General features: G+C 41.8%; 1 protein-coding gene across 1 annotated transcript; it reads left to right on the top strand.

The window, feature by feature from the left end:
- The first annotated feature begins 801 nt into the window (after positions 1-801).
- emilin1a (elastin microfibril interfacer 1a) lies at positions 802-40,980 on the top strand. The gene is made up of 8 exons (XM_060917452.1): positions 802-1,297; positions 24,394-24,513; positions 25,364-25,551; positions 29,668-31,755; positions 35,257-35,373; positions 35,497-35,514; positions 38,255-38,389; positions 39,601-40,980. Exons 1-8 carry the CDS (start codon positions 1,176-1,178, stop codon positions 39,930-39,932), a joined length of 3,120 nt encoding a protein of 1,039 aa, XP_060773435.1. The 5' UTR covers positions 802-1,175; the 3' UTR covers positions 39,933-40,980.
- The last annotated feature ends 30,785 nt before the right edge of the window (positions 40,981-71,765 follow it).

Here is a 71,765-nt window from a genome sequence, read left to right on the forward strand (position 1 = left end):
AGAGAGAGGTGGGAAAGAGAGAGGGGTGGGAGAGAGAGAGGGGGTGGGAGAGAGAGAGGGGGTGGGAGCGAGAGAGGTGGGAAAGAGAGAGGGGGTGAGAGCGAGAGAGGTGGGAAAGAGAGAGGGGGTGAGAGCGAGAGAAGTGGGAAAGAGAGAGGGGGTGAGAGCGAGAGAGAGTGTGTGAGGGTGTGTGTGTGTGTGTGTGTGTGAGAGAGAGAGAGAGGTGGGAAAGAGAGAGGGGGTGAGAGCGAGATTAGTGGGAGAGAGAGAGAGTGTGTGTGTGTGTGTGTGCGTGTGTGAGAGAGAGGTGGGAAAGAGAGAGAGGTGGGAAAGAGAGAGGGGTGGGAGAGAGAGAGGGGTGGGAGAGAGAGAGGTGGGAAAGAGAGAGGGGGTGAGAGCGAGAGAAGTGGGAAAGAGAGGGGGTGAGAGCGAGAGAAGTGGGAAAGAGAGAGGGGGTGAGAGCGAGAGAAGTGGGAAAGAGAGAGGGGGTGAGAGCGAGAGAAGTGGGAAAGAGAGGGGGTGAGAGCGAGAGAAGTGGGAAAGAGAGAGGGGGTGAGAGCGAGAGAAGTGGGAAAGAGAGAGGGGGTGAGAGCGAGAGAGAGGTGGGAGAGAGAGAGGGGGTGAGAGCGAGAGAAGTGGGAAAGAGAGAGGGGGTGAGAGCGAGAGAAGTGGGAAAGAGAGAGGGTGTGTGTGTGTGTGTGTGTGTGAGAGAGAGAGAGGTGGGAAAGAGAGAGGGGGTGAGAGCGAGAGAGAGGTGGGAGAGAGAGAGGGGGTGAGAGAGAGAAGTGGGAAAGAGAGAGGGTGTGTGTGAGAGAGAAGAGAGAGAGAGAGAGATGGGAAAGAGAGAGGGAGAGAGAGATCAGGCAGTTCCTGTGCCACTCAGCAGTGGTGTTTATTCCCTCAAGTCGCTCCTCAGTGGATCATCATGTGGATGCTGAAGGGATCTTCAACTTTGGCTCACCAGCTTCTTACGGAGAGACGGAAATGAACTTAACCTGTGAGACTTTTGGAAGGGAAAGAGGGAGAGATCCGATCAGACACATCCCATTCAAACTCTGAGGAACAGATCGGTTCTGTGCGTAACGCCGATCTTTTTTTCTTTTTTTTTATATACCTTGAACGGTTTATATTTTTAATGTAACTCTGTATAGAACTGATATTTTATTCAGTAAACGATGGCTTGCAGTTTTCTTCTGTGCTCTGCTGCGCTGCTGCTGCACGGGTTCGCCGTTAGTGTCGCGGGATCATACACAGCACCAGCACACAGCCAGCACGCGCGCGTCGTCAGCAGACACAGGTGAGGAGGAGACCTTCACCCAAACCCGAGCAAACACACACACACACACACAGGGAATAAACTCCAAGCGGCTGTGTTTTAACGTGTCTATACTTCTGTGAGGTGATTTTTGGAAACGTAATCACGCGTGTGACGTCACCTTCGGGGGCGTGACTCACTTCATTTCATCAATTAGGATCATGAGAATAATTAAGTAAAATGAGAGCCATGTGAAGCAAATCAGCTCAAAGTTATAAAATATATGGTAATGTAAAATATTTCTTGAATTATTGTGTAATCAAGTATCCCTGATAAATTATCTTTTATTATATTAATTTAAACCCTGTTCTTGCTTTGTGAGTGAAGACATTTCCTGCATTGAAGGCAGCACAGACAAGGAAAACTAAAATACGGTACTATAGAAAAAGCTGCGTTGTTGTCCTGCTCTGAAATCAGACAACATGGCTAAAGGACATGGGACATGGATTTTTTTCTGGGTATAATTATGTATAAAGGACATAAGAAATGCCATCTAAATCACTGCAGGGCGTCAAAAATGTGAAAATCATCACATTATTCAACTTTTTTATACATCAGCGTAAAACAATGATTCGTTAATTAGCTAGGTGGTCACGTGACCCGTGACGTCACAAAAACTTTCCAAGGAGCCAGCGCTTGGGAATCTAATGTAAACAGGTTACCGAAATGGACACCATCGACAGTGACATTCCCGATGTTTCACAGAGATGTGAAGTTAGACCCTATCAATTCGAACCGATAGCTGGAAATTCACATGAACATGGATCTTGTCTTTACTCTGACGGGTCAGATGATTCTGAGAGTGAGAGTTCATTCAGTCCCCATGAAACTGAAAGCGGTCGGCTCGATAACACTTCCTGGGAAGTTAAAAACAATTCTGCTCAAAGGCTAATGATCTGTTGCAAGAAGTATTATTTTTGTATCATACATTGAAAGTTCATCATAGATCTAGCTAAAGTCCGTTGCAAGCTAGTTTTTTTTTTCTGATATTTTTCGAGATTGATTGAGATACAATGCTTCCAGAGTCCGAGATGAAAACATTCAAAATGGCGAAACGAGTCAGAATTATGATAATCAATAATTGATACACCCAAAATTATAATACTAATCCTTACCTCGGCTTTCAGTCGCTTATGGCCCTTTTCCACTACCCTTTTTCAGCTCACTTCAGCTCGCTTCAGCTCACTTCAGCCCGACACGGCTCGCGTTTCGACTACCAAAGAACAGCACGACTCGGCTCGCTTCAGCCCTGCTTAGCCCCTAAAACTCGCACCGTTTTGGAGTGGGGCTGAAGCGAGCCAAAGCGAGCCGAGTGAGGCTGGGGGCGTGAGCAGACACTCCCCTGTGCACTGATTGGTGAGGAGGAGTGTCCTCACATGCCCACACACACCCCGCGAGCACGCTGGGATCTGTAAACACCGTAAACCCGGAAGAAGAAGAATTACGAATTACGAGAATTTCTGGAGCCTTATGCGCCTCGCCTCATCTATACGCTCTTGCCAGTATCTGTTGGCGTTGTCGGTGACAACAAGCCACAGCACCAAGACCAGCAACACTAACGACTCCATGTCCTCCATGTTTATTGTTTACTATTCGGGTCGTGAGACTACTGCTTAAAAGCTCACTGATGTCACTGTTTGCGCTGCTTAACGACATCACATGACGTCCACCCACTTTCGCTAACTCCACCCAATGTGTCCACCCACTTTCAGCCAACACGGTTCAGCGCGGTTGTAGTCGAAATGCAACTCCAACAGCCCTGCTCAGCTCGACTCAGCCCAACTCAGCACGGCACGGCTCAGCCCGACTCAGCCGTGTTGGTAGTGGAAAAGCGGCATTAGCGAATGCACCTCGGCATTTTTCCGCATGAGGCCCATGGTAAAACCACACTTCCAGGAGGGGCTGCCGTCTGCCTCCGAAGCCAGCCGAGAGCGCTCCTCGTCGGGCACGGCCAGGCGGGCGAATGCCCTGGTCCGTCCGCCCTGTCTAAAAAATAATGGTACAACTCCGAGTGAAGGTATCAATGCGCTGTCGAAGCGCGCAGAAGGTGTTAGTACGCCTGTCATTATAGTGCGGACTTTCCATAGCATAGAAAATCGCCACATTTCAATTTGTGTAACTGAACTTTGTTTCATGTCACTGGTCATATAAACCTATGTAAACAGGAAAAACGTGGAAGAGTTTGGTCGCATCTAACTACAGCCCCAAAAAATACCATTGGCCATGCTGAGCCTAGCTACATTGCTAACAGGAGTAACAGCGTGTCTGACTGACTGGGAGGTCGCAATACACCATGATGTTCAATGTACGTTAAACACTCTAAAAACGAAACAATTTTCTTGTCATCCAAGACACAAAAACTATTTTGTCGCATTCGTCATCATCACGATTCACACTTCTCCATATTCATCTACCCGCTTGTGCTGTACCCGAAAGTTTTTGTGACGTATGATCACGTGACAGCGGCTCTTCCGGTTGTAAAATATGCATATCGGAGCTCGAGCAGAAATGCCATATAATCATCACGAATATAACGATTTTGCTGAATTTAATAGATAATTTTGTATTTGTTGATGCAATTATTTCATATTTTTAATGGAAAGAAACTGATATAGCGTGCATTTATGTTTCATGTCCCATGTCCTTTAAGGCAGGATAAAGGATACAAAAATATTCGAAAAAGTAATGCCACAGACGCCACATTTTCACAATGACATTTAAAATGTCCAACCTGATAGATAGCCATCATGATAGTTGGAATACATCTGTGATTCTTGACACTATCATCAATCATTTTACAGGTTTTGCTTCTGTCAGGTACAGACAAGAATCTGAGCCTATCGTGGGCTTTTTACACTCACCCAAACTGCACAGTTCAAGATTAGAAATAAAAATCACCTGGTCTTTATCCAGTCTTAAACCTCTCAGTTTTGTTAAGTCTGTGCTCATGATAGCCTCAGATTCCTGTTCTTGGCTGAAAGGAATGGAACCTGATGTGGTCTTCTGTGGTTGTAGCCCATCCACATCAATGTTTGATGTGTTAAAGAAGAACAACTTACACTTGTGAAATTCCTCTCTGCATTTAACTCATCTGAAGCAGTGAACACACATATACACACATACCCAGAGCAGTGGGCAGCCATGTTAACAGCACCTGGGGAGCAGTTTGGGGTTAGGTGCCTTGCTTAAGGGCAGCTCAGCCCAAGGCCGCCCCATGTTAACCTAACCGCATGTCTTTGAACTGTGGAGGAAACCGGAGCACCCGGAGGAAACCCACACAGACACAGGGAGAACATGCAAACACCACACAGAAAGGCCCCCGTCAGCCGCTAAGCTAGAACCCAGAACCTTCTTGCTGTTAGCCGACAATGCTAACCACTACACCACCATGCATTTTGACATGCTTTTCTACTCACCACGGTTGTAAAGAGTGATTCTTTGAGTTAATGTCAGCTCAAAACCAGTCTGATCATTCTCTTCTGATCATCAACAAGATGATTCAGCCTGCAGACTCTATGCACACGGAATTTTTTTAGTTTTTCGCACCATTCTCAACATTAAACTCTTGAGACGGTTCTGTGTGAAAATTGCAGGAGATCGGCACTTTCTGAAATCTTCAAACCTGCCCATCTGGTACAAACAACAATGCCATGGTTAAAGTCACAGAGATAAAACTTTTCTTCATTCTGATGTTTGATATGAACAAGCTCTTGAACTGTGGGTGGTAAAAGAGAGCAACTGGACTTGCTTGAAGATTCTTGAAGACGTTTCACCTCTCATCCGAAAGGCTTCTTCAGTTCTGTCTGACTAATGGGGAGTATCAGGTATTTATCCACAATGTGGACTGTGATGTACACATTAGACAAGACAGAAGCCTTAGCATCGAGGTCTACTGGAAACCCATAGACCAGTACCTACTCTTCGACTCACACTACCCACTGGAACACAAATTGGGGGTCATTAGAACCTTGCAACACAGGGCTCAGAAAATTCCTACAATGGTAGAGGGAAAAGAGAAGGAGCAAAATCACATCAAGAAAGCACTTCAGAACTGCGGGTATCCCAACTGGGCTTTCTTCAAGAGCAGAAAAAGGAACATAATGGACAAGGAAGATAACAGGAACAAACACAAGAACATTGCCATTCCCTACATTTCTGGTCTATCTGAGAAACTCAGGAGGATCTCCTATAAACACAACATTCCGGTACATTTCAGACCCAGCAACACCCTGAAGCAGAAACTGGTCCACCCTAAGGACAGAATACCCAGACACAAACAGGACAATGGAGTGTATGCAATTCAGTGCAGTGAGGAATGTACGGACTCCTATATTGGGGAAACAAACCAACCATTTCACAGGCACATGTTCCTCAGGCCAGGACTCTGCTGTCTATCTTCATCTTAACAATGAAGGACACTCATTTCAGGATTGCAATGTACACATTTTAGCCAGAGAGGATCGTTGGTATGAGCGAGGAGTTAAAGAAGCCATTTTTGTCAACCTGGAATGGCCATCACTGAACAGAGGTGGTGGTCTAAGGCCCTGTCCACACGGCAACGGATTCAGGTGAATCCGATACAATTGTTTATCGTTTCGGCCTGGCGTCCACACGGCACCGGCGTTTTGGGTGCCCCACAACGCAATCTTTTGATAACGGGTTCCAGAGTGGAAAGATCTGGCAACATTGCCGTTGCGAAGTCGTCTGGATGAGTAGAACGGATTTGTTTACGATTACGTCACAACCACATGACTGTGAGTGCGTCACGCCGGGTAGAAGTGTAACGAACTCCATGCGAGTTGTCAACAAATCCTATAACTTGGTTCATGAAACGCGCTTACAAAATATTTTCACTGTGAATATTTATTGTGTAATGGGGCAAAGTGAGAGAGAGAGAGAGAATCGCCCTTAGGGCAGAGTCAATCCCGCCAGCAAAAATAGGAAAAAAAATGAGTGATCTCACCTCTTCAGATGTTGGTTTAAGTCCTACAATACATTCCTCAAAAAGGGCGTAGAAGAACAAATTAATCCATCAACGTGTAGCATTCAATTTATTCCGGACCATTAAAGACGCCGCCTTCCACGTAGAATCATACGTCATCCTCGCCGCCATATTGGATGGGTCAAAGCGGAGAATAAAGATGCCTCATTCATGTGCTGCGTTTAACTGTACCAACAGGTTTACCGTCCAAACGAGATCACATGGGATTACCTTTCACAGGTAGCCTGGAAAAATACTTTTCATTGTATTTGGTCATTATAATGTAATTTTACGAACAGATTTTTCTGACTTTGTGGCTAATATGAAGTCTCGCGCATAATAGTTTATGCGCATGCATCCTTACTTCTTCTATTGTTCTGGTGTCTCCGAAGGGACCGTCTTACAGCACCCCTAGAGGTGTGGCATGTGTATTGCATCGTTTTCAGCAAGCGTTGCGTTGCCATATGGACCTGATATTTTACTGATCGTTGCCCATGTGGACGCGATTTTTTTTTAAATAACATCTCGTTGCCGTTGTCGTGTGGATGTAGCCTAAGACACCATTTATCAGCCACCTACAATGCAGTCTTTGGCACACTTCCCAGACAACTGAATGCACACCAAAACCCAGCTGTTTTCAGTGACTCACAGGAGGACAGAGAGAACCAACAACCCATTGATCACCCCAACGACTCTCTAGACCATTCACACCCAGCCCCCAGTGACCCACACCAACAGGATGACTCAACGACACCTTAGGATTGCCTTTCATCCATGAGAGGATAAATACCTGATACTCCCCATTAGTCAGACAGAACTGAAGAAGCCTTTCGGATGAGAGGTGAAACGTCTTCAAGAATCTTCAAGCAAGTCCAGTTGCTCTCTTTTATCACCCACAGTTTACTATGACCTGGATGACTGAGAATCTTCATAGACAACAAGCTCTTGACTTGTATCTGCCTGATTTTGGCTGATTGGATAACTGCTTGAATGTGCAGGTTTATGGGTTTTCCAAATAAAGTGGACAGTGAGCGTATTTCTTACTTCTTATACAGAAAGAAGTTGCCTGTGCTCATGGCACCATACTAACTATTTATGTTTTTTTCCAAAATACCATCTATTTCTATAAAGAATGCTGATATAAAGCAGCAGTGGAAGCAGCTTTGATGTTGAAAACCATATTGAGTGCGGAACAGTCACTAATGTCTGCTCAAAAAGTCGCTAAAGGGGTTTAAAAAGTCACCAAATCTCACTAAGTAAACAAGACTGGGTTTAGAACATAAATGCTATCAGTGTTGCCATCAGAGAGACAGAGCTGTTTGTAAAAACCTGCCCTTTTTTGGCTTTTGTTGTTGGAAAGATCACAGTGTACAGTGGGATTACTGTCAGAATCCTTAGCTGCACCCACGAGTAGAGATGTTCTGTTTCTTTTTGAGAAAGAATACCACTTCAGAGTATCTGTTGGATCTCTATTTTGTTTTAACAGATGTGTGAAATATTACAGGCCTAGCAGTAGCAGTTGCTTTTAATGTCTTTCTGTCTGTCTCTCTTTTGGCATTTTAAGAGCTTAGGCCTGAGTTTGGGTTTCAGATGTACTGTATATACTGTGTTCATATCTCGGTAATTTACTGTTTGTGGTAGAGGCGTGTGTAAAACCAATTTTAAAATTTATATCCTATAAATATATTTGGATACCGTTGCAACTAACCGTCTTCTTTGGCAGAAAGAGCATCTAGAAAGAGGTTAGGTTTATCACTGGGTTTTGTGCCAGTCACAAAGTTTCGACAATGTGTAGTCTGTAGAAGCAGACAGTACAGCATTTTGTACCATCTGGCTGTCTGACACTTAAGTAGTCCAGTGGTTCCCAAATTCTTTTGGGCACACATTATACAGTCTCTAGCCCTCTTTAAGGGCTGGGTAAAAGTCGAATGAGGTTTATTAGGAGGAGGGATTCTCTGAAACTTTGCAAGGAAGAGGAATGAGAGCACTGGAGATAAGAAAACTGTAATCGCATGGTTTTAAACTCAACCAAGCCCAGTCCTGATTGTCTAGTGAAGACTTTGTTTGGTGGCAAAATTAAAGCTGACAATAACAGCTGGATTAAAAAAAAAAAAAACGGGGCCTTCTTTCTCAGAAGTGGTCTTGACTAAAAATACATATTAAAAATAATATGGGGAAGTGTATGACAGGAAGCCATGATTATGAAAGTAAAGCATTTTAGATTTTTTGAAAGTTAAGATGTTCTGGATTTTTCATTGCAATTGTCCATATTCAGAGTTCAGTTAAGCATGTGTTATGGGGAATTAATACCAAAGTTGTATGTGTCAGTATTCAGACCTCATACACAGACTTGGATGAGACACTCCCCCCCCCCCCAATATTGGCATGAGTGAGGGTCAATATTAAATCCAACACCACTCTATGGCACTTTGATGTAACTATAATTGTAAATGCGCTCAAGAACCTATGAAATGCCATTAAAGGTCAATATTAAATACTTAAATGCCCTATATCTGGTTGGAGTCTCATCACATCGCTCCTGTGGAGGACAGCCCCATATGGACAGTTGAAAGTCACACTTGGAAGACGCTCTGGACACTTACACAGGGTGTCTGCAGGCTTGAACAAGTTCAATTTAAGACTTTTTAAGACCTTTTTAAGACCATAGCAGGTTAAATTTAAGACTTATGCCGCACAAAAAAAAAAAAAAAAAGAAAATTGGGAGAGCCTGAATTACTTTCGAAATAACAAAATTTATTATGATTCACCAATGAACTCATTACATCCCTAGGGTGCGATCTTGCATTAATGAGGAACTAAGTTGCAGTGGAGCCAAAGACATCCCGCAAATCACTTGAGGATGAGGCATTCGATTCCGTATGGTTTGCGTGTTGTAGCGTTACAGTTTGCACGGAGTTAGCTGATACACCATCTTGAGATGTGCTTGGACCTGACAACGGTGAACAAAATTGAGTGATGGCATGCGATTGTTGCAGACTTTTATGGGCAGCCTGGTGCTTCTCCGCTTTCGCGTGCGACTCCGGTGCCTTTACACCCAGGGTGCCGAGTTTGAGTGTTCTTTTGCGCAATGTGCAGTACGCCTCAAACGGATTGTTTGGTACACGTTTTAACCAGTCTACGAAATCATTGTGTTCAAGCCAGCAGTCGTTAAACTTGCATTTGCCCATTTTGCTACAAACCGTGACAATAGGGCTGTGCGATATGGGAAAAAATGAATATCCCGATACATTTTCTCCATTTCACGATATACGATATACATCTCGATATATTTAAATCTCCTCTAAAGGACCCCATGAAATCTAACTTTTACTCTTTACTGTTTTCACTACAGTCCCTGCAGATTAAATAACATTCTTGGTTAACTTTACAGGTGGTTTTCAACAACACATTTTAAATTTTCATGTTCGTGATTAATCACAATTGAATTGAAATAAGACTATTTTTATTCAACAAAGATGTGGCACAAACTGCAAAAACAATCTTGAAAATTGCAACAAAGGGGCAATACAATACAGAGCTGCTCAGAGCTCAAATCAATAAAGTGCAGGCTCAACACTGAGAAAGACATTTAGCCTAAATAAGAAAAGTGCTCTTTCATTAAATTATTTTAAAAAAATAGATCTCCAAGCTATTAACCTGACTACTGAGAACCACTGGAACATTCACAATAGAGAGAGAGAGAGAGATTGAGGGAGAGAAGACAGAGATCTGCAAAACATAATTTTTCTCTTTGCACACTTTTGAACTGAATGTTTTCTGGCGCTGCCTCTCAGATGTGTATAATTCCAGTATTGCCTTCTCTGTAAAATGTCTGCGACCAGGCAACTCATATTTGGGATCGAGTGTGTTTAGTAATTTTTGGAAACCTGGTTTTTTCCACTATACTAATTGGGATCATGTCTTCGGCAATGAAGTTAGTGATCGCATCCGTTATAGCTCTCCATCTCTGACTCGTTTCCTCATATGGGGGGGCTTTGGAGATCGAGGTCGCTATGGCCATTTGTTTAGCTCGTGGGCAAGTAGTTCGGAGTTTAAGAGACTCTTCATACTGTACCGGGTGAGTTTTCAGGTGATGGAACATATTTGTCGTGCTGCTGCCTTTTGTGATGACAGGTTTTTTTTGCACACTTTACAAACTGGCATTTGCTGTTCCACGTCCTCCTCGCGATATCCAAAAAATGCCAGATGACTGACCCCTTACTAGTTCTTTTAGGAACCAATTCGTCCGCTTCCATTTTTAATTTGTCGCTGAAATTGACAGAGCTTACACGGTAGCCTACGCAACACCAGCAATTGCACGAACTGAGTCAGCGCTGTAAACCGGAACCAGGAAATCTTCCCGCCGGCAGTGTTGCCAGATACTGCTGACGTTTTCCAGCCCAAAATATGTTCAAAACCCGCTAAAACGCACTTAAAACCGCCTAATCTGGCAACACAACCGAAACTAGAAAATCTTCCCGGAAGTTCCTCTCAGCACCTAGATGTTAACCAACACCAATCCCGGGTGACATCTAGGTGCTGAAAGGAACTTCCAGGAAGATTTTCTACGTGCAGAATAATTCTGCACGTAACCTAGGTCTTAAATTACCCAAATGAGATTTTAGACCAACAGTGCAAAATATCTCTGTATTTTAGACTTTTTTAGGCCTAAAATTGAAAATGTGTAATTTTAGACTTTTTTAGACTCCGCGGACACCCTGCTTACAGTAATGCTTTTATGGCTGAGGACTACAGTTGACTTGCTAACTTTAGGCCTGCAGTTGTCATGAACAGTTTTGCACTCAAGTTTCCATCAGTGAAGAGTTTATAACATCAACGAAACTGACTTTATGTTAAAACTGTTAATGTTATAGTCATGTTGTCTGTTGTTGCCCAAATGAGGATGGGTTCCCTTTTGAGTCCGGTTCCTCTCGAGGTTTCTTCCTCATGTTGTCTGAGGGAGTTTTTCCTTGCCACCGTCTTGCTCATTGGGGATAGATTAGGGATAAAATTAGCTCATGTTTAAAGTCATTCAAATTCTGTAAAGCTGCTTTGTGACAATGTTTATTGTTAAAAGCGCTATACAAATAAACTTGACTTAAATATGACACTCTTAATTAATAGTATTTATTTTAAGTAATACTCTATTACTCTTCAGTAATAGTATTGCTTATGACAAGGACTGATTTTTTTATGGATAAAATTATGAACTACACTTGAATTGTAAGTGTAGCAGATTAATGCTTTATCAGCTTATCCTTTCTTTACAGAAGAAAAATATATTACTAGCCAAATTTTATTAAGTCAAGAACTCAACATAGCAAATTAAAACAAAATATGATAAAATAGCTTCAGTGCACACTTTAGTGTACACTTTACCAATTTCATGATCACAATTTTGTATCTTGTTAAGATGAGTGTACAATTAACAGTTAATCTTGGGTGTGCAATATAAAAAATGCAAAATAATATGATGAGCTGGATCAAGTGTTATTTTGTATTCTTCCCAATAATGAACTATATTGTTAAAATAAATGCATTTTGTAGTGATTAACATGATGCTTTCAACCAGGGCTTTTCATGCTGCAATATATTGGCAATTTACTGGATTCCTATTAGATGTTTATTTCAATGCTTGGCATCATCTTTTTCATTTTTAAATCATCTCTTGCTTTTATGTTAGTGTTTAATATTTGACAGCAAATTTAAAAAAAATGCTATTTCTTTCTTCGTTCTGCAAATTTTTTCAGGCTTAAAGGCAAATGCTTGTGTTAAAGGCAGTGAACTAGAGGCAATTAAAACAAACAAACATCTCACACAGTTCTACTCAAGAAACATCTGGAAATCTCAAAGGCATGATTTACATGCAATTGATTTGGGGGACCTAGAAAATCCACTTAAGCAGATGTGTATCTCTTGTATGTGAATATGAGCAACTTTGCCTGTGTAAATATTGATGAATAAGAGTCCACAGATGAGCTCAGGATTGTCTTTATGATTACAGCAACAGTTCTTTGAAGCTTTTTTTTCTTTCGATTACGTTCATTATGTCTTATATTAAATATAGTTATTAGTTGGGTTTTTTTTTCCCTTTTTTATCAGACATCTAATTTTTGGGTTTGTTTACCTGACATGTTTCGACGTACAACTTCCGTCTTCCTCTGAGGAAGACGGAAGTTGTACGTCGAAACATGTCAGGTAAACAAACCCAAAAATTAGATGTCTGATAAAAAAGAGAAAAAAAAAAACTAATAACTATAGTTCTTTGAAGCTACATGTCTACAGTATTTAGTAAAAATTATCAACTGTAGTCTTTATGCATGACTTCTACAACCCCAATTAAGAAAAAAAGTTGGGATGGTATAGAAAATGCAAAAAAAAAAAGCAGTGACTTCTAAATTTACTTTGACTTGTATTTCATTACAGGCAGAATGAACCCAGGATATTCCATGTTTTGTCTGGTTAACTTCATTTCATTTGCTAATACATACATTCCTGTGTTTCAGGCCTGCAACACATTCCAAAAAAAGTTGGGATGGGGCAATTTAGGGGTAGTAATGAGGTAAAACAAACAATTCAAGGAATCTGGAGGAATTTCAGTGCATAAAGGGAAAAGGCACAAGCCTAAGCTGGACACCTGTAATCGCCGATCCCTCAGACGGTACTGCACCCACAACTGTAATTCATCTATAGCTGATATAAATCAGCCACACACTCAAATCAGCCAAGATGAAGTTTTATCACTCCAAAATTCACACCTACATCTCCAACCCTCGTCGACTGTTTTCTATTCTCTTCTCAACTTTCCACCACCTGCACCTCAGTCCTCCATCACTGCAGAGGACTTCACAGTCTTTTTTGAGGAGAAGATCATGGCCATCCACAGCTCCTTCATCACACCTGCCTCCCCTCTCCCTGTCTCTTCCCCCTTGCTGTCTGCTTTTTTCCCCTCTTTCCACTTCTGATGTCTCCCAGCTCCTGCTCTCTCACCATCTGACCACCAGTGCCCTTGACCCTATCTCCTCATCTCTCTTCCAGACCATCACTCCTGACATCCTCCCATTTATCACTTCCCTCATCAACTCCTGCTTGCTATCTGGATACTTTCCCTCCAGCTTCAAACAGGCCCACATCACCCCTCTGCTGAAAAAAACCCACCTTAGACCCCTCTGTCATCCAGAACTATCGCCCTGTTTCTCATCTCCCTTTCCTGTCAAAGATGCTTGCTAACCAACTCTCCTCTTTTCTTTCACGGAACAACCTCCTGGATCCTCACCAGTCCGGCTTCTGAGCTGGACACTCAACTGAGACTAGGCGTCTTTCAGTCAGTGAGGCACTTCATGCAGCACATGCTGCCTCCCTCTCCTTGGTCCTGATTCTCCTTGATCTCTCTGCTGCATTTGACACTGTTGATCACGCCATCCTCCTGTCATCCTTATAAGCTCAAGGGATCTGTAGGACAACTCTAGACTGGTTCAAATCCTACATCTCTGGTTGCTCCTTCTAGGTTACCTGGTCTGGTACTGTATCAGCACCACTCCCATTTACCACCGGTGTCCCTCAAGGTTCAGTCCTTGGTCTGCTTCTCTTCTCCCTCTACACCCAGTCTCTTGGCCCAATTATCTCTGCTCATGGTCTATCCTACCACTGTTATGCTGATGACACCCAACTGTTTCTCTTTTTTCCTCCTTCTGACACACAGATCTCCGCTCACATCTCTGCTTGCCTGCGTGACATCCAAAGCTGGATGGTCAACCATCACCTGAAGCTCAACCAAGGCAAGATAGAGGTAATCTACACTCCTCCTCCATCCTCTCCACCCCTGGACATTGTCATCTCCATGGGGGACATCTCTAGGTCTCTTTCACCCAGTGCAAAGAACCTAGGGGTTGTGTTTGACAACAAATTATTCTCCTCAGCAACATTGCTACAGTGACTTGGATGTGTAGATTCCTCTTCTACAACATCCGAAGGATGTGCCCCTTTCTTACCACCTACTCTACTCAGCTCCTGGTCCAAGTGCTGATCCTCTCCCGCTTGGACTACTGCAACTCTCCTTGCTGGTCTTCAAGCTTCTGCCATCAGACCCCTGCAGCTCATCCAGAACGCTGCAACTTGCCTGGTCAACAACCTACCTTGTTCTTCCCATGTCACCCCTCTGCTTGCCAACCTGCACTGGCTACCTATTGCAGTTCGCATCAAATTTAAGACATTGGTACTAGCTTACCAGGCTCTCAAGGGGTTAGGGCCAGCATGCCTTCAGAGTCTGTTCCACACCTATACACCAGCCAGATCCCTATGCTCCACTACTACTGGTTGCCTGGCCCCTTCTCCTCTCCACTCCTGCCTAGCCTGCTGAAGACTACTGTCTGTCCTGGTTCACCGTTGGTGGAATGACCTTCCCACTGAGGTCAGAACTGCTGACTTCCTGACCACCTTCAAATGCAAACTGAAGACTCACCTCTTCAGGCTGCACCTCTCCCCTTCTTCCCTGTCCACTGTGTAACCGAGTTTCAGTTTTGACCAACCCAGGCTATGTATGGTCTAGCCTGGGGTTAGCTGTTTTGAGTTCTTTAGTTATACGTTATATGGTTGGTGTGTTTCCTTGGGTGTTTGAGTATTGGGATTTCAATAGCATATTACACTAGGTATTGCTGTCACTTGTTCAGTTGGCACTAGAATTTTCTTGTCTAGAAGTTCAGCACTTTGTGTACCTGACTTTTGCACACGTTGTACGTCGCTCTGGATAAAAGCATCTGCTAAATGCCATGTAATGTAATATTGGGACATGGACTTGGGATTACTTTGGCAAACCTTTGTCAAGCACTACAATACAGAGTTGCATCCACAAATGCCAGTTAAAATTTGCTGTGGAAAAAGGAAGCCATGTTAACTGTGTCCAGAAGCACCATCAACTTCTCTGGGATTGGAGGCATCTGGGATGGACCATCACATAGTGGAAATGTGTAGTGTGGTCAGACAAATCAGTATTCCAGGTCTTTTTTTTTTGTAAGAAATGGATATTTGTGCTCCGGAACGAAGACAAAAAGGACCATTCAGATTGGTACCAGCAACAAGTCCAAAAGTCAGGGTTGATCATGGTATGGGGTTGTGTCGTTGCCCTGTGATGGTAGCAATCATGCAGAAGAATACATTAAGATTTTGGTGCAACATATGCTGCCTTCAAGGCAACAACTTTTCCAGTGATATTTCAACAAGACAATGCAAACCCACATTCTGCACACATTTAAAATGGCATGGCTGTGGAAGAAGAGGTTGTCTGTCCTCTCTGTCCCCAGTGGAGAATAGGGAGGGAAAGTAATCTCATCGCCCCCTACTGGATGCGTTCCAACCTTTATGGCAAAATGAATGGGAATATCTTTTCAAAAAATTACATTTCGGGTTACAATTCAAAGTTAAGACAATGGCTTCCATATGTTGTGCATGTCGGGCAGCTCTATCAATCCTGGTGATCATACTTTATTTTTTCCACCGATTTGAATTGTTTTGAAATGTTTTTTAATAAGCTGATCAAAGACTACACGGACCTGACGTCGCGCATGTGACGTCACCGCAAGTCTAGCGCCTTTCCAAATCTGTAGCAGGTAGCGGCCGGCGAGTAGCCTACATCAACATGCCGATTTGTATAGCGTGGTTGGCGGGGTATTTCTGTACCAATAAGAAATGCATCCCTCATGGGGATAACCATTACAGATCAGGGCATGCAGTCAACTGCCGCTATTCACAGGGAGAGCTGTCAGCACTCGTAAGGGCTAGTATGAAGAACAAAACTTATCAAGCCTACTGCTGATGTATGAGTGACTCTGACTAGACAGTTTGGTTGTAGTCCGTTTCTGACAGGTTAGGCGCAATTTCGATCTTGTAAAAGACAGCGAAATTTCACCTGATACTTTCACAGTTAGTAGATAATCCCAACATATACAACATATTTTTTGGGGGTGTACAAGTTCCACGTCATAACTTCGTGGGATTTTTTTTAAAAATCGGGTCTATGGGATTTTCAATAGTATGGCTCTCGGCTTAGGAATGCTACAACGATGACCCTGTACTGTTGCACACCTTAAGACCTATTTGCAAGAAGAATGGGACAAAATAACACCTGAAACGCTTCATCACTTTGTGCCTTCAGTCCCTAAACATCTTTTAAGTGTTGTGAGAAGGAATGGCAACATTATAAAGTGGTAAACACTTTACCATCCCAACTTTTTTTTTTTGAAAAAATATGTTGCAAGAGTCAAAATTGAAATAACTATTATGAAAAAACAATAAGTCATGAAATAAAACATCAAATAATATATTGCTGTGTTATTTTGCAATACAGGTCAAAGATTATTTATTTACAAGTGATTGTTTTCAGTTTTAATTTCAACATACCGTCCCAACTTTTTCTGATTTGGGGTTGTATGTGAAATGGGAAATATGAACTTTTATACTTAGTTCAAGAGGACTTTCTCAGACCCAGTTTTACACACACACACACACACACTATATGGTTAGCGCTGTCGCCATCGCCTCACAGCAAGAAGGTCCAGGTTCGAGCCCCGTGGCCGACGAGGGCCTTTCTGTGCGGAGTTTGCATGTTCTCCCTGTATCCGTGTGGGTTTCCTCCGGGTGCTCCAGTTTCCCCCACAGTCCAAAGACATGCAGGTTAGATTAACTGGTGACTCTAAGGCCAAGTTTACATTAGACCGTATCTGTCTCGTTTTCTTCGCGGATGCACTGTCCGTTTACATTAAAACGCCGGGAAACGGGAATCCGCCAGCGTCCACGTATTCAATCCAGATCGTGTCTGGTCCAGTGCTGTGTAAACATTGAGAATACGCAGATACGCTGTGCTGAGCTCTAGCTGGCGTCGTCATTGGACAACGTCACTGTGACATCCACCTTCCTGATTCGCTGGCGTTGGTCATGTGACGCGACTGCTGAAAAACGGCGCGGACTTCCGCCTTGTATCACCTTTCATTAAAGAGTATAAAAGTATGAAAATACTGCAAATACTGATGCAAATACTGCCCATTGTGTAGTTATGATTGTCTTTAGGCTTGCCATCCTTCCACTTGCAAGTGGTAAGTGATATGCGCTGGGATCACACACACAGTGGCTCAGTCCCGAATCACTGCTTGTGCACTTCACTCGCGCGCTCTGTGAGCTGCGCAGGGCCGGAGTGCGCACCCTCCCGAGGGCACTCGCTGTTCAGGGCGGAGTGATTTGGAGCGCAGGATGCCTGCGGAGCCGAGCGTATCCGTGTATTGGTGTTGCTGTGTGCACGCGAATCGTGTATTGGTGTTGCTGTGTGCACACTAATCGTTTTAAAAACGTTAATCTGATGATCCGCTGATATGGTCTAATGTAAACCCCACCTAAATTGACCGTAGGTGTGAATGTGACTGTGAATGATTCTGTGTCTATGTGTCAGCCCTGTGATGACCTGGCGACTTGTCCAGGGTGTACCCCGCCTTTCTCCCATAGTCAGCTGGGATAGGCTCCAGCTTGCCTGCGACCCTGTAGAACAGGATAAAGCAGCTAGAGATAATGATATATATATATATATATATATATATCTCATCTCATCATCTCTAGCCGCTTTATCCTTCTACAGGGTCGCAGGCAAGCTGGAGCCTATCCCAGCTGACTACGGGCGAAAGGCGGGGTACACCCTGGACAAGTCGCCAGGTCATCACAGGGCTGACACATAGACACAGACAACCATTCACACTCACATTCACACCTATGGTCAATTTAGAGTCACCAGTTAACCTAACCTGCATGTCTTTGGACTGTGGGGGAAACCGGAGCACCCGGAGGAAACCCACGCGAACACGGGGGGAACATGCAAACTCCACACAGAAAGGCCCTCGCCGGCCCCGGGGCTTGAACCCAGGACCTTCTTGCTGTGAGGCGACAGCGCTAACCACTACACCACCGTGCCGCCATATATATATATATATATATATATATATATATAAATTTTTCCATACAGCCATTTTTTCCTGGAAATGTCTTAGTGACTTCTCACCAAACTGGTACAAACCCTGATTGAAAGGGAACCTTGTCTAATACCACAATGTCATAAATAACTGACTCAACCTAGGACTGACTGAAAAGGTGTTTGGACATGAACACACAGGTAGAAGCCAGGCAGAATTCCTGGAGTGGCATTGCTCAGCCACTGTTGATGTTCTTGGAATATCCTGATATGGACACTGTGCATTTGCATTTATGTTCTGGATCCTTGATCACTGTCTTTTTTTCTTGTAACAGCCAGTAAAATGTTGAAAAATATGAAAGCACGCCATTTGTCATCACCCACCATTTTGCTTCTGATCACTGATTTGCACATGTGCACTTTTGTGTTCACCTGTCTAACTTTCCGGTCTGCCACCGACAATGTGAGCATGTAAACACGAAGGAAAGTGGGCACAACTTGTTCCTGCTGCCCGTGTAAAAAGCACTTATGCCCAAGAAATAGACATGTTTCACATCGAGCAGCTGGGTGTCAGGTCCACTCTTATGCAATGCTGATGACGTCAACTACCTAGTGGGCCAGTATATGTTTAGATGGGATTTTTATTTTCATTTCTATGGCTTTCCTCCGTAATGGACAAACAATTGATCTGATGATCAACAGATGTACTATGGTGGTCCATCTTCTAGGGAAACCTGGTCATTTTGGGATCACAGGACTCTGTGGCCTAATTATTGTATTCTTTGTATTCTGCAGAAATGGAATTGAGTAACATGACCGTGAAGTTGATTTGATTTGAATTTGATTGGCAAGGACCTTTTTGGGTGCTAAGAAGCATTTTTCTGGGTTCACCGTGAGACTGAACACAATGTATATGGTGAGTGTATGTGCCCCTGATGGCTTACAGCTTGGCACAGTCATCCGATGTTGCAGTATCCTGATGCTTCTGGCCATCAGAGGTGACAGAGTTAACTGCAAAGAACACTCATAGCACTACAGAGAGGCCAGAAGGTAGGAGTTGGAAAGTCTGTCCTAGGGCAATGGCGATGTAGGAATATGCAACATGCAGATCCACGGTCATAAACCAGTCCTTAACATTCAAAACAATAGAGCTTTTAGGAACCAGACTTGGACAGAGCATCATTCTTCTTTGGAGCATTAAGCAGAACCATTTGTTCTGAACTGTGGTGTCTGCTTTATCTCTAACACCTCAGAGCATTCAAGAGGGAATGATATCCTTGAAGTTTGTACCCCTGCAGCATTATCATCAGGACTTACTGACCCAATCATTAACAAGTGAGCAATGTTTTCATCTGTTAAGTGTCCTGTCAGCATGCCCCTGTCCCTCATGCATGTCCCTCAATGGGACACTTTCATGGTGGGATCACATTGGAGCCACATAGAAACAACGCAGACTGTGCCAAACACGCCTGAGACCATGCAAAAACCAGTTTGGTGAAGAGCTGTCCCATGGACTGGGTTAGGTGTCCCACTGCTAGGAGAGAGTTTTTAATCAGCTACTTCACAGAGGGGTCAATAACTGTTTGATAACTAATGAATTGCCTGTGCAATATTGCAAGATGTCACCAAAAATATCCTCAGTGCTTTCACTTGTTCTCTCCTTTTTAACCACTGATTATGTTTTTATGGTTAAGAACAACTGAATAACCTTGATTATCTATCCCTCAATTATCCATACCACTTATCTGTCAGGGTCATGGGGGAAGCTGGAGCCAATCCCGGATGACTTCGGGTGAGAGATGGGATACACCCTGGACAGTTTGCCAAACTATCTCAGGGCTAACAAAGAGATGAACAACCATTCACACTCACACCTGTGGGCAATTTAGAGTAGCCAGTTGACCTAATCCATATGTCTGTCTTTTGACTGTAGGAGAAAGCCAAAGTACTTGGAAGAAACCCACACAGGCATGGACATGCAAACTCCACACAGAAAGGCCCCAGTCTGCCACGAGGTTCAAACCCAGAACCTTCTTGCTGTGAGGTGCCAGTGCTAACCACTGTGCCACCCCAAACTTATTTATGTTATAGTTAATAATTAACCGAGTAACCTCTGATTTTGGATGTGAAGACCAACCTGAGCTGGGACTGCTCCGATATTGACAACCTTTGTGATAGTTTGATTGCGTAGGAATGATTGCCTATTAAAGTAGACCTGGACTGACAAAGTAGCTCAGCATATGAGTGTTGATTTTGGATGAGCTCTTACACTTCCTTGGCAGATATATTACTATGGTGTAAAGAAGAAAGCTGACCCCAAACCAGTAGACCCTACTCAAAGCCTAAACTTCTTTGTAACAGGCTTCATTTCAAGGGTGAATTCAATGGTGAGTTCCACGCATCAATGGCCTTAAAGAGCAGGGACCTTGGCCTGATTTTTGTTTTTCAAAGAAGTTGTCAGTATCTTGCTCAGTAGGGTGGGAGAGGCAAAATCAGACAAGAGACCATCAAAGAGGTCTTAAGTCTGACCTGTATGCCTTTTGTTGACCTCGAGACCTAGCTCTCTTCTAAACAAAACAAATGGGAAAATGAAAGTTTTGATAGGGCTTTGAAGACTTTGTATACCTAATCAAGAAGAGCTTTATGGTAAATTAACAGATCACAGAAGGTTGTAGCTCTTAAGTAGCTGTTTATGTGGTTGAGGTAGCCCATGGTTATGCTTCTTCTTTGGTGCACAAGTGTGTGAACGTACACTTTCTAAAGATTTGTGTGAGCTGCTACAATCCCTTGAAATGGGATTTGCAGCATTGTGTTGGTGTGTCCAGGCTTTGTCATAAGACCCAAGTTTGCTTGTGTATAAGAGCAATATGTTGATGGGTGTTTCCTGCTGGATTGGCTTGGCTAGGATAAACTGCCCCTCTGTGTGTGTGTATCCTGTGATGGACTGTTGGCCTACCCAGGGTAATTTCACATAGGGTGACACAGGCATGATGGTTTCTTAGACTAAACTTTAGCAAGGAAGCACTTGACCGTACATCAAACATTTTAATGGGCGAATGATTCACCCATTAAAGTGTTTGATGCAAGGTAAACGGTAGTTTAAAATAGCAAAGCATCTGTTTTGGTGTGTAGTGCTTAAACAGGGTGGATACCTGAACCACAGACAAATTTGGTGATAACTTCAAGCCCCAAAATATATTGTTGGCAAACCCCAAAATATGACAGTGTGAAAATGTTATTCCTGTGTGGTCATCAGAGAAAGCTTTGCTGCTGTAATAAGAGTAATCTGGGTTTAGTCACTGTTGAGGGGAAAGGGAGGACAGGGATTTGGTAAGGAATGATTCAAAAGATATTTGTGGATCCTGTGTGTCATACTGAGAACAGATATTTTGGTGGGCAGGGGCTCAATAGGAAAAATGAATAGCACCATTAACAGTCTACCACACCCTATGCACACCACGCAGGCAAATCTTAGGCCCTGTCCACACGGCAACGGATTCAGGTGAATCTGATAAAATTGTTTATCGTTTCGGCCTGGCGTCCACACGGCACCGGCGTTTTGGGTGCCCCAAAACGAAATCTTTTGAGAACGGGTTCCAGAGTGGAAAGATCTGGCAATGGCGCCGTTGCGAAGTCGTCTGGATGAGTAGAATGGATTTGTTTATGATGACATCACAACCACATGTGCTTCACGCCGGGTAGAAGTGTAACGAATTCGATGCGAGTTGCCAACAAATCCTATAACTTGGTTCATGAAACGCGCTTACAAAATATTTTCACTGTGAATATTTATTGTGTAATGGTGCAAAGTGAGAGAGAGAGAGAGAGAGAGAGAGAGAGAGAATAGCCCTTAGGGCAGAGTCAATCCCGCCAGCAAAAATAGGGAAAAAAAGGAGCGATCTCACCTCTTCAGATGTTGGTTTAAGTCCTACAATACATTCCTCAAAAAGGGCGTAGAAGAACAAATTAATCCATCAACGTGTAGCATTCAATTTATTCCAGACCATTAAAGACGCCGCCTTCCGCATAGAAGCATACGTCATCCTCGCCGCCATATTGGATGGGGCAAAGCGGAGAATAAAAATGCCTCATTCATGTGCTGCATTTAACTGTACCAACAGGTTTGCCGTCCAAACGAGATCACATGGGATTACCTTTCACAGGTGAGACTGGAAGAATACTTTTCATTGTATTTGGTCATTATAACGTAATTTTACGAACAGATTTTTCTGACTTTGTGGCTAATATGAAGTCTCGCGCATAATAGTTTATGCACATGCGTCCTTACTAGTGCTGTCAAGTGATTAAAATATTTAATCGCGATTAATGTCGCGACTGTCATAGTTAACTCGCGATTAATTGCAATTTAATCGCACATTTTTGTCACATGAAAAACCATTGTAATTCTCTTATCAGCATAAAAAAATGAATGGGCTTGCTTTGTACCAATTTTTTTTTTTATTGCAGAGCATAACACGTCTTGTCACAGCCACTGCAAAGTCGGGCTGGAGCCGCCGATGGGAAAACGAAACCTAAGCCGAGCACCGTGGCTCTTCGTCCCGAGGCGCGGGGCTAGCGTGCCCTGCCCGCGCTGGTTCTTTGGGGGGAGGGCAGAGGACTCTGGCTGTGCGGGGCATGGCATTACAGTCTAGCTGCTATCGTTTTTCTAAGCAAAGTCTCTGTTCCAAGTTCCTGGCAGTTTCAAAAGCTTATGAAAAACCTACATCATGTCACAGAGCGTTAATCACGCGATAAAAAAATTATCACCGTTAAAATTGAGTCAAGTTAACACGATAATAACGCAACATTTTTGACAGCACTAGTCCTTACTACTTCTATTGTTCTGGTGTCTCCGATGGGACCGTCTTACAGCGCACCTAGAGGTGTGGCATGTGTATTGCATCATTTTCAGCAAGCGTTGCGTTGCCATATGAACCTGATATTTTACTGATCCGTTGCCCATGTGGACGCGATATTTAAAAAATATATATATCGTTGCCGTTGTCATGTGGATGTAGCCTTAGGCGTATGTAAGGCATGGAAATGTGTGACCTCTAGGTGTGACGTGTGATTTGACATGCTTTTCTGCTCACCATGATTGTAATGTGTCATTATTTGTGTTACCATAGTCTTTCTTGTTAGCTCCAACCAGTCTGGGCATTCTTCTCTTACCTCTCTCATCAATAAGATGTTTCTGCCCACAGAACTGTCACACATTAGATGGTCCCCCACCACCACCACACACAGACATACATACACATCGTTCACACAACTCAAGAGATGATTGTGGATGAAAATTCCAGGAGATCAGCAGTGTCTGAAATACTCAAACCATTCTGATGTTTGATGTGAACATTAACTGAAGCTCTTGACCTGTAAGTGCTGATTTTATGCCACATTTGTGCTGCTGCCACATGATTGGCTGATTAGATAACTGCATGAATGAGCGGGTGTACATTAAGAGCAGTAATAAACTAAATCACATCAATATACTGTTTTAGTTGATTATTTAGCAGATCAACACTTACTCTCTCAAGTACATCTATGGGATTGGCCCTGGCACTTGCACCCAAACTTTCATCTAGTTCACCATAGAAGGGACAGCTATCTTTTATGTAAACAGATTCCCTGCCAACCCTACAGGCAGTCATTCTTTTATTATTTTCTTGCATCCCAAAAGATCACCTAAGCATGATGAACCAAACATAATCCACTAACTATTATGTATAGCAGTTGTGCCTCACCGAAGCAGATCTTGGATAATGATGCAGCCAGACAGAAACCCTTGTTGCAACTTTTATGACTTCACTCCTGGCATGCTTCTTTGCCATATATAATAATAATTATATTTAATATGTTGACCATAAGGCACTTAAATCCTGTCTGAGGGATAAAGGCCAGTGGCTCAAGCTCTAGTGTCCACCTGGGGTTGATCTTTGCTTCTGCTTGCTGTGTCTCCTCTGGGATAAAACAAAATGGCTGCTGTGACCTTTTGTCAGCCATCTCTAATCAGAGTTGAGGAATAAGAAAGTAACAGGATGCTGATTATTCTTAACTTGTGTGGGTGTGTTGGTTGGTGTGTATGTGTGTATATATTCAACAGTAGCAGTAATTTGTATTATTTTCTCTTTGTGCTATGTCTCTCAACAGGAACTGGTGTGCCTATGTGGTGATGAAATCTGTTAGCTGTGTTATGGAGGATGGAGTAGAGACCTACGTGAAGCCTGACTACCAGCATTGTGGTTGGGGCCAGTGCTCTCGGGTTGTGGTGTAAGTATTGCTCTGATTGTAAGAAATATTGCTCCCACAGGCCATTATGCCTCTCTTGTGGTCTCTTTAGTGTCCTCACAGAGCAATGACTTTGCATGTAAAGAGGAATTGTACATTTTTAAATTGTGTATTCACTATAGGATGGCACAGTGGTGTAAGTGGTTAGCACTGTCGTCTCACAGCAAGAAGGTTCTGGGTTCGAGCCCAGCGGCCAACGGGGGCCTTTCGGTGTGGAGTTTGCATGTTCTTCCCGTGTCTGGGTGGATTTCCCCCTACAGTCCAAAGACATGCAGTTAGGTTAACATGGGACGGCCTTGGGCTGAAGTGCCCAAGAGTAGTGGTGTGCACATAGGCTTTGCTCTCCTATGATGAACTAAATTTTGTTGTACATTGTGCAGTGACAATAAAGGCATTCTCTATTGACCAGATGAAGTACATTTCTTACATTACTCTTCATAGTTGCATTTTGAAGCTTTTCAACTAAACTCTTATAGTTTTTAAAACTGCTCCTGTTTGAACTGTCTTTTTGTATCTGAGCAGCCTAAGAACAAAATTTTACTAGCAATAGAGATGCACATTAATTAGGATGTTATGACCATTTCTCTGATCTAAGAATTCAAGCAGTTTTATATATATATATATATATATATATATATATATATATATATATATATATATATATATTTTTTTTTTTTTTCCCCCTCATTGCAACATACAATACAAGATGTTTAACCTGACATCTTATGACAACTTTGGTATTATTTAGGACTTAAATCCAATCACCTATTGACTGGACAGCCTTTTTCTGTTCACTGAACGTGTTCAAATCTTTAACTTTTTTACTTCACAGATATCGGACATACAGAAGACCAAAGTATAAGATTGCTTACAAAATGGTGACAGATATGGAGTGGAAGTGTTGTAATGGTTACTCAGGTGAAGACTGCAGCAAAGGCTCCAATGGTGACTCGCAGTTCACCGATAGTAGCCCTTCTACACCTGGATCGAGTACTGGGAATGAAGAGAGAGGTGGAGAAGGTAGAGAAATGATACTGCTGAACATTTTTACCTCTGTACTTTAGCTTACACATAAACAGAGAATGTTAATATTTGTGGGTATACATGTAGTGGGTGAATTGGCCTTTATAATATACTATTTTAGGTGACCAAATGTAATTGGTGAATTAGCTATTTAGGCCCTGCTCCACACCTGGTATTACTGTAACATCTGTCTAGAGTGATCTGATCACAGGTGGACAACTGAAACACACAGGCGTTTAACCCTGGCATTTTAAACATGCCTCCAGTGAGCACTTTTGATCATCATTTACATCATTATTTCCACTGGAGGAAGGGTATCATGCACATTTATTACATCAGTCTTCTTCTCTATTTGTTTTAAGGCAGAAATGTCCTGTGAATCTGTTATGACTGGTGAGATCCTAGAATGGGATTTGAACCTGGGTCACAGGCTCAGTCCTTAAACCCGTTAAACCACAAGAACAGTTCAAACCGAATTGCAGATTTTTTTCTTACTGATTTAAGAAAATGTAAAGTGGTCTCTTAAGTCCCACCCAGAGCTCTCTATATAAAAACCCACAAGCACATGCAACAGGAGAAAACCCAATAACTGCGCAGAGAGAGTAATTCAATGAGGGCTTACCGTATATACAGGGGCTGACAAGGAACAGATGCAAACAATGAACACAATAATCACCAGGAGCAAAAAGTAACACGGTAGTCCTTGGGGGAATAATGACTGTCCCTAGGGTTCAAGGGGAGAAAAAGCCTCAGATCCTGGGAGAATCCTCTCTCATATACAACCCCGATTCCAAAAAAGTTGGGATAAAGTATAAATTGTAAATAAAAATGAAATGCAATGATGTGGAAGTTTCAAAGTTCCATATTTTATTCAGAATAGAACATAGATGACATATCAGATGTTTAAACTGAGAAAATGTATCATTTAAAGAGAAAAATCAGGTGATTTTAAATTTCATGACAACAACACATCTCAAAAAAGTTGGGACAAGGCCATGTTTACCACTGTGAGACATCCCCTTTTCTCTTTACAACAGTCTGTAAACATCTGGGGACTGAGGAGACAAGTTGCTCAAGTTTAGGGATAGGAATGTTAACCCATTCTTGTCTAATGTAGGATTCTAGTTGCTCAACTGTCTTAGGTCTTTTTTGTCGTATCTTCAGTTTTATGATGCGCCAAATGTTTTCTATGGGTGAAAGATCTGGACTGCAGGCTGGCCAGTTCAGTACCCGGACCCTTCTTCTACGCAGCCATGATGCTGTAATTGATGCAGTATGTGGTTTGGCATTGTCATGTTGGAAATTGCAAGGTCTTCCCTGAAAGAGACGTCGTCTGGATGGGAGCATATGTTACTCTAGAACCTGGATATACCTTTCAGCATTGATGGTGTCTTTCCAGATGTGTAAGCTGCCTATGCCACACGCACTAATGCAACCCCATACCATCAGAGATGCAGGCTTCTGAACTGAGCGCTGATAACAACTTGGGTCATCCTTCTCCTCTTTAGTCCGAATGACACGGCGTCCCTGATTTCCATAAAGAACTTCAAATTTTGATTCGTCTGACCACAGAACAGTTTTCCACTTTGCCACAGTCCATTTTAAATGAGCCTTGGCCCAGAGAAAACGTCTGCGCTTCTGGGTCATGTTTAGATACGGCTTCTTCTTTGAACTATAGAGTTTTAGCTGGCAACAGCAGATGGCACGGTGAATTGTGTTCACAGATAATGTTCTCTGGAAATATTCCTGAGCCCATTTTGTGATTTCCAATACAGAAGCATGCCTGTATGTGATGCAGTGCTGTCTAAGGGCCCGAAGATCACGGGCACCCAGTATGGTTTTCCGGCCTTGACCCTTACGCACAGAGATTCTTCCAGATTCTCTGAATCTTTTGATGATATTATGCACTGTAGATGAATATATGTTCAAACTCTTTGCAATTTTACACTGTCGAACTCCTTTCTGATATTGCTCCACTATTTGTTGGAGCAGAATTAGGGGGATTGGTGATCCTCTTCCCATTTTTACTTCTGAGAGCCGCTGCCACTCTAAGATGCTCTTTTTATACCCAGTCATGTTAATGGTTTATTGCCAGTTGACCTAATGAGTTGCAGTTTGGTCCTCCAGCTGTTCCTTTTTTGTACTTTTAACTTTTCCAGCCTCTTATTGCCCCGTCCCAACTTTTTTGAGATATGTTGCTGTCATGAAATTTCAAATGAGCCAATATTTGGCATGAAATTTCAAAATGTCTCACTTTTGACATTTGATATGTTGTCTATGTTCTATTGTGAATACAATATCAGTTTTTGAGATTTGTAAATTATTGCATTCCATTTTTATTTACAATTTGTACTTTGTCCCAACTTTTTTGGAATCGGGGTTGTATCTCTACAGGCTGTTTCAAATGCTTTGATTGCGTGGTCAATCAAGAGACACATTGGACCCTGTTTACAACTATACTTAGTGATGTCCACTTACAATTGGATCATCCAGGACACATATTAACGCCAGGTGTGAATGAGGCCTCAGTTTCTCCTGAACTGTGTTTTGTATTAATAGTTTTGTTTTTCATCACTTGACATCTATAGAAGCATCTAATTTGGGAAAAAAAAAGAAAGCTTTTTTCAAAACGCATCCAGTGTATGAATTGTTCAGCCAAGAAGTACTTTTTCCAATTCATACAAACAAGCAATTTGCAATATTCTACATATTAAAAAGCAAAAAAAAGACTATTTTTTCCTTATACTGGCAGATTATCATCTCTGCAATAATTTAAGTTGGAATGGTAATTAGAATTTGCAGAGGAACATCAGTCTTGTACATTTTCATGACTTCATCTGGTTTTTACCTCGCCTGTGACGGAGTAAGCGGGGAGAGGTATTGTAATCAGTGCGGTTTGTCTGTTTTTGTTTGTATGTCTGTCTGTTAACAATCTAGCATCTAGACAGTTGCATCGATTGACTTAAAATTTTCAGGGTAGGTAGGCAATGGTCCGTAGATTACCTGATTAAATTTTGGGAGTAATCGGGTCAAGGTGAAGCTCAAGGTCACCGGAAAGGTCAACCTTTTGGTCAAAATAACATTGTCCATTATAACTCAAAAACGGTTGCTGATAGACAGATGTTAACTGTTATGAGCATATAAGAACTCCCATATGGCCTTTCATTTGGCACCATGATCTTTGAGCTTGAGTGACCTTGAAAGATCAAACTTAAGGTCACAGATTTTCAGAGGGCTGCAACTTGAAAATAGTTGATGGTAGACAGATATTTACCATTATCAACTTATAGGAAGTGCCATATAGGCTTTCATTTGGCATCACTGAGTGACCTTGAAAGGTCAAACTGAAGGTCATGGGTTTTCATAGGATTATAATCTGACAGCTGATGATTGAGAAATATTACCATTATCAACATATAGGTATAAAATAAGTGCTGCCAGGCAAGGTTTGTTTTGCCTGGCAACACTTGTTTTGTTGTTGTTTTTTAATCTCAGAATGAGAGAGCCTTTTATTGGCCAAGTAAACTTCTACTTAGAAGAAACTTGATAGTTGCTCCATTAACACATACTAATTGGAAAAGTAAACAAATTAAACAAGTATACCATTGTCACATTAAGCTGTGCATCCAATTTCCTACACTGGAACATGAAACTTAAAATAAGAAAATTTAAGGATTAATATTTTTGTGGCTCAAACAGCCATTTTTGCGTTTGCAGTTCTGCCTAGGCTTTAATTTTCTGCTGTTGTTGGAACAAAACATTGGCCATATCTAGCTCATCGTGTACAAAATAAGCTGTGCTTTATCAAGTGGCAGTCAATGTGGGTGGAGCCTATATCGATAAAATGGGAAATTTGTGGTAACTGTGTGAATAATCATCATGATTGGCATCTTTTCTGCATCCATTCTCCACCATAAAGGACATTTTTCTCCACCATGCAAATTAATATGCTGGTTTCAAGTAGTACACATTCAATGAGAATTCAATGTATCTGAGTTGGTGTATTGTGTGTACTGTGTGTTTATAGCCCCGACACAGTGCTTAGTGTGTGTTACTATTGCAGGATTGTCAGGGTGTTCCCATATTTAGTGAATGTTTTTTTTCCTTCCTTAGGAAGAGGGGAGAGTGATAAAATCATACAACTTGAGGAGAAGATTCAGAGTTTGACTAAAGAACTCCATGACATGCAGTCCACCTTACAGGGAGTGAATCAAAGAATACATGAGGGGTCACAAGGAGTCCACACTGGTGGTCAGAACCCTGCTGATGCAGCCCAACCAGAAATGAGGGAAACCATTAACAGCATTCAGACCAAGCTGGATCTGCTTGACAATATGACACAAATACATGACAGGACCCTCATCAGTATAAACAACCATCTGGTCGGTGGCAATAGTGCCAGCAATGAGCTAGACAGAGGAAGCCAGTACAGCATGCTGAAGGATGAGATTCTACAGGAGCTAGAGCTTCGCATCAAACTGTCCTGCTCTGCTTGCCAGAGTGGAGTGGAGAGGATTCAGGAGCTGCAGCAGGAGGACAGGGAGAGAATCCGTGCTCTGGAAAAGCACATAAGTGTCATGGAGCAGCACCATAGGCAGACAGTGGAGGGCTTGCAGAGAGAGCTGGCCCGCTCTCAGAGCTGCTGTGACTCCATTGTGGACGTGGAGAGGCGAGTTGGTGTACTTGAAAAGAAGGTTAGTTCCACTGTAGAATCCTATGACAACCTATATGAACGCGTTGAGAAAGTGTTGAAAGAAACCTCTGGGAATACAGGACAAGGAAAGGTATCAGGAGAAAAGCTAAACAGCCGCCTGAGAGACTTGGAGCGCCGGCTGAATGGAACAGTGAGGAAAGCTGAGCAAAAATGCACTCACACAGAGAGCAGTATGAAGGAGCTACTGCAAAGAGAAATCAGCAAGATACGGAACAGTGTCACTCATCAAAATCATGATCATGGTTTTAGACTTTCTAACATTGAGCTGGACATGAGGAATGTAAAAGATTCCGTCGATGACCACAAGGATCGCATAACTAAGTTGGAAAACAAAACGTCTATCTTTGACAACAAGTTGACGTCAGCAGTGGTTTTGTGTGCAAATACATGTGCAGCACAGGGCCAAGGAAATAAGACTGAGGATATGGTGAAATCATTGGAGTGGAAAGTCCTTGCCAACAAAGAAGACATCCAGAGGTTTGACACCAGGCTGAAAGAGCTCTCTGTGTCTGGTGACTCCACAATGAACCGTATTTCAGACCTAAACCACAGCATTCAGGAAATCACGGCTCTGCTGGATGAGAATGGTGAGAATTTTAATAAGGTTGTTACAGAAGTGGAGATATTAAGGATTAACTGTGGTGTTTGCAGTTCTGCTTTCAGTGACATAGAGAATGAACTCAGCAAGTTGAGAAACACAACCGTCAGCACCTTTGAGAAGTATCAAGGTGAATTCACCAACTTGCACAGAAGACTAAACTCTGGTGAAAGTGCATGTTCACAGGTCTGCTCCAACTTGCAGGAGGAAGTGGGCAAACTTAAAGAGGATGTGGAGGAATGCCAGAACCAATGCCAGAATAGTATGACTGAACACCAGAAACACATTGATGGTCAGAATGTCATAACTAGCACATTGGGAAAGGAACTCGGGTCCATTCAAGGGGAGCTGTCAGGAATCAAGCTGACCTTCAGCTCTATCAATGACACCCTGAAGGGACTAGGTCACACCATTCAGAGACATGACAGCACTATAACTGACCTGGGTACTTCGAAGAATAAAATCTTTTCACAGATTGATAAGATCCAGGATGGGTTGGATGAGCACATAGAGGACAGTCAGGAACAGTTCAAGAACATTACTCACAATATTCAGCAATTCAGTAGCAATCTGCTGGTGGAGCTCAGTGAATGCAAACATGTTGGTGAAGGGCTGGAAAAGAGGCTTTTGAAAATGGAAAATGTTTGTGGCAGACTGGACTCACTCTCAGAGAATCTGCAGCAGGTCAAGAATATAATAAGTGGGCATGTTTCTAGACTTTGGACCTGTGTTAATGGGCTCAATGCTACCATCGTTACTCAGGGAGAGGCCATACACAACATTGAGAGTTTTCATTTGGAGAATATCCATGGCAAGATGAACAATCTCAATTCTACACTACTGGACCTCCTGAAAGAATTCCAAACCTTTACTGTAAATGACTTTACTGGTACGTACCCAGAAATAATAAAAAGACAAATCATGATAATAGTGGCTATGTCATTTGATACATAAACAAAACTTGAAGCATAAGAAGCAAAACATCTCATCTCATTATCTCTAGCTGCTTTATCCTGTTCTACAGGGTCGCAGGCAAGCTGGAGCCTATCCCAGCTGACTACGGGCGAAAGGCGGGGTACACCCTGGACAAGTCGCCAGGTCATCACAGGGCTAGAAGCAAAACATTTTAACTGATAATAACTATCCATCCATCCATCCATCCATCCATCCATCCATCCATCCATTATCTGTAGCTGCTTATCCTGTTCTACAGGGTTGCAGGCAAGCTGGAGCCTATCCCAGCTGACTATGGGTGAGAGGCGGGGTACACCCTGGACAAGTCGCCAGGTTATCGCAGGGCTGACACATAGAGACAAACAACCATTCACACTCACATTCACACCTATGGTCAATTTAGAGCCACCAATTAGCCTAACCTGCATGTCTTTGGACTGTGGGGGAAACCAGAGCACCCAGAGGAAACCCACGTGGACACGTGGAGAACATGCAAACTCCACACAGAAAGGCCCTCGTTGGCTGCTGGGCTCGACCTTCTTGCTGTGAGGTGACAGTGCTAACCACTACACCACCATCCTGCCCCGATAATAACTAGAAAATATAATAATGGCTCCTACTGTTTAATAACTGTATAAATGTACACTGTATATGTTACACAATGTAGACTAGTACTTATGAGAAAAACCTCTAATGAATGATATATAGGTATCTTAAGAACTTCACAAATAATAAGTTCACATAAATGAATTAATTTGGCTGCCCTTTATAGACAGAAATCTGACAAAAATGAAATTATACTGTACTGGGCAGCTACTTAATTTTAAGCAATATCAATATGTAACAAGGTTTTTAGTTGATGGTGATTCTGTAAGAAAGTTATGGGGTTGAACATCGTGGCTAACTGGGGCCTTTCTGTGTGGAGTTTGTATGTTCTACCTGTATCTGAGGCCAAGTTTACATTAGACCGTATCTGTCTCGTTTTCTTCGCGGATGCACTGTCCTTTTACATTAAAACGCCGGGAAACGGGAATCCGCCAGGGTCCACGTATTCAATCCAGATCGTGTCTGGTCCAGTGCTGTGTAAACATTGAGAATACGCGGATACGCTGTGCTGAGCTCTAGCTGGCGTCGTCATTGGACAACATCACTGTGAAATCCACCTTCCTGATTCGCTGGCGTTGGTCATGTGACGCGACTGCTGAAAAACGGCGCAGACTTCCGCCTTGTATCACCTTTCATTAAAGAGTATAAAAGTATGAAAATACTGCAAATACTGATGCAAATACTGCCCATTGTGTACTTATGATTGTCTTTAGGCTTGCCATCCTTCCACTTGCAAGTGGTAAGTGATATGCAATGGGATCACACACACAGCGGCTCAGTCCCGAATCACTGCTCGTGCGCTATACTCGTGCGCTCTGTGAGCTGCGCAGGGCCGGAGTGCGCACCCTCCAGAGGGCACTCGCTGTTCAGGGCGGAGTGATTTGGAGCGCAGGATGCCTGCGGAGCCGAGCGTATCCGTGTATTGGTGTTGCTGTGTGCACGCGAATCGTGTATTGGTGTTGCTGTGTGCACGCTAATCGTTTTAAAAACGTTAATCTGATGATCCGCTGATACGGTCTAATGTAAACCCCACCTGAGTGGGTTTTCTTTGGGTGCTCCGGTTTCCTCCCATAGTCCATAGACATGCAGATTAGGGCCAAGTTTACATTAGACTGTATCTGTCTCGTTTTCTTCGCGGATGCACTGTCCGTTTACATTAAACTGCCTGGAAACGCCGGGAAACGGGAATCCGCCAGGGTCCACGTATTCAATCTAGATCGTGTCTGGTCCGGTGCTGTGTAAACATTGAGAATACGCGGATACGCTGTGCTGAGCTCTAGCTGGTATCGTCACTGGACAACGTCACTGTGACATCCACCTTCCTGATTCGCTGGCGTTGGTCATGTGACGCGGCTGCTGAAAAACGGCGCGGACTTCCGCCTTGTATCACCTTTCATTAAAGAGTATAAAAGTATGAAAATACTGCAAATACTGCCCATTGTGTAGTTATGATTGTCTTTAGGCTTGCCATCCTTCCACTTGCAAGTGGTAAGTGATATGCACTGGGATCACACACACAGCGGCTCAGTCCCGAATCGTGGCTCGTGCACTTCACTCGCGTGCTCTGTGAGCTGCGCAGGGCCGGAGTGCGCACCCTCCAGAGGGCACTCGCTGTTCAGGGCGGAGTGATTTGGAGCGCAGGATGCCTGCGGAGCCGAGCGTATCCGTGTATTGGTGTTGCTGTGTGCACGCGAATCGTGTATTGGTGTTGCTGTGTGCACACTAATCGTTTTAAAAACGTTAATCTGATGATCCGCTGATACGGTCTAATGTAAACCCCACCTAGGTCAGCTGGGTACTCTAAATTGCCCATAGGTGTGAATGGTTGTTTGCCTCCTTATTTATTGCAATAGACTGGTGACCTGCCCAGGGTGTTGCTGTGTGCACGCGAATCGTGTATTGGTGTTGCTGTGTGCACGCTAATTGTTTTAAAAACGTTAATCTGATGATCCACTGATACGGTCTAATGTAAACCCCACCTGAGTGGGTTTTCTTTGGGTGCTCCGGTTTCCTCCCATAGTCCATAGACATGCAGATTAGGTCAGCTGGGTACTCTAAATTGCCCATAGGTGTGAATGGTTGTTTGCCTCTTTATTTATTGCAATAGACTGGTGACCTGCCCAGGGTGTACCTCACCTCTTGCCCAAAGTCAGCTGGGATTGGCTCCAGCTCACCTGCAACCCTGATGGATAAGCAGTATCAGAATGGATGGATTTTTAGTTTAAAATTAGAAGAACCCTGTGATGGGCTACACAACCCTGACCCTATTTAAGCACTTACTCAAAATGAGAAAATGAACAATCAATTTAACCACGATTGAGCATCGCCTACAACCCTATTGACATACTAATATTCCAAACTGAATGGAAGATTCATACCCTAGACCAAGAATCAGATGTTTTGTCTCTCTATTAAAAATAGCTTGTTAAGCTACTATATTAAAATACAGTAGATACAAATCCTGTACAGTCTCAAATCAAGCTTTTAGTATTTTTAAAAATGACATTTAATATTTCTGTGAAGATTCTCAATCATCCAGGTCATAGTAAACTGTGGGTGGTAGAAATGGGCAACTGGACTTGCTTGAAGATTCTTGAAAACGTTTCACCTCTCGTCCAAAAGGCTTCCTCAGTTCTGTCTGACTGAACTGAGGAAGCCTTTTGGACGAGAGGTGAAACGTTTTCAAGAATCTTCAAGCAAGTCCAGTTGCCCATTTCTACCACCCACAGACATTTAATATTGTGTTTAATCCTGTTACCACAGGACATTTTAAACAACTATGATGACATGTAAAGAATTTGTAATAGAAATTATGTTTGTTTTATTCCAGGACCTCCTGGGCCACAAGGAGAGAGAGGTCACCAAGGTTTACAGGGTCCAATAGGGCCACCGGGCAGACAAGGTCCCCAGGGAATACCAGGGAAAGAGGGACCAATTGGTGAGCCAGGTAAAAACAAGACTGATACATCAAATGTCACTGAAACTCCATGACTGTTTTATTTACTATTTATTTTTATTTTATTTCAGCTCAAATTAATTGTATCATTAAATGTCTGTCTTGCCTTTGCAGGCCCAAGAGGTGAAGAAGGTTAGTGTTTTGATCTTTTTGATTCATTATCTTGCTCAGACACACAGATGAAGTCCTTAATGAAAACTTAGAGAGAAGAAAGAAAATGCTCTTAAAGACATAAGTAAGACTTCACTACCTCACAGTGCAAACCAGGACAGAGAAATATATTAGATAACAAGCAGGTGGCATGGTGGTGCAGTGTTTAGCACTGTTGCCTCACAGCAAGAAGGTTCTGGGCTTGAACCTTGTGGCTGACTGGGACCTTTCTGCGTGGAGTTCACATGTTCTCCCACATGCCTGAGTGGGTTTCCTCTGGGTGCTCCGGTTTCCTCCTATAGTTCAAAGACATGCAGATTAGGTGAACGGGTGACTCTAAATTGCTCACTGGTGTGAGTGTGAGTGTGAATGGCTGTTCGTCTCTGTGTTAGCCCTGTGATAGATTGCCAACCTGCTGAGGGTTTCCTTCATTGAAAGTCAGCTGGGATTGGCTCCAGCTTCCCCCGCAACCTTGACAGATAAGTGGTATAGATCATAGTACTCAGGGGCAGCTACCGGTATATACACTGATTTGATTTCTGATTTATGTCTGATTTTATTTATTGACACTGCTCAAGGTTGATACAAAAAAAAAAGTAAATGGTGCTTATGTACCTTGCACATATGTCAAAAGGATAACACAAAAAAGCTCAGATGAACTTATTTCCATTGTGGTCCTTATGCATAAAAAAAAAAATTACATTAAAATGTCTAAAAGTGTACAACTAAAATCAGTATGGTGTACGATGTATGTGTAAAAAAAAATAACACATGCAATACATACAAACATAACAAAGACAATAAATAAGTACATTTGAATTACCTTTATGCCATTTTGCTAGACAACCACTTTTTTAATGCTAACTTAAAGGTACTATTGGATGCCATGTTTTTAATATGGTCAGGTAGGTTGTTCCATAGGACTGCCCCTAAATATAAAAAAGAACTTTTACCCATTCGCGTATTGAATCTATACAAAACAAGATCAGTGGAGCTTCTCCTTGTGGAGTAGCTATGCACCTCATTTACTCTGTTAAAATAATTAAGATAGATTGGGGTCTCACTGTTGATAATTCTATGTACCATATTCAGGTTAAAATATGTTACTCTATCCTCTACGGTTAGCCATTTAAGGCTTCTGAAATGGCAAGGTAAAAGATGGGTGCGTGGGTGTAGATTAAGAATCAACCTGATTAATTTGTTTTGAGAGGTTTGTAACTTCTTTTTAAGTAATTTAGGCAAGTTGTTGTACCAGGAGATGCAGGCATAGTCAAAGTGTCCTTGAACTAAGGCCCCTGCCAGAATCTCCATGGCTTCCCTGTTGATAAAATTAGTTATTCTTGCCAGGAATTTAATTTTCTGATTTAATTTTGTAATAACCCTGGATGCCATACCCTCTCCTGTCATTTTGCTGTCAAGAACACATCCTAAATACAACACAGTGTCCTTGGATAAAATTTCAATATTACCTACTTTAATGTTCAGACCTGGTGATCTCTGTAATTTTACACAGGATCCAAACAAGATTGATTCAGCTTTGCCTAGATGAAGGGACAATTTATTTTCAGCTAGCCATATACTTACTTTCTGTAGTTCAGAACTAAGTGTTCGCTCAACAACTTCTTTATTATGATGGGATACCAAGAGAGCTGAATCATCTGCATAAAGTAACAAATTGCAGTCGCAAGCTGCCTTCATATCATTGATGTACAACAAAAAGAACAGGGGCCCCAAAATGCTCCCCTGGGGGACACCACAAGAGAGAGGAAGGGGCTTGGAAAGGGTTCCACTAACATCTACTACTTGATCCCTCCCGCCCAAATATGACTGTATCCACTGAATAGATGCATTACTAAAACCCATAGCCATAAGTTTAGTTAAAAGAATATTATGATTGACTGTGTCAAATGCCTTCTGAAGGTCCAGTAGTATCATACCACAATATTTCCCTTCATCAATCTCTTTCTTAATAAAATCTGTTAAATAAAGTAAGCATGTATCTGTAGAATAAGATTTTCTAAAACCTGATTGAAACTCATAGAGAAGGTTGTGAGCAGTCAAATAACTGTCAACCTGTTCAAAGACAACCTTCTCTATTATTTTTGAAATACAACATAGGATGGATACTGGTCGGTAGTTACCCTGCTCTAATTTACTACCTTTCTTATACAGAGGGATAACTCTTGCCCTTTTAAAGTCCACAGGGAAAGTGCTTTGTTCAATGGATAAATTAGTGATATGTGTAATGCATGGAGAAATAATTTCAGCTGCGTCTTGAATAAATCTCGCAGGAATATTATCAAGCCCGGTTGCTTTATTTGGATTGAGACCTTTCAGCATTTTAAGAATTTTGTCATTGGATACCTTAACCAGAGAGAATGAGTCTGCCGAGGCTCCCTTACCCTGATAAAATGACTGTAAAAAAACTGAGTCATATAGTCCCATTTGGCTGGGCAACTTTTTTACTAATGTGTTGGCTATAGTTGTAAAATAGTTGTTCAAATTATTGGCCACTTCAGATTTATCAGATATGACTTTCCCTCCGATATCCAAACTCAGATTCAATGATTTTGTTTTAACTCTATTACTATATCCCACAAGCTTTAAGGTCTTCCATAATTTCCTTGAATTATTCCTATTCTCAAATATTTTCTCATTGAAAAAACTTGACACATCCCATGACAGTCATCTTTATAACAAGTATGTAATTTTTACCCAACAGGTCCTCCAGGAGATGATGCAAAAGTACCGCGGCTGTCCTTTTCAGCAGCACTTGCACAACCACAGGTTGGTGCAGGCACCATTGTCTTCAACAAGGTCTTCGTCAACGAAGGGATGTCTTATAGTCCGAAAACAGGTATGTGGGCATGCTGTCAAAATCACTGTCTAGCAAATAAGATAACCTAGCTTCTCAGACTTTAGGAGTTAACTATTTGATTGTAAATTGGCCAATATTCTACAGTAGTGCTTGAAAGTTTGTGAACCCTTGAGAATTTTCTATATTTCTGCATAAATATGACCTAAAACATCATCAGATTTTCTTCACAAGTCCTAAAAGTAGATAAAGAGAACCCAGTTAAACAAATGAGACAAAAATATTATACTTGGTCATTTATTTATTTATTGAGGAAAATGATCCAATGTTACGTATCTGTAAGTGGTAAAAGTATGTGAACCTCTAGGATTAGCAGTTAATTTGAAGGTGAAATTAGAGTCAGGTGTTTTCAATCAGTGAGATGACAATCAGGTGTGAGTGGGCACTCTGTTTTATTATTTTAAAGGAAAACACTGTATTCCAGCATAAGAACCTTATCCCATCTGTGAAACATGGTGGTGGTAAGATCATGGTTTGGGCCTGTTTTGCTGCATCTGGGTCAGGACAGCTTGCCATCATTGATGGAACAATGAATTCTGAATTATACCAGCAAATTCTAAAGGAAAATGTCAGGACATCTGTCCATGGACTGAATCTCAAGAGAAGGTGCGCCTTGCAGCAAGACAACAACCCTAAGCACACAAGTCGTTCTACCAAAGAATGGTTACAGAAGAATAAAGTTAATGTTTTGGAAAAGCCAAGTCAAAGTCCTGACCTTAATCCAATCAAAATGTTGTGGAAGGACCTGAAGCAAGCAGTTCATATGAGGAAACCCACCAACATCCCAGAGTTGAAGCTGTTCTGTATGGAGGAATGGGCTAAAATTCCTCCAAGCCAGTGTGCAGGACTGATCAACAGTTACCGGAAACGTTTAGTTGCAGTTATTGCTGCACAAGGGAGTCACACCAGATACTGAAAGCAGAGGTTCACAGACTTTTGCCACTCACAGATCTGTAATATTGGATAATTTTCCTCAACAAATAAATGACCAAGTATAATATTTTTGTCTCATTTGTTTAACTGGGTTCTCTTTATCTACTTTGAGGACTTGTGTGAAAATCTGATGTTTTTGGTCATATTTATGCAGAAATATAGAAAATTCTAAAGGGTTCACAAAATTTCAAGCACCACTTGATAATTGTAACGGATTAAATAATATAATTTATTAACACTAGATGTGAATATTTTAACAGGCATATTTACAGCACCGGTGAGCGGACGTTATTACTTCAGCGCAGTCCTGACTGGTCAGAAGAACATGAAAATAGAGGCAGTGTTGTCGAAGTCTAACTACGGTATTGCGCGTGGAGACTCAACAGGATACCAGCCAGAGGGTTTGGAGAAACCTATAGCTGAAGCAAGAAATGCTCCAGGATCTCTTGTCATTTTCAACATCATACTTCCCCTAGAGGTGGGAGACACTGTGTACATTGACCTGGTCACAGGGAAACTGGCTGATTCTGTCGAACCTCTTACCATGTTCAGTGGCATGCTGCTGTATGAGAATGCAGATGCTATGTTATAAGAGTGGAATGTTATACTTAGAAAAGGAAAAGTGGAGATGTGCCAACTTGAAGTACTTTTTGAAAAATACATTACATTGCCGAGTTGCAGCAACACCCTTGGGTGACACATGATGCATTATTTGTTATATTCAGGTTTGTTGTGCCACCTGTTAGAACAAAGAAAGGACTTGAACTCTAACATTCCAGTTTCAGAAACATTTATCAGTGTTAATAAGGACTTTACACAAAAAGAAGTTTGTACAATCTCAATGGTTTAGTCTTGAAATTGTAACCAGGAAGCTCCCTTGAGGAGACTCAACATCCAGAATATGTTGTGGGATCTGTGCAACACCCCAAATCACTGCTTTTACAGTTTTTAGACAAGCAAGTTGGAAATTAAAATGAATTAGCAACTTGCAGTGATTTTAAATGAGCAAAAACAAACATGTGTGCTCTGAATGAGACAATTCAGATCATAAATGGCAGAAGCTATGAGAAAGCATATTTCTGTAAACCTTAGAACTGTCAGGGTGTTGCTGTTGGTTTTGTAACTGCTTTTAAGTGAACTTTTACAGCAGCTTTGAAGTTCACATTGTTTTTGAGAGTTCATGAGAGGAACATAAGGAACATTTTGGATATTATTTTTCACTGTGATTGTTGTGAGACCAAATATGGACCTCTTGAGCTACATTAACCCAAGAGAAAGAAAAGAAAACAGACCCCATAAAGCCACTGGACTTGCTTCATTAAATGGTAATTTTGCAGGGACATTGCCGGTTCCTTTTTTTTTTTTTGACCTTTGAACTTAGATCATCAGTTTGAATCACTATGTACAGTATGTGCCACATATATTTTTTGTTTCAAATGGCAATAGTTTTTATACAGTATTATTGTGCAACAGATACAGTCTAAGCAATAATTTTGTCACCCAAATAGTCTGAAAATGATCTTTTGGTGCTTTTTTTTCCTTTTTTTTTTGTGAATGTTACCATTTCTAATTTTCTAATATTTTGGGGAAAATAGACCTTTATAGACATTTACTGGTTTGTGTGTGTGTGTGTGTGTGTGTGTGTGTGTGTGTGTGTGTTTTAATAAAGATAATGATATCACAATTTTGTACCTTGTACAAGTTTTGGATGGTGGAGTCAATAATCTTAAGGTGAAGGCCAGTAGGCTAATTTGCTAAAGATGGGTTATACTGTATGTCAATGGTTCTTTGCATGGGTTCTGGGGACCCCAGGGGTCCATGAAGCAGAACCAGGGGCTGTCATTTTTTTTTTTTAAGTTTTGTTACAGTGATTGAAATACAATCCACCATCTATCCATCTACTGTCTATATCGATTTTCCTATTTAGGCTCGTGGGTGAGCTGGGGTCCACCCTGGACAGGTCACCAATATATCACCAGGGCTTAAATAGAGAGACAGACAGCCATTCACACTCGCATTCACAACTATGGGCAATTTAGAGTACCCAGTTGACCTAATCCACATGTCTTTGGACTGTGGGAGGAAACCGGAGCACGAACAGGCATGAGGAGGACATGCAAACTCCACACAGAAAGGCCCAAGTTGACCAGCAGGTTCAAACCCAAAACCTTCTGACTGTGCTAACAACTCACCACCCATAATCCACCATTTTCAAAGTTATTATATTAATTATTGAGGGCAGCATTGTGGTGTAGTGGTTAGCACTGTCACCTCACAGCAAGAAGGTTCTGGGTTCAAGCCCAGTGGCCGATGGGGCCTCTCTGTGTGGAGTTTGCATGTTCTCCCCATGTCTGTGTGGGTTTCCTCCGGGTGCTCCAGTTTCCCCCACAGTTCAAAGACCTGTGGTTAGGTTAACATGGGGTAGTCATGGCCTGAGGTTGGGCTGAAGTGCCCTTGAGCAAGGCACCCAACCCCTAATTGCTCCCCACACGCTGTAGCATAGCTACCCACTGCTCTGGGTGTGTGTGTGCTCGTTGCTCACTTGTGTGTGTGTGTGTGTGTGTGTGTGTGTGTTCACTGCCTCAGATTGGTTAAATGCAGAGGAGGAATTTCACTGTGTGCTTAAGTCTGTGCTTGAGTGTATGTGTGACAAATAAAGGCTTCTTATTAGCCTTTTTGGCTTGAATTGAATGGTTTTAGTCCAAACCTCAGCAGTTCAAATTTTCCATAGACAGAACACATTCAGGTAAACTTGACATTATTTACTAGTTTGGAATTATTGAGTCTTGGATTAAATCATTCATTTCAAATGATCTGTCAAACAGGCTAACAAATAAAACTTAATATAATAACGTTGATAATGGTGGATATAAAAAGAACCTCCATGGCTCCAATAACTGAATATATGATAACTGTACATATTTGTAAAAATTAACTTATCAATTCAAAGATTTGGCTATGTTCAGAACTGTGAAATGTATTTTCTAGTAAAAGAGTACTGGCTATAAAAAGTTGGAGAACCATTGATATACTGGTAGACAGTACATTAATGTAGGATGTCTTTAGTGCTGGGGACCTCTTGTGTCAAAAGCTGAAGTCTGCAGCGTGAACTACAGGTTTCAAGACACTCACTCACTTGGAATTTGAAATTTTCTTAGGAAACTTACACAGTCAAGTTCCTTCCTGCTTTACGTATGGATTAGATTGTTAACTCCCTTGGGTAAAGTAATGCTTACACTAGTAAACAGGTTTGTCTGATAGTTAATTGTTTTGAAGTCAAAATGCAAAGTTGGGAAAATGTTGCAACTTGAACAAGTTGTTGATTTGGCCATTACGATCTAGAAGCAACAGGAATTCTTCCAAGAGCGAATTAGGAGGATGAAGTGGACTATGGGATCTTTAAAAAGTACTGGAATGCAGTGGAAGTCTACCATAGAAAGACTCCAAAGAGATGCCATTGCACTTCTTTTTGTTCTGATTTCTCTAATGCTTTTTAATAATTCCATTTTATTACACAGATTATTTAACAATAAATCAAAAAGATAAATTCATCTACAAGATCCCTTTCCTGGGCTAGAGGTCGTCTCAGCTTCCATGGTAATATATCCTCGAGGTGGTGAGTAAATACAGTAATAGCATCTCTCACAAAAGAAGCTGCATAATTAAGTTTTGTTCACTAAAGCCAGATCAGAGTGCAAGTAAGAGAAGAATGTAACAGTGTAGGAACACATCTGCACAGGATGCAGTCCATCACAGGGCACCGCACACACTTATGAAAGTTGTCTGATTCAAATTATTTAACAATTACTTTTCCTTCTAATGAATAGTTAATTGGATTATCCACCACTTCAAATTTAATATTAAGTTAAAACCTCAACTGGAAAACTTTAATCTGATTTAGATGTGTAGTCTAGATTATTATTATTATTATTATTATTATTATTATTCAGATTAACATGCAAGTTGGATTATTAATTGTGCATGTGAACACAGCTTGAGGTTGTGAATGCGGAGCTTGTAGCCTAACATTTTTAAATGATTGGGTTTGTATTTTCCATATATTTAGCATATTCATGTAACTGCAGTAAATAAATTAATCTGTTATACATAAACCTCTGGAGAATATGAAAGTAACTCTGCATTTTTATTTACCCTGTAATATTTAATTGTAAATTGTTGTATAATTACTATTAGTTCATCAGGGGTTTAATATCTTACAATAATTCTGTTTGGGACATAATGGTCCAGGAGCTCTTGTGAAGACTGATGGCACCATGAATTCTGCTAAGTACTGGGAGTTTATTTGACCAAATACTGATTTTCTACTGCCTGGAGGTTGCTAAGACTTGGCAATAAATGGGGCTTTCAATAATGAAGGAGGTTAAACGTACACCTAAATCAACACGGAAACTGTTGAGTGACACAAAATATAATTGAATTAATAAGCTAGCTAATGTTATGATATGATGAGGTTATAGTGAAGCAAGGATAACATTCTTTTATTTGTTCTATGACTTTTCATACTAATTAAATCATGTAAATTTCTACTAATTTGCAAGTGAAAGATCATGTTATGGGATCATCACTATCTTCTACTTCAGGTATACTTCCACACTGCAAAAAATATCTTAGCAAGTGAAAATATCTTGAAAATAGTTGAAAAGATCTAGCATCTCCTATTAGAAGAATACAAGACACCAATTCTGAGATTATTAAACCTAGCTCTAGATTACAACCAATTTATTCTAAGATGTCTCATCTCATCTCTCATTATCTCTAGCCGCTTTATCCTTCTACAGGGTCGCAGGCAAGCTGGAGCCTATCCCAGCTGACTACGGGCGAAAGGCGGGGTACACCCTGGACAAGTCGCCAGGTCATCACAGGGCTGACACATAGACACAGACAACCATTCACACTCACATTCACACCTACGGTCAATTTAGAGTCACCAGTTAACCTAACTTGCATGTCTTTGGACTGTGGGGAAAACCGGAGCACCCGGAGGAAACCCACGCGGACACGGGGAGAACATGCAAACTCCACACAGAAAGGCCCTCGCCGGCCCCGGGGCTCGAACCCAGGACCTTCTTGCTGTGAGGCGACAGCGCTAACCACTACACCACCGTGCCGCCCCTCTAAGATGTCTTATCAAGTAAAAATATCTGTCCATGCAGCAAGATAATTTCATTATTAGTATTAAGTAATTTTCTCCTCAAATTCAGTTTTCAATTTTTTGCAGTGTAGGATAGGCTCTGGACTCACTGCGACCTTGTCCAGGATATAGTGATTACTGTCAAGTCAAGTGGCTTTATTGTCATTTTTGGCATCAAACTAAATTGGTAGTATTCCAATTAGCATGGAAAAAGAGCCTCCTGAACTATAGAAAGTCTCTTGATCTAGTGCTGCTAGATCAACACATCTTTCCACATTAATAGACAATTAAAAAAATAATCCTAGATTATTTAATACTGTCGCTAAATTAACTAGGAATAAGACCACCACAGAAGCATACCTGCCATCAATATATATCAGCAACAATTTCATGAATTTTTTCAATGGCAAAATTGAAAATATCAGACAAGTCTCATCTCATTATCTCTAGCCGCTTTATCCTGTTCTACAGGGTCGCAGGCAAGCTGGAGCCTATCCCAGCTGACTACGGGCGAAAGGCAGGGTACACCCTGGACAAGTCGCCAGGTCATCACAGGGCTGACACATAGACACAGACAACCATTCACACCTACAGTCAATTTAGAGTCACCAGTTAACCTAACCTGCATGTCTTTGGACTGTGGGGGAAACCAGAGCACCCGGAGGAAACCCATGTGGACACGGGGAGCACATGCAAACTCCATACAGAAAGGCCCTCACCGGCCACGGGGCTCAAACCCGGACCTTCTTGCTGTGAGGCGACAGCACTAACCACTACACCACCATGCCACCCCTATCAGACAAATATTCAGACTATAAATATAAAGCCAGACAATTTGATAGCTAGCCTTCTAGATATCAATATAGTAATATCAGATCAGTGATTAAAATGTTTACCCCCTTCAAGAGACTGAACTAATTTCCCTAATTTCCTCATCAAAATCATCAACTTGTGTTCTAGATCCCTTACCTACACAATTCTTCAAACATACCAGAAGCAACTGAACCTCTTCTAAAAATAAAAAAATTCTTCCCTTAGCACTAGCTAAGCACCTAAATCCATTAACTAGCAGTTATCAAACTCTGATTTAAAAAAACCTGACCTCAATCCCTGTCAGCTATCCAACTATAGGCCAATATCAAACTCCCCTTTATCTCCAAGATCCTAGAAAAAGCTATAGCACAGCAGTCGTGCTCATACCTACATAGGAATAATGTTCATGAAATGTATCAGTCAGGATTTCGGCCTCATCATAGCACAGAGACAGCACTGGTTAAAGTAGTAAATGACCTACTACTGACCTCTGATCAGGGCTGTGTCTCCTTGCTTGTCCTTCGTGCAGCTTTCAACACCACTGATCATACTGTTCTCCTTGATAGATTAGAATTTTTTTGAATTACGAGAATGATCCTCTTCTGGCTGAGGTCTTACTTAACTGATTGCTATCAGTTTGTTGATGTAAATGGTGGCTTCTCTGCACATACGAAGGTAAAGTTTGGTGTTCCACAAGTTTCTGTTTTAGGCTCATTGCTTTCTTTATATGTGTTACCTCTGGGTGATATTATTCGTAAGCATGATGTTAGTTTCCACTGTTATGCGGATGACACACAGTTGTATGTTTCTGCAAAGCCAGATGAGACACACCAGCTTAATAAAATTGAGGAATGTGTGAAGGAAATTAGACACTGGATGCTTATTAACTAGGGATGAGCGAGTACAGCATTGTCTGTATCTGTTAACCATATGAATTCTGTATCCGTACTCGGAGTGGGCGGGGTTTAACCCGGAAGTGGGTCTGGTTGTCTTGAAATGGGCGGGGCTTTAACCAGTATGTTATTTTAAGCATGCAATTGATATGGGTTGATCAGAAATTAGATTTATTGCTGATTAGAAAACTATTTACAGGACAGCATCAGCATTGAGCTTCAGATCAATGGTTTTGATCACGATAGCAAACAAACTATTTACAGAACAAGTTTTGCAACAATGAATACAACGCATGCGGTTGCAATTATGAAATGAAATGTAATGAACAAGAGTTTTCATTACTTTCTTTTTTTAACTTTTAATTTTTTTATGATCAGTGTGTTTTTTTTTTTGGTTCTTTATTTTTTTTTAATTTCCACACCAGGTGTGTGTAGCTTAATTTGTAATATTATTTATACCACTACTACCTAGAAAGTGTCAGACACTCAGTGCGTGAAGTAAAATAAAACTGGTTAGAGCCAACTGACGGTTTAAAAAAAAAAAACCCGACAACCGGCAGAGAGAGAGTGTGTGTAGCTTAATTTGTAATACTTATACCACTACTACCTTTATTTTTACATGAATTACAGCAAGAGTCACTCAATGCGTGAAAAAAAAAATTTTAACCGACAGTTAAAAAAAGAAAAAAAAATCTCCGACAGGCAGAGATGCAACGCGAGTCGCTTTCTACCAAGGACCACGTCTGAACGAACCCACGTTTACCAGAACTCAACTGGTTATAAGTAAGAACAAACTGAAATAAAAAACTTGAAGCTGAAGAAACCCGAAACATTAACGGAAAAGAGCCACAAACCTGAGTGACTGAGGGAGAGACAGAGAGCTGTTCTCTGTGTGAGTGAGCAGAGCGGTGTGTGTAGGGGAGGGGCGCTGCGACGCTGTGTGAGGATTTTCATTCAGTCCGAGCACAGATATTGACTCATATTACTCGTATAATACTCGTACTCAGCAAAAGTGCTTTATCCGTACCGGATACTCATTTCAGCCGAGTATCCGGCCCAACTCTATTATTAACTTTCTTTTACTTAATTTTGACAAGACAGAAGTACTTGTACTAGGACCACTTGCAAATGGAATTAAGCTTTCTGATTACACAGTAACTCTGGATGGCCTTTCTGTTTCTTCATGTGTAGCAGTAAAAGATGTACGTGTGATTTTTGACTCTAGCCTTTTTGAAGCTCATGTAGATAGTATTACAAGGATAGCCTTCTTTCATCTAAGAAATATTGCTAAGATAAGAAATACGTCACTATAAAACTAAGAAAAAAAATAGTTCATGCCTTTTTTACCTTTAGTTTGGATTATTGTAATGCCTTACTGTCTGGATGTTCCAATAAGTGCATACACAAGCTCCAGTTAGTCCAGAATTCAGCAGCAAGAGTCCTTACCAGAACCAGAAGATACGATAACATCACACTGCATTGGCTCCCAAACAAATTTCACATTGATTTATAAAATACTACTATTGATCAGTAAAGCACTGAATTGTCTCATGCTGCAGTACCTAAGCAAACTTCTGGTCCTTTATGGCCAGCCACACCTATTTAGATCAAAACATGCAAGTTTTTTGGTGGTACTTCAAATAGTGATGTCTACAGCAGGGGAAGAACCTTTTCTTACAAAGCCCCACAGTTATGGAACAGCCTACCAAGTAGTGTTTGGGACTCAGATACAGTCTAAATGTTCAAGTCTAGACAGAAAACATCTCTGTTTAGTCAAGCCTTTTATTGATAGTTTTTTATTTGGTAAAGGAATAGATCTGGAGGATCCTCAGGCATAGTGTGTTTTGGTAAACTGGGATGTATGGATACTGTTGCCCCCCCCCCCCCCCAACCCCATTCACTCAGGTTTGTTGATGGTGTAGTGGCTGGCTGCTTTATGTCCCAGGGCTCCCTCATGTCTGTGTCTGGCTCTCCCTTTTATTTATGCCATCACAGTAAGTCTTGCCAGAGTCCCTGCTTGCACTTAGTATATTGTTACATTGTATAGTGTACAATGGCTTTGGACTACAATTGCCATGATAATGTGTATTGTTCTTAACATGATGTGACAGTGAGCATACATAACAGTGCATGTTTCTCTCCATGTGTCTCTCCCCCCCATCAAGTTACACATGCTACTCCTGAGATACCAGTGACCACTTCTGCTCTCCAGACCTGCCTGATCGATCCATCCATCCTGATGCCCTACTTCTGGTTGGAGTTTTAATCACTTTGCTCCTGCTGAGGATGGCCCCATATGGATAGTTAAAAGATATCCTTAGAAACCATGAAGATGGCTTTGGACTTTCAATTGATACAAACAGTTTTGCTACAATGGCTTTGGACTACAATTGCCATGACAACTTTAGGACTGCAACTGCCACGAACAGTCTTTCACTAAAGGTTCTATCAGTGAACAGTTGATAATGTCATTAAAATAGACTTCATGTTAATACTATAATGAATTTCCTGGTTACATGATTGCACTTTTTGACTATATAGCACACAGTTATAGAAGCAAGTTATTTATAATCACACTATCTGGTGTCACACAGATGAGGATGGGTTCCCTTTTGAGTCTGATTCCTCTTAAGGTTTCTCTCTCATGTCATCTCAGGAAGTTTTTCCTTGCAACTGTCACCTTCTGGCTTGCTCATTAGGTATAAATTTATCAATTCATACATGTAAAAGTTATATCCAAAATTTATATATTTATGTAAAGCTGCTTTATGACAATGTACATTGTTAAAATAACTATAAAAATAAAATTCTATTGAATTGAACTAAATTTTAAGCATATACTGTTGGTAGAGTACACAGTGAAATGATACAACATTCCTCCAGGACCATGGTGTGGCATAAAACACCCCAGGACTACATAAAAAGTACATGTGCAAACATATAAACATTGCAAGACAGTGCAATAATGGCAGGACAACAAATTAAACAATGAATAAATTTTAAGAATTGGAAATGTTACCTATTGGGGAATGATTTCCTACAGCAAATCTATGTCTTTGTTCTTATTTACAGAAAGCTAATGAATGTCCATTTACAGTGGTGCTTGAAAGTTTGTGAAGCCTTTAGAATTTTCTACACTGAACAAAAATATAAACGCAGCACCTAAAGATTTTATTTATTTTGTACATCCGATACTGATTTTTTTTCTGCCCACATCAAATGATAGTACAGCATACCAGTAAACATTTTTTGAAAAAAAAAAAAATGTCCCTCTACTCAAGTTCTGAGCAGTGCCCAGACTTGAGATAATCTGTGATCCAGTCGGGTGTGACCATTGCAGACAAAAATTTCACTGAGTAATGCACGTCATGACCATCCTTTATGTGGGGCCAATAAAAGGCCACCCTAAAATGACAAAAATGTTCAAATGTCAAGATGCCACAGATGACCAGAATCAACCGGGAATGAGCCATTGGCATGCTGCAGGCTGGAATGTCCATCAGAGCTGTAGGGCGTCAATTGGGAGTGCATTCCACGATAGTCCGCCTCGACGACGATTTCAGCAGCATGGCACCACAGACAACATGCCACATGCACGCAGGCCATGTGTCACCACTCCAGCACAAGACCGGCATATCCGTCTGACCCACCTGCGTGATCGGTGCCGGACTGCAACACGGACCGCAGATGAGACCATGGGGAGACACAATCGCAGGGTCAGCAGTCAAACTGTGAGAAACCGACTCAGAGAAGCTGGCCTCCATGCACGTAGACCTCATCGAGGATTGGACCTGACTGCTGGGCGACGACGTTCTCGTCTGGACTGGGCTTGGGCACATAGAAAATAAAAATGAATTTCTATCTGAACATTTGTATTTCATAAAATATGGACCGCTGCGTTTATATCTTTGTTCACTGTATATTTCTGCATGAATATGACCTAAAACATCACCAGATTTTCACACAAGTCCTAAAAGTAGATAAAGAGAACCCAGTTAAACAAATGAGACAAAAATATTATACTTGGTCATTTATTTATTGAGGAAAATGATTCAATATTACATATCTGTGAGTGGCAAAAGTATGTGAACCTCTAGGATTAGCAGTTAATTTGAAGGTGAAATTAGTCAGGTGTTTTCAATCAATGGGATGACAAATCAGGTGTGAGTGGGCACCCTGTTTTATTTAAAAGAACAGGGATCTATCAAAGTCTGACCTTCACAACACATGTTTGTGGAAGTGTATCATGGCACGAACAAAGGAAATTTCTGAGGACCTCAGAAAAATTGTTGTTGATGCTCATCAGACTGGAAAAGGTTACAAAACCATCTCTAAAGAGTTTGGACTCCACCAATCCATAGTCAGGCAGATGTGTACAAATGGAGGAAATTCAAGACCATTGTTACCCTCCCCAGGAGTGGCCGACCAACAAAGATCACTCCAAGAGCAAGGCATGCAATAGTCGGAAAGGTCATGAAGGACCCCAGGGTAACTTCTAAGCAACTGAAGGCCTCTCTCACATTAATGTTCATGAGTCCACCTTCAGGATAACACTGAACAACAATGGTGTGCATGGCAGGGTTGCAAGGAGAAAAGCCACTGCTCTCCAAAAAGAACATTGCTGCTCATCTGCAGTTTGCTAAAGATCATGTGGACAAGCCAGAAGGCTATTGGAAAAATGTTTTGTGGACGGATGAGACCAAAATAGAACTTTTTGGTTTAAATGAGAAGCGTTATATTTGGAGAAAGGAAAACACTGCATTCCAGCATAAGAACCTTATCCCATCTGTGAAACATGGTGGTGGTAATATCATGGTTTGGGCCTGTTTTGCTGCATCGGGGACAGGACGGCTTGCCATCATTGATGGAACAATGAATTCTGAATTATACCAGTGAATTCTAAAAGAAAATGTCAGGACATCTGTCCATGAACTGAATCTCAAGAGAAGGTGGGTGATGCAACAAGACAATGACCCTAAGCACACAAGTTGTTCTCCCAAAGAATGGTTAAAGAAGAATAAAGTTAATGTTTTGGAATAGCCAAGTCAAAGTCCTGACCTTAATCCAATCGAAATGTTGTGGAAGGATCTGAAGTGAGTAGTTCATGTGAGGAAACCCACCAACATCCCAGAGTTGAAGCGGTTCTGTATGGAGGAATGGGCTAAAATTCCTCCAAGCCAGTGTTCAGGACTGATCAACAGTTACCGGAAACGTTTTGTTGCAGTTATTGCTGTACAAGGGGGGTCACACTAGATACTGAAAGCAAAGGTTCACATACTTTTGCCACTCACAGGTACAGTGGTGCTTGAAAGTTTGTGAACCCTGTAGAATTTTCTATATTTCTGCATCAATATGACCTAAAACATCATGAGATTTTCACACAAGTCCTAAAAGTAGATAAAGAGAACCCAGTTAAACAAATGAGACAAATATTATACTTGGTCATTTATTTATTGAGGAAAATGATCCAATATTACATATCTGTGAGTGGCAAAAGTATGTGAACCTTTGCTTTCAGTATCTGGTGTGACCCCCTTGTGCAGCAATAACTGCAACTAAACATTTCCGGTAACTGTTGATCAGTCCTGCACACCAGCTTGGAGGAATTTTAGCCTATTCCTCCATACAGAACAGCTTCAACTCTGGGATGTTGGTGGGTTTCCTCACATGAACTGCTCGCTTCAGGTCCTTCCACAACATTTTGATTGGATTAAGGTCAGGACTTTGACTTGGCTATTCCAAAACATTAACTTTATTCTTGTCAAGTTATTGGGGTGTCTCTACTTAAAGCTTGGGCAAACTTGAAAAGACCTTAGCCAACTACGGTGTAAGATGGATCAACTCAGATTTTCACAACTTAATCTTCTTTCTTTTCTTTATTTAGTTGTTAAAGCATTTCAGGTTGAAATGAGCTTCAGTTAGCTTCAATTAGTCAGTAGGTTAAAAACCTTTACAAATCAAGAAAAAGAAAATACAAAGTACACAATTACTTTAAACCAAAAACTACACCCATTACAACAACCAAGTTGCATGACTAAGTAGATATATAGCTAAAGGCTAAAGCTAAGACTTGGTGCAATGTGACTGCTAGTAAACATTAGCTGCATTACATTGCTAAAGTTATAACATTAAAACATCACTAGCAAACAGCCGACATGAATAGAAATAACAACATGCTCACCAGTGGCTTCCCCAGAGATGGCTTATGCTTTAAGTTCCCCTGTTCTTCTGTTCTCTTTACAACAAACACCTCTGCGATCACTGCACTCTGCATGTGCCTGCTGCACTAACTAAAGAATGAGAACCCTGGAAAATCAACTTCCTGTAATGTCAGGTATCAAAATAAAAGTCCCCACTCCCTTAAACTTAAGTCTTTGCTTCATGGAGTCTGACAGCACACCTCCCACTTGAGCTCCTGGTTCCAGAACCCAAGGAGGTCACATAACATCAGTCATCCCCTGAAGCTGCTGGGTCTCCACTCTGTTGCTCCTCTACCGGAACCAAAACGACAAGTCGCTTGACATCTCTGTGGAGAACTGTCACAGGAATCTTCATGGTGGTCTTCTTTCCAGTTTTGGTGCTCTTGCTTGTATATCCCTCATTGGTTGGTCTCTTGATCATAAGAGGATAGCTAGGAAATGTCCTGACTTGGACATCTCTCACAATCCCTTTCTCATCAGGATTAGTACTGATTACCCTGGCCAACTTGAATTGACCTCTTGGGGCATTCTGATCAGCAAGCCAAACGATGCCTCTCACAGCAACATTTCTCTCTCTCGTGTGCCACTTGCTTCGTTTGGGCCTGCGAGCTGACACCACTTCTTCCAAAACTTGTTCACCTCCGATTAAATGACTCTCAGTCTTTTGTAAGGATAACTCTTGAACTGGAAGTCTATTGGGTCTCCACTTGAGCAGACACGCCCCAACAGGAGAGAGTTTGGGGTGATGTACTCCAAACATTCCTGGTGGCTTTGTGCTCGCGCATCTATAGGTCTTTCATTGGCCAGATTGTCTGCCATATACACAAAAGTCTGGAATTCTCCCCATGTGAAGACACCCTTTCCACCTATGTTCTGCAGGGCTTTTTTCACAGTACAAACGGCTGCCTCAGCTGCTCCGTTTCTGTGAGGTGAGTCTGCAGGATGGATCTTCCAGGACCAGTTTGTGCCATGTTTTGCAAACTCCTCTTCCAGTCCTGACCTCTCTAGGTGCTTAAGGAACTTATAGAGGTCCTCAAGAGCAGGTTTAGCCCCTACAAAGTTTGTACCCGGATCAGACCATACCCTGCTGGGATGTCCTCTCAGTGATGTAAACCTCTGATAAGCCAGCAGAAATCCCTCAGCTGACAAGTCACTGACAATGTCAGCATGGATGGCTCTGGATGCCATGCAGCTGAACACGGTTCCCCACACTTTGAGTCTCACTTTCTTCTTCACCTCGTCTCTGACCTCATAGGGCCCAAACAGATCCATGGCAGTAAACTGAAATGGAGCTGCTGGTCCAACACACTCTGGTGGTAAGGTCACCCATTATCTGTTGACATCGTTTTGCCCTTGCTTTTCTGCAAGTTGCACAGCTTTCTACTGCCTTTTTGGCTAATCTTCTTCCTGTAACAACCCAAGCTTTACTTCTCATCCTTATAAGTGTTCCTGCCACCCCTTCATGGTTCACAGCATGAGCTTCACATGCCAGAAGCATGGCTATCCATGCTTCATGAGGGAGAATGGGCATGGCCGTTTTGTCTTCTTTAAAGGCTTGGACTCTTCCTCCACAGTTGAGAAGTCCATCTTTTCCTTTGAACACTACCAACCGGTTGAGGGTTGTATCAGGGAACATCACACCTGCTTGAGCTGCCAGGCAGAGAATCTTGAAGGCATACTCACGGTCTTCAACACTGAGCACAAGTGCTTTTGATTCTGCATCAGATGGTGGTGCCTCCCACTTTGCTTGCTTCATGGCCTGGCACCTCAGGCCCAGCCACTTGTTGGCGGCCTGCCTTACCCATGCAACAACACCAACCAGCCGAGATAAGCTGCCGAACTTCTGAACGTCCAAGGGATTTTTGACAGCTGAGCCAGCAGGTGTTATTCTCTACATTGACTTTTCACATGCATCTGAGCTGAGGTCGGATTGTTCCAGGTCAGGAATATTTTTGTCTTTAGGCTCGTCAGCCTTCAGGTTTTTCTTTGTAACAGCATCTTGACATCTTTTTGCTTGAGCCCTTGTTACTGCTGCTGAGAATGCTTTCCTTAGCATCTTACTAATGCTGCCTCTGGCATCTGTCACAACTTCTCCAGCAGACTTTATTGGCCACTCAGCCAATGGCCACTTCAAGAACTCTGGTCCACTTTGCCAAGCCTCTTGGAGATCTTTCAAAGTAGCTCCTCTTGAGATAATATCGGCAATGTTGATGTTACCTGGTATCCACCACCAGTCTTCAACAGGTCCAGCTCCTTGTATCTCTCCTATTCTGTTGGCAAAGAATGTTTGGTAACCATAACTGTCTCACTGAATAGCTCCAAGTACTGTTTGACTGTCAACTAGATGGAACCAACGGCCTATTTCCATCTGGCCATGTTTCTCTACAAACTTCCTGAGCCTTGCCACAAAGACCGCGCCACAGACTTCAGCTTTAACAGCATCTCCTTTCTGGTCCAGTGGCGTCAGTTTGGCCTTGGACTCCACTAGTCAGACATCAATGCCTTGGTCTGTTTCCCACCTAAGGTACAAAACAGCTCCATACGACTTGTCACTCCAATCAGAGAAAGTGATAGCCAAAGGCTTTCCCCTCCAGCCTGAGGGTGTAAGACTTCTATGGAACTTAATCTGTCCCAACTGTGTATACTCTTGGAACAGCCTGATGGCCTCCTCCCTGAGACTCTCAGAGAGTGGCTTGTCCCAAGTGCTTCAAGCCAGATTTCCACTCCCTGACTCCTGAAAAGCCTTCCTGACAAGGATAGCACCTTTCTGCTTAATTGGTGTGACCAGTCCAATAGGATCATAGACCCCAGCTATCTGGCTCAGTAGTGCTCTTCTTGTTAGAGGATCAGGTATTTTTTATCTCACCTCCTCTACCAAGAGGTCTTGGCCTGTTCTCATCTTTCCTCTCTTCCTCGAAGTTGATCAACGTCATCATATAGAGTCTGTCTTCTTCTGCCAGATATCCAATGCCTAAGGCCTTGTTATCCTCATCTGATTCGGCAGCAAAAGTGTTTTCCCCATCTCAGACAAAGTCTTTGCTGTGAGGGCTTCTGTTGTACTCTCCTGCCTCCCACTTTGCCCAGATCGAACCCATGGCTTTAAGTAAAATCCACCGGCCTTTAGGATTTCCTCAATCTCCTTGGAGACCTTGTCTAGCCTATTTGCGTCATTGTGGGAAGTCAGGATGTCGTCCATGTAACGGTCTTCCTCCAGTACTCTGCGTGCCTCTCCTAGATGAGAGAACATAGGGATCCTAGCTGTTTCACGCATAGCCAGTTGCGCTATGCATCCAGCAGGTCTATCACCTATGTTCACTCTTGTGATGGCATATTCCCCTATTTCCTCATCCTGTCTGTCCCTCCAGAGGAATCTGTGCAAGTGCATCTCATGTTCCTCCAGCCACACTGAGTTGTACATCTTTCTGATGTCTCCGAAGGCTGTGTGTGCACCTCTTCTAAACCTTAGTAGGACAACTCTGATTGGGTTTAAGACATCCGGCCCTTTTAACAGCATTCAACATTCATGCTCACTCCTTTGAACTGTTGACTACTGTTCCAAACAAGGCGCACTGGAGTAGTGACAGAGTGGGGATTGGGTCCTACTAGATGGCTCACATACCAGACTGGTCCTCTCCAGTTATCAATCATCTCTGCTGTGAGTCTCTTTGCAGCTCCTCGCTCAACCATCTCATGGACTTAAGCTGTGTAAGCAGCGAGCCACTCAGGCTCTTTCCTGAGACACTTTTCAGTTCTTAAGAACGTGGCCTCAACTCCACTTCTGTTATTAGGGAGGCAAGCTGGATCCATTATCCATGGATATCTAGCATCCCAGTGTGGAGACGTGCTATGTTCATCCTTCATGACATAAGTGAGGCCATCTTTTATGATCTCAAGCTCCCTTTCTTCTGCTAGGGCCATTTCCTTCCCTCCAGGTTGGCAGTTCCCACAGCGGCATCCACCACATTTAGGCTCACAGGCTGCACCAATGCTGTCCCACCTCCACCACTCTAGGAAGTCTCCGTGAGTAGCAGTTGTGTGCTTGGCCTCGACCGAGGTGTTTTGCAGGTGAACTGTCTTAGCCTGGAAGGTTGGCTCAGCAAGAATCTCTTCATATCTCATGGCAGCTGTTCTCATGGAATGAGCAAAGTGCATCTTTGACCTGTGTGCAGCCACATTTACTTGCTTAAACAGACCAGGGTGTGCTCCCCCTACTGTCTTTCCAAGAGGGCTTTCCCACAGGACAAGATCCCCCACAACTTTTACTTTCCGTGGGGCAAGTCTCCCTTCTCTGTGACTTATGAGAAGCTCAATCTCCTCAGGTGTTCTCAGCTCCTCAAGGTCAACTTCTGGGAAGAACTTCAACTGTTTAGGCCTGACTACTTGATGGACATTTGCTATCTCCTTCAAGCCATAACAGAAGTTCATATGCCCTTACAGTTCCCTTAGAGGTTTTGACTCGAACTCTGAGGAGATATCTTCTTGTGTCTACTTTGGTGGTCATTCCACCCACTCCATGTACAAGCGTGATCCTCTCACTCCTGAGATTCAGTCTGTTGGCAGCTTTATGCGTGATGTAATTTGTGTCCGACGCTAGATCCACCAGGGTTCCAATCTTCTGCCCTGCATTTGCGGTCACCTCCATTAACATCATGATAACAGGAAGTTCCATTTGTCCACTTCCCCTCAGAAGGCCAACCTTAGACTCAACAGAGCAGCTAACTTTGGATGAATTGTTCGTGAACGCCTTCTGGCATCTCTCTGCCAATTCTGGGGACAGTTCACTCAAAAACAACTCCTGTTCCTCAGTTAAGTCCTTTCTGTTCTTGTTATCTTTCTGAGGTTTCTCAGGGTCACGTCTTTTGGCGTTTCCCCTTGGACAGAGAAGAAAGTGATGATCTGAAGAGCCTCTCTCCTTACAGTCTTTACTTCTGCACAGGTAAGTGTCTTTACAGTCATCATTGTCCTTATGGCATCCTAAGCACTCCCTGCAAGTGCCAATCTTTTTCACAGCAGCTTCCCTTTCTGACAGCTGAAGGCCTTTAAATTTCTTGCAGAAGAAAATTCTGTTTTGGTGCTTCTCATTTCCACAAATGACACACCCTTCATCGCCATCCTCCTTTCTTTCTGTAGCTTTAGTTGAAGCAGCTTTCTTGCTAAACTTCCTGTTTGCACTGTCTGATTTCTCTGACCTGTCTGTTCTTAAGTGGTCTAGTCTCTCAAAGATCTTCTCCTGCGTCTTCAGGAACCTGAGAACAGTGGTGGACAGTAACGAAGTACATGTAATTCGTTACTGTACTTAAGTACCATATACATGTATCTGTACTTTACTCAAGTAATTTTATTTGGTCAGACTTTATACTTTGACTTCACTACATTTCAAAGTCAAATATTTAACTTTTCACTTCGTTACATTTAGAAAACCCTCCCGTTCCTTTTTTTTTTTAGTCAACGCTAATAAACTACTGAGAAGTCAAAGTGCTCCGTGGCAGACCAATCAGGGTTCAACACGCAATTTGCTGTTGTATTTCCTGTAGAGTGGAGTAGTGTGGTTGGTAGAGCACTAGAGTGCCGCATGCAGTAGCTTATGCAGAATGCTGTGGCTGAGGCTGATTATTTCATTTAAAAAATGCCCAAAGATTTAATGCTTTGATGGAAGTAGTAGATGAAACAATTGAGGGTTTGCCCCAACACCCGTGGCCTTATTTGGCCGAATTGTTTGAATTTAAAGAACAGAAAAATGACTCCTATTATTTCAAGTGTCTCCTCTGCCTACCGAAGAACACCACGCTTTCCTCGTTCAAGAATTCGCCATCGAACTTGAAAAAACATGTCGAGGTAAGTTCTTTTCTATCGCCATTTAATGACTACTAACCAAATGACTTAAAATATAACTCTGGTCAACTATACTTCATTGCAACAATACATTACATTTAGCAGATGCTTTTATCCAAAGTGACTACGTTAGCATCCAAGTTGCTATCTGTTTGGGGATGCCAAGCACCAGTTGAACATGGGCCTCCTATGCCAAGACAAGACAGTGTAGGGGCGAGCTTTTCAGCGTTTGTGGTGCCAACCGGGATATAATTCATGATTGAATATGAATGCGTTTTGATTTGTGTTAAATGCATAGCATAGCAGGTAGTGGTCTGTGGTTAGCACAAGTTTTCTTCGTTTACCACAACTATAGTCTTGTTGGTAGCAAAGTTGTTGGTGGACTTGCCCATGCACAGCCAAACAGCTTGAATGTAAGCCAAACAGTTTCGTAAATTGTGCAGTTGTGGTATCGACGAAACACCAGATTGGATGGCTATCCAGACAGTTTACTTCTACATGACGGAATCGACTACTTTTTTTTTAAATGAAGACAAGCTTTGATTAGCAGAAATCAACATGCTTTGTAGGCTATCAGTTAACATACAGTGATTACCAAAATCATTGCAAACTAGGTGTATTAACATTCCGTTTATAATAAGTATATTATATATCATTTTAAGAAAGTGTAAATACAATCTACAAACATGATTTCATTGTTTTGTCACTGCATGTTCTCATATGTATGTCTTAAGACGACGCCATGAGATCTGCAAAAGTCACTGAATTGATAGTAGCCATTGAAAATGAATTTAAAAGAAAAATACCAAGAGAATTGTGTGTGCCTGGACCAGAATCGAAGTCAGTTTAAGAACAGGTGGTGACAACAAAATGTGTAAATTTTGTTACACTTGGAGAATTAAATGCATTGTAATGAACACCAACTTTACAATGAGTGTATACATTTTTGGCCACACAGATTTTCTCTATTAATGATGGCATTATGTTAACATGTGTGATCTTATTATTCTTATTCCCCTCTCAGAGAAAGCATGCCAATCAACTACCCAGATACATAACCATGACAGCCCCACAGAAGAGAAAAGCTAAACAGGAAGACGCTCCATCAACTAGCAGGCAAATGAAATTAGGGGAAACAGTAGTTCATCAAAAAAGTGTGGCTCAAGCTGTGACTAATTTTGTGATACAGAGTCTCCAGCCCTTTAGTGTGGTGGACCAGCCATCCTTTAAGGATCTCTTGAAAGATCTTCAGCCCAATGCCTCTGTAATGTCAAGAACAACATTACGAAGAAGGATAGATGAGGCTGCACTGGTTATGAAGAGGAACATCAAAGAAGCGATGTCCACAGTCGATGTCATTGCTACAACAACAGACTGTTGGACCACAAGGAGGAGAGGGTTTCTAGGCGTGACTGCCCACTGGCTGGATCCCAGTAGCCTGGAGAGGTGCTCAGTGGCATTTGCATGCAGACAGCTCAAAGGCTCACACACTTTTGATGTCCTGGGTAGTTCATTAAATGAGATCCACACTGAATTTGGCATACAGAACAAGATTATCCGAACTACCACAGATAACGGGTCCAATTTTTTGAAGGCATTCCGGATGTACGGAGAACAGGATGAGAACAACAACTCTGCTTCAGAGGAGTTTGAAGATGACGGGGATGAGATGGATGATGAAGACCAAGGTTTGGAGGGGGCTGAAGTGGATTTTGTCGATGTCACATCCATCTTAAATGAAGACGATGGTTTGCAATTTCAACTCCCTAAACATCATCGATGTGCCTGCCACCTATTGAATCTGGTCTCCACAGTGGATGCGGCCAAAGCAACCTCAAATGATGCGTTCAAGCGGTTGTCGAGATCAACTTTCTCAAAATGCGATGCATTATGGAACAAGTGTGGGCGATCTACAACTGCTGCAGAGATGGTGGAAGATGTGTGCAAAATCCAGCTGATCCGTCCCAATGCAACTAGGTGGAATTCTTTACTTCTTGCTGTCGAGAGAATCCTGCGAATTGTGAAAGAACAGGGAGAGGGAGCTCTGAGAACCCTATTCACTTCACTCAAATTGCCCATGTAAGTGCTATTTTTGCAGTTTTTTCACATTTATTCTCTGCTTCAAATGTATTTTATGTCATTATAATCTGTTTGTAGCTAATGCGTTAGTATGAATTGTGCTATACAACTAACGTTATCAAATATAAACTTAATATAATATAAAATATAAATATAAACTACAGTACACTACAATGCAGCATTCAGTACAGTACATTGAAACGCACAAACACACATGGAGTAAAGCATGTGATCACATTAATTCATGAATTGCTGTTTTGTTGTTTGAATGTTAGGTTGAGTTCAGTTGAAATTACCTTTCTGGAGGAGTATGCCAGAACTATGGGACCAGTCAGCAAAGCCCTCAACATTCTTCAAGCCGAAACTGATGTTCAGATGGGATGGTTCCTGCCTACTTTGACGCTCCTCATCACAAAGCTCGACAAAATCCGCATCAATAGCAGATACTGCAAACCTCTGGTGGATGCAGTTCAAGAGGGCCTGCAGCATCGCTTTGCAGAAATGCTTGTGGAACCAGAATTCATTGCTGCTGCTATCCTTGTCACAAAATTCAAAACATCGTAGACGTCTGACAAAAACATCATACAACTAGGTAAGGCTACATTAATAATCCATTTATATGTCAGAAAATTAAAGCTAGCTAGTCACACAAAAAAACAAAACCCTTAAAGCTTACAAGTTCAAATGTTTATACAGTATTCCCTCGTTTCTTGCGGTTAATGTGTTCGGGACCCCCCGCGAAAGGTGAAAATCCGTGAAGTAGCGATACCCTATTTATTTTATTATTTACGTATTTTTTAATCCTTCATGAAGCTTTATCTCAGAAGCTTTATCTCGTGCGAGAAGATCCTATGATCCATGGCCAATCAGATGGCAGAATACAAACCTTAATGCTCTCATTGATCAACTCTTGCCCATCTGCCAATAGCGTGCCCTGTACGATCTCAGGTGACTACAGCCAACGTGGGACGCTTGCTCTCACATTGTTCCTTGTGTTTCATGAAATTAACGCTTGCCACACGGCACTGTCTTTCGTGAATTTGTCGAATATGACCACAGATTCCGCAATACAGTATGCTGTATGTAAAGTAAAAACCTGCAATGCACTGAAGCGTGAAATAGGGAGGGGATACTGTATACTTGATTCATGTCATTAGCACCTTCAAAATGGTGTTTTGATTTAATGACTTAATTTATCATTTATTGAAATGTCCATTTCAGGCATGGACTACATTAAGGACCATCTGGAGGAAGAGTCTTCACACCAGTCCCCAGCTACTGGTTCAAGTGCTTCGGATGATGATGACTTCTTTGCTAGCATAAAGAAACCTGCTGGTCAGGAATGTGTTAAGCAATTAGAGGGCTACCTTGCGTCAAAGGTTGACTGCAAGGATATTCTGAAGTCATACCCTGCAGTATGCAAGCTATCTTTTGAAGCTTAACACAACCTTGCCTGCATCGGCAGCTTGCGAGCGTCATTTTAGTACAGCAGGGCTCATTTTCAGTCCAAGACGAGCAAGGCTAGATGCAAAAAATTTCAAAAACCAGCTCCTGTTGAAGAGGAATAGAAAATATTTGAGCTGAGGCTAATGGCCTTGCTGTTTCTGCTATGCAGGTTTGCGTTTTTTGTACATTTCTGTACATGTTCTTGACATTTTTCCATGTTTGATTTAAGATTTGGACTTCCCTTTACATTTTCCCCTTGTTGATTGTCTTTAAGCACTTTAAATGTAATTTGGGCCAAACAGTGTTACTCTGGAGTTCTCCAGTCTGCTGCTGCTGGCTGTATAAGTTTTCAGTGCTTAGTCAGCAATAACACTACATGTTGTAGTGACCTTATTCCTTTGCTCCAAGCATCCTGTTAAGGGGTTTGTTACCTCTACGTTCTTTGCGTAGATTCTGTATTGTCATTTTTCCCATGATTGACGTAAGGTCGAAGTTTTCTTTTTTAAAATAAATGAAGAATTAAATAAATGACACTTGCTTTCTAGTGATATTGCTTCATAACCACTTGGTCTTACTTAGACAATAGATGGCTTTCAATATTTTTGTGTTTAATAGACAAATGTAAGGCACTATTTAATTAATCATATTTGTATTTTCATTGTTAACCTGTTGATTGAGTAGGGGGTTTGATGCAAAAGCAACAAAAATCTATCAGAAACATAATTGATGAAGTTACTTTTACTTTTAATACTTAAGTATTTATGAAGGCAAATACTTTTGTACTTCTACTCAAGTAAAAATTTTAAATTAATACTTCCACTTTTACTGGAGTAATATTTAATACAAGGTATCTGTACTTTTACTCAAGTACGTAGTTGGTGTACTTCGTCCACCACTGCCTGAGAAGCATGTCAAAGTGGTTATCTTGAGTGACACCATTACTGGGATCCACCATGAACACAAGCCAGTCCTTCTTTACAAACTCAGGAAGCTTGCTCTCTATTGATTTAACCGCTAGTGGGTTTTTAATGGCACCAGTGCTTCCTAGATCTGCAAGGTCCTCAAGTGCTTTCTCAATCATCTGGATTAAGTCTACCACGTTTCTTGGCTGATTCCCTCTGACAGGTGGAATCTTCTCCAATTCTTCAACAATCTCCAGAGCAATGGTGTACTTATTCCCATACCTATTTTCCAGCACTCTGAAGACGTCCTCTGCCGTGTTGTAAGCTGACAGTCTGTGATCTTTAACAATCTTCTCACCCACACTGTCAAGAAGCTGGATCTTTTTAACCTCTGGTGAGCCAGTTGGCTCACCTTGCTTTTGAAGGCTTTCCCAATCCGTCTTCCAGCGGTAGAAATCCCTCTTGCAGCCATTAAATGTCGGCAATTGAGTTGGCTTGAGTTTTACGACTGGAGGTATGTTTCCAGTTAGCACCGGTTTCACTTCTGTTGCCTGCCTTTCTTTGGCAACCCTTTGTGCCCTAGCAAACTCGGCCTCTCTCATTTTCAAGGTCAATATAGGCTAGCTTCACGTCCTTACTTCGCTTTTGGAAGTCATCTCTCTCTGATGTTGGGACCAAGAACTCCCAGGTTGATAGACCTTTGGAAGCTTCCTTGATTAACTTATCCACTACAGTGAGGTAGACTTCATAACCTTCATAATTATCACTCTCCACAGGTATGGAGTAGGTATGCCTACAGGCCTTTTCTGCTTCCTCAAAAGCAACCTCTAGTGCATCATACCCATACCTGCCCCAGAGGTTGGTTTGAACAGTGGCTTTTACTACTTTGAACTTCTGCTCAGTCACTGGTGACTTTCTTAAGGTTTGCATCTTCCTCCTTGTCAAGCACAGCCTCTTCATCTTCTACTCGAGATTCGAGCTCTACTTCTAACCCAGCTCTGTATTCATCATTGCCCTCGATAAGCTTGCGTGCGTCAACAGAGAGCTTTGCAAATTCTTCTCTGAGTTCTGACTCATTTAGAGCACTTGCCTTTCTACTGAGGTAGTTTGTTTGCTTAGTGAAACAGCCCTTTGCAACTGTTCTCTCTTTCTTCAGCTGATCCAGTGATTTGCCAAGAGCTTCAACAGCCATCTTGATATGTGAGACTTCTTTGCTTATGAAATGAATTCAATCCCTTCTAACACCTGGCGCCTTTTAAATGATCTTGCCGTGACAGCAATTCTCCTCTGCATCTACTAACTGGACTTTCTGAAGTCTTTAATCTTCATGCTGAACGCTGCCTCTCGGGTCATCAACAGGCAGGATGCTAGTCTTTAGCCTTCACAGTGGATGGTTTTCGACTGGGCCAGCAGTGGTTTTTAACTGTCAAGTTATTGGGGTGTCTCTACTTAAAGCCTGGGCAAACTTGAAAAGGCCTTAGCCAACTACTGTGTAAGATGGATCAACTCAGATTTTCACAAATTAAATCTTCTTTCTTTTCTTTATTTAGCTGTTAAAGCATTTTAGGTTGAAATGAGCTTCAGTTAGCTTCAATTAGTCAGTAGGTTAAAAACCTTTACAAATCAAGAAAAAGAAAATACAAAGTACACAATTACTTTAAACCAAAAACTACACCCATTACAACAACCAAGTTGCATGACAAAGCACATATATAAAGCTAAAGGCTAAAGCTAAGACTCAGCGCAATGTGACTGTTAGTAAACGTTAGCTGCATTACATTGCTAAAGTTATAACATTAAAACATCGCTAGCAAACAGCCAACATGAATAGAAATAACAGCATGCTCACCAGTGGCTTCCCCAGAGATGGCTTATGCTTTAAGTACCCCTGTTCTGTTCTCTTTACAACAAACACCTCTGCTATCACTGCACTCTGCACGTGCCTGCTGCACTAACTAAAGACCTTGGAAAATCAACTAATGTCAGGTATCAAAATAAAAGTCCCCACTCCCTTAAACTTAAATAAAAGTCTTTGCTTCATGGAGTCTGACAGCACAATTCTTCTTTAAACATCCTTTGCTAGAACGACTTGTGTGCTTAGGGTCGTTGTCTTGCTGCATGACCCACCTTCTCTTGAGATTCAGTTCATGGACAGATGTCCTGACATTTTCCTTTAGAATTTGCTGGTATAATTCAGAATTCATTGTTCCATTAATGATGGCAAGCCATCCTGTCCCCGATGCAGCAAAACAGGCCAAACCATGATACTACCACCACCATGTTTCACAGATGGGATAAGGTTCTTATGCTGGAATGCAGTGTTTTCCTTTCTCCAAACATAATGCTTCTCATTTAAACCAAAAAGTTCTATTTTGGTCTCATCCATCCACAAAACATTTTTCCAATAGCCTTCTGGCTTGTCCACATGATCTTTAGCAAACTGCAGATGAGCAGCAATGTTCTTTTTGGACAGCAGGTGGGTGGCATAGTGGTGTAGTGGTTAGCACAGTCGCCTCTCAGCAAGAAGGTTCTGGGTTTGAACCCAGCGGCTGGCGAGGGCCTTTCTGTGTGGAGTTTGCATGTTCTCCCCGTGTCTGCGTGGGTTTCCTCCAGGTGCTCTGGTTTCCCCCACAATCCAAAGACATGCAGTTAGGTTAACATGGGGCGGCCTTGGACTAAGGTCCCCTTGAGCAAGGTACCTAACCCCTGACTGCTCCCTGGGCACTCTGGTGTGGCTGCCGACTGCTCTGAGTTTGTGCGTGTGTTCACTGCTTCAGATGGGTTAAATGCAGAGGATGAATTTCACTGTGCTTGAAGTGTGCATGTGACGATTCTTCAGTGGCTTTTCTCCTTGCAACCCTGCCATGCACACCATTGCTATTCAGTGTTCTCCTGAAGGTGGACTCATGAACATTAACATTAGTCAATGTGAGAAAGGCCTTCAGTTACTTAGAAGTTACCCTGGGGTCCTTCATGACCTTGCTGACTGTTACACGCCTTGCTCTTGGAGTGATCTTTGCTGGTCGACCACTCCTGGGGAGGGTATTTTTGTCTTGAATTTCCTCCATTTGTACACATCTGCCTGACTGTGGATTGGTGGAGTCCAAACTCTTTAGAGATGGTTTTGTAACCTTTTCCAGCCTGATGAGCATCAACAACAATTTTTCTGAGGTCCTCAGAAATTTCCTTTGTTCATGCCATGATACACTTCCACAAACATGTGTTGTGAAGATCAGACTTTGATAGATCCTTGTTCTTTAAATAAAACAGGGTGCCCACTCACACCTGATTGTCATCCCATTGACTGAAAACACCTGACTAATTTCATCTTCAAATTAATTGCTAATCCTAGAGGTTCACAAACTTTTGCCACTCACAGATATGTAATATTGGATCATTTTCCTCAATAAATAAATGACCAAGTACAATATTTTTGTCTCATTTGTTTAACTGGGTTCTCTTTATTTACTTTTAGGGCTCGTGAAAATCTGATGTTGTTTTAGGTCATAATTATGCAGAATTATAGAAAATTCTACAGGGTTCACAAACTTTCAAGCACCACTGTATGTAATATTGGATCATTTTCCCCAATAAATAAATGACCAAGTGTAATATTTTTGTCTCATTTGTTTAATTGGGTTCTCTTTATCTACTTTTAGGACTTCTGTGAAAATCTGATGATGTTTAGGTCATATTTATGCAGAAATATTGAAAATTCTAAAGGGTTCACAAACTTTCAAACACCACTGTATACTACTATGCAATGATTACAATTCATTCTACCCAAGAAATGTGGGAATTTGGTCGTAGTGTTTTTCCCATTAGCAAAGGGTGGCTTGATTCAAAGTCTGGAAACCACTGCCTTAGAGCTACAGCATGTAAGATTTTTGTTCTTGTTCAAATTCTAGCCTAAGCATTGACATTTTGTTCATTCTGAGATGTTTTTCTCCTCACCACAGTTGTAAAGCATGGTTATCTGAGTTACTGTAGCCTTCCTGTCAGCTCAATACAGTCTGGTCATTCTCCTCTGACCTCTCTCATGAACAAGGTGTTTCCACTCACAGAATTTGCCTGCACTGGATGTTTTTTTTTCTTTTACTTTTCTCCCCCCCTGCACCCACCACCACCACCACCACCACTCTATGTAAACTCTCAAGACTGTTGTATGTGAAAATCCCTGGAGATTCTGAAATACTCCAACCAGCCTGTCTGGCACTGAGGCACTGAGATCACATTTCCCCTATTCTGATATTTGATGTAACTTCAGATTTGGACAAAAAAGCTCTAAAACACAAATCTTGATTTCATGGGGGTTTTAGGAGGTAAGACTTCAGTACTTCATTGGTAGTTATGGTAGAGCCATTCTTAAGCTAATCATACACTAGAAAACTTTGATAGGACTCTGAAAAGACTAAAGTCTGACACTTTCTCACATCTAAAGACAGAGTTATGCTGACCTTACACCAAATGACTTTTCAAGTGATTATCCATGATTTTGTTTGCAGGAGTCAATATTAAGGATAGTAGGAAATATGGTTGATTTTATCAGAACATCAAAATGAGAAAGACTGACTTTAGACAAATCCTGACCAAATTACACCAAATGACTGAGATGACAGGAGCGACCCAACTCAACCAAAGCTCTCATGATTTTATTCTGACATTGGTACTTTGTCTACAAGAGTAAAATTGCTTGAAAAGTTGCTTGTAAGGCCGGCATAAGCTGACTTGAACCCAAAGATATTTAATGTGTATGCACACACAACTAATACAACTAAGTGAGAACACAAACAGGGTGAACTAAGAAAACTACTAAAATACTTGATATTCCAATATTTAATAACACAACACTGGACCTTAAAGATTTGGACCTTAAAAATCTGGACTGCCTTTCAGATTTTTCAAGTTTAGGTCATAAAAAGAATTTTCCCTGACACCCAATTATTTTTGTTTAGTGGACCGAAAGCTACTGAATTTGAATCACAGACTTCCAATTTTATTATCATTATTTTTTAAACAGAACAATTAATGAATTTAGGGCCACATGGCCCTAAATTCTCCACTATTTTTTCCTGCTTCACCATGACCCAATTCAAGATACTATGTCATGCATCACGTGGTGGACTTTCTCTGTTTGTGCAAGGCATTGTGGGATTCAAATTTGAATCACGAGAGAAAAATGAAGGATGTGAGTGTGCGAATGAAATGTGAAAGATGGAGGACTACAGTAATGGAAAGTGAGAAGAAAAGACGTTATGTTGCAAAGGAAAGGAAACGCAGGACCAAACTAATAAATATCGGTGGTCAGCGAGCACCTCAGTGTGATCAGCTGTTTGGTTAGCAACAGAATGATGTAACTGTCAGCGCACAGTCAAGGTAAACCTGTAGATGGCAGTAATGCAACACTGTGGATGCCAGCTGCCGTAAAACCCAAAAGAAGAAGAAAAAGAGGAAGAGAAGAAGGTAAACCTGTGCATACACACACGGACTTCGTTTGTCTGCTTGACTGCGCAAAGCGAGTGATTTCATGCACATTATTTGCACAGGAATCCCCTTACATGAAATAACTTCCCAGCCACAGAATGGCCTGTTTTTTCTTTGTTTTTTTAGATATTACAGAAGGGCGGCACAGTGGTGTAGTGGTTATCGCTGTCGCCTCACAGCAAAAAGGTCTGGGTTCAAGCCCCGTGGCCAGTGAGGGCCTTTCTGTGCGGAGTTTGCATGTGCTGCCCGAGTCCGCGTGGGTTTCCTCTGGGTGCTCCGGTTTCCCCCCACAGTCCAAAGACATGCAGGTTAGGTTAACTGGCGACTCTAAATTGACCATAGGTGTGAATGTGAGTGTGAATGGTTGTCTGTGTCTATGTGTCAGCCCTGTGATGACCTGGCGACTTGTCCAAGGTGTACCCCGCCTTTCGCCCGTAGTCAGCTGGGATAGGCTCCAGCTTGCCTGTGACCCTGCAGAACAGGATAAAGCGGCTAGAGATAATGAGATGAGATGAGATATTACAGAAATAAACATATATCACAATTACCAAATTTCAGAGGGAACTAAATTTCACCTATTTTATGAAATCGAAAGGCCATCTAGCTTTAAAGCTAGCACAAAACAAGAAGTACTGAAACAATATAGGTAGGCTGTAAGTCCATAGGAAAATTGAGTATTAAAAGCCACGCCCACAAATAGCACTGCAACAATATTATACAGTGTTTTTCTCCCTTGACTCTTTGTTTTCTATGCACTGTAGCTTTAACTAATGAAAGGAGGAAGATGGTGACACCTGAAATGGGATCAGAAGGATCACTTCTCCATTAGCTCAGACTTAAGAAGTGTTCATCCGTTCTTGTTGCTATAGAGACAAAAGAAACAATGAGTTAGGAAAGTATCTGACCAGCACTCCAAGTTACTCAGAGCTGCTCTCACTCAGAAATAAGCTACAGTCTCTGCTCTTTTCCAGTTCCAGTTAAAGGTAGGAAATATGATATACAGTGGTGCTTGAAAGTTTGTGAACCCTTTAGAATTTTCTATATTTCTGCATAAATATGACCAAAAACAACATCAGATTTTCACACAAGTCCTAAAAGTAGATAAAGAGAACCCAGTTAAACAAATGAGACAAAAATATTATACTTGGTCATTTATTTATTGAGGAAAATGATCCAATATTACTGTACATGTCTGTGAATGGCAAAAGTATGTGAACCTTTGCTTTCAGTAACTGGTGTGACCCCTTTGTGCAGCAATAACTGCAACTAAACGTTTCCGGTAACTGTTGATCAGTCCTGCACACCGGCTTGGAGGAATTTTAGCCCATTCCTCTGTACAGAACAGCTTCAACTCTGGGATGTTGGTGGGTTTCCTCATATGAACTGCTCGCTTCAGGTGCTTCCACAACAACATTTCGATTGGATTAAGGTCAGGACTTTGACTTGGCTTTTCCAAAACATTAACTTGATTCTTCTTTAAACATTCTTTGGTAGAATGACTTGTGCGCCTAGGGTCGTTGTCTTGCTGCATGACTCACCTTCTCTTGAGATTCAGTTCATGGACAGACGTCCTGACATTTTCCTTTAGAATTTGCTGGTATAATTCAGAATTCATTGTTCCATCAATGATGGCAAGCTGTCCTGGCCCAGATGCAGCAAAACAGGCCCAAACTATGATACTACCACCACCATGTTTCACAGATGGGATAAGGTTCTTATGCTGGAATGCAGTGTTTTCCTTTCTCCAAACATAATGCTTCTCATTTAAACCAAAAAGTTCTATTTTGGTCTCATCCGTCCACAAAACTTTTTTCCAATAGCCTTTTGGCTTGTCCACGTGATCTTCAGCAAACTGCAGACGAGCAGCAATGTTCTTTTTGGAGAGCAGTGGTTTTCTCCTGCCATGTTGTTGTTGTTCAATGTTCTCCTGATGGTGGACTCATGAACATTGGTTAATGTGAGAGAGGCCTTCAGTTGCTTAGAAGTTACCCTGGGGTCCTTTGTGACCTTGCCAACTATTACACGCCTTGCTCTTGGAGTGATCTTTGTTGGTCGACCACGCCTGGGGAGGATAACAATGGTCTTGAATTTCCTCCATTTGTACACAATCTGTCTGACTGTGGATTGGTGGAGTCCAAACTCTTTAGAGATGGTTTTGTAACCTTTTCCAGCCTGATGAGCATCAACAACGCTTTTTCTGAGGTCCTCAAAAATCTCCTTTGTTTGTGTCATGATACACTTCCACAAACATGTTGTGAAGATCAGACTTTGATAGATCCCTGTTCTTTAAATAAAACAGGGTGCCCACTCACACCTGATTGTCATTCCATTGGTTGAAAACACCTGACTCTAATTTCACCTTCAAATTAACTGCTAATCCTAGAGGTTCACATACTTTTGCCGCTCACAGATATGTAATATTGGATCATTTTCCTCAATAAATAAATCTCATCTCATCTCATCTCATTATCTCAAGCCGCTTTATCCTTCTACAGGGTCGCAGGCAAGCTGGAGCCTATCCCAGCTGACTACGGGCGAAAGGCGGGGTACACCCTGGACAAGTCGCCAGGTCATCACAGGGCTGACACATAGACACAGACAACCATTCACACTCACATTCACACCTACGGTCAATTTAGAGTCACCAGTTAACCTAACCTGCATGTCTTTGGACTGTGGGGGAAACCGGAGCACCCGGAGGAAACCCACGCGGACACGGGGAGAACATGCAAACTCCACACAGAAAGGCCCTCGCCGGCCCCGGGGTCAATAAATAAATGACCAAGTATAATATTTGTGTCTCATTTATTTAACTGCATTCTCTTTATATACTTTTAGGACTTGTGTGAAAATCTGATGATGTTTTAGGTCATATTTGTGCAGAAATGTAGAAAATTCTAAAGGGTTCACAAACTTTCAAGCACCACTGTACATGTAATTAAAAAAATCCCCTCAGGGACACGCATGAGATTTAGAGATATCTTCATTAGATGTAGCCAGTAGGACACATGTCCTCAGTAAAATCTGAGCAATGTAACAGGGCAATTTAAACCTTTTTTTTTTTTGAGAAATAAATCATGAGTGGGTACATTTGAAGAAGCTTATTTTCAAATGTGCCACAAATCTACCCTGTGGCAGAATAATTGTACAGCATACATATTTAATATAAAATAAAAAAAAAGAATTTAGTGCATGTTTTTAATTCATTTTGGGATTTCTGAAATTAACACAGGGTCATACATACATATGACCTAATATTTGGTTAAATGTAGAAAACCCTAAATAACTTTTGCACCAAAAAACTTGTGCACTCAATTCTTTAGGGTATTTTCTATTAAAGATGTATGTCATACAATCACTCTGTCACAGAAACTTTTATTATTTTAGAATACATATTTCAAACTCCTTTTAGCAGCAAATTTAAGAACACTGTATGAGAATATTCCACGAGTAAAAAATAATAAGACAATGTATATGTGCACATATATTGGTTTCTTCAGGCCTACGTAATATGAGAGTGATTTTCACTGTTGCATGCGCGTGTGAATACATTTTATACATATGTGTGTGAGATAAAAAGTGAATAATTTCCCACATGGCCCCACATAATTATGTGAGGAAAAT

Source organism: Neoarius graeffei, chromosome 3 (assembly GCF_027579695.1).
Source record: "Neoarius graeffei isolate fNeoGra1 chromosome 3, fNeoGra1.pri, whole genome shotgun sequence".
NCBI lineage: Eukaryota > Metazoa > Chordata > Actinopteri > Siluriformes > Ariidae > Neoarius > Neoarius graeffei.

What these genes read in the sequence shown, in the direction of transcription:
- emilin1a (XM_060917452.1), top strand. Translation starts at nt 1,176, where the DNA reads ATGGCTTGCAGTTTTCTTCTGTGCTCTGCTGCGCTGCTGCTGCACGGG. An exon ending in CAGTGCTCTCGGGTTGTGGT is followed by an intron (nt 24,514 to 25,363) that starts GTAAGTATTGCT and finishes TTTACTTCACAG; the next exon opens with ATATCGGACATACAGAAGAC. An exon ending in GTCTTATAGTCCGAAAACAG is followed by an intron (nt 38,390 to 39,600) that starts GTATGTGGGCAT and finishes ATATTTTAACAG; the next exon opens with GCATATTTACAGCACCGGTG.